Genomic DNA, 72,089 nt, shown 5'->3' with positions numbered 1-72,089 from the left:
AGAATTCCCTGGATTACCAAGCAAAGTCTCTCACTCTCTTCCCTCACTCTCTGTGCTGGATTGCTGGAGCTGGGGGAGGAGTGACATGGGCGCTCCCTCCTGGCCACCAGCGCCAGGTCACACCTGAAGCCAGCCCAGTCTCACCCCCAGCCAGTGGTGACTGCTGCCTGGCTACTTCTGATGTTTATTGAAAGCCCAAGAGCTCTTTAGTTGGGAGGTGGTGAATCCTGCCAGGACTAGGTCCTTCTCTTCAGGGCAGCATGTTTCCTTCTGGCCCAGGGTGGGTCCAGAAATGCCATCCAGGAACTAAGGCTGGACTCAGGGGCATCAGGAGTCTGCTTGGTACTTTATTTTACTGTGGCTGAGCTGGTACCCAAGTTGCAAAACATTGTCCTCTGAATTCTTTCCCCTCCTTTCCCCAAGTGGAAGAAGCTTCTTCCTGAGCTGTGCTGCCTGGAATTGAGGAGGGTGTGACACAAGCATCGGCTTGGCCACCACCGCTGGTATGTCACTGGCTCATATGCACAAGTCTGCTAGCTCTGAGCCAGCACAGCCACAGGAATTCCCCAACGACTGCAGCCTTTGTACCCTAACTTCCAGAGTGCAGCACTTTAGTCTGCTTGGCCATCGTGATACACATGTCCCCTAACTTCCTTATGACTTTAGTCCAGGCCCCAGGCTGCTTTTTGTCAGCCAGTGGTGGGGCTAGCCAGAACTCAGGTTTTATGATAGAGGATTTCCCTCTATTGGGGCTGGTCAAAACGCTTCCTCTGTGGGCACTGGCAGAGTTCTGCCCCGTACTGTGTCCCCCTGTGCCAGGGCAGCCCTGAGTTTCAATGGAAAGCCCTACAATCACTTCACTTTCCCTCCCCCAGGCACACAGATTCTCTCTCCACTTGGCTCAGCATGCATGGGGGCTGGGGAAGGGGTGGCAATGTAAGACTGTCTTTTTTGCCCTCTTCAGTGCTTCTTCCCTTGATATGCCATTAAAACCAGCTAGTATGATTGGTCACCTGATTGTTTTGTTCTTCTGAAGGTGTTTGCTTGGGTGGGTAGTTTGTTGAATTTGGTGTTCATGCAAAGGAATAATTGCTGGAGGTTTCTATTCAGCCATCTTGCTCCACACAACCCTAATTATATTGTATAAGTAATATAATATTTTTTAAGGAAAGTGCATTGTGTTTTGGTATCTTTAGTCTAGCTATACTTTTTCTTCTGCTTTTTGAACAAAGTGTTCCACATGTTCATTTTGCATGGCCCCTGGAACTATGTAGCTGGCTCTGTCTTTTGAACAGGGCCACGGTTTCTTCTATGTTATATGGCTGAAATGGCAATGATATCCAGATCCTGGACTCTCTGCAGAGCCCTCTCTTGTTCTTGGAGCCATTCAAAATCAAGATCCTTCTGAGCTACAAGATTAATGGATCAGAATCATATTTGCAAATATGATTTGTGTTGTCTCCAAAATCCAGAAAAACTTTCCAAGGGCTGATCTTCTTTCATAGTGATAGGAGTTGCAAGATGAAATAACACGTTCTTTATTTTGGAGGGGATGTTCTGGCATGCCCCTAGACCACTGGCTCACTATAATCTCAGTCCTGAATCTTTGTAGGGTTTGTCTCCCACCCTCCAGCCTGCATGTGTTTTACCAGCGCATCTAGAAGACTTGCCACTTCGTGAACACTAGTTTTAATTAACATGGTATCATCAATATAAGGGGACAGACTGATGTCATGCAGAGTCTTTGGACAAAGATCAAGGTCCTTTTGGATCACGCAGGGACAGAGAAGAGTGGAACTAACAGAGATTTTGGGCAAGGTGGTGAGTCACTTGTGTAGCCCAGGTGAACGTGAAATGCTTCTTATTTTTCTTCCCAAAGAAGATTGAAAATAAGATTGAATATTTGCAGCATACCAAGTGCCAAAGGCCATGATGATTTGCTGTCATAAAGATACCACCATTTGGCACTGCAACTACAAACTGAGCCTACCACTTGGTTAAATTTATAATAGCCTACTGTCATCCAACATAGTCCATTTAGTGTTTGGTTTTTGCAGGGACTAGATTGATGAATTAAAGGAGGATAAGATAGAATCACCACTCTAATTTTTTTTTTTTTTTTGGTGTTTGTTTTTTTTGAGACAGAGTCTCACTATGTTGCCCAGGCTAGAGTGCCGTGGCGTCAGCCTAGCTCACAGCAACCTCAAACTCCTGGGCTTAAGCAATCCTCTTGCCTCAGCCTCTTGAGTAGCTGGGATTACAGGCATGCGCCACCATGCCTGGCTAATTTTTTCTATATATATTTTTAGTTGTCCATATAATTTCTTTCTATTTCTTTAGTAGAGATGGGGTCTCACTCTTGTTCAGGCTGGTCTTGAACTCCTGAGCTCAAATGATCCACCTGCCTCGGCCTCCCAGAGTGCTAGGATTACAGATGTGAGCCACCGTGCCTGGCCTATTTTTGTCTTTAACGATGGTTCTAAGCCCTTCCATTGTACCTGTGTCTTAGTTTGTTTCCTGTTATTATGACAGAATACCACAGACTGGGTAATTTATAAAGAAAAGAAACTTATTTCTCACAGTTCTAGAGGCTGGCAAGTTCAAGAGCATGGTTCTGGCATCTGGTGAAGGTCTTTCCATGGCAGAAGGAATCACATGGTGAGGAAATGCCAATATGACACAGACAAAGAAATGTGGGTCAAACTCATCCTTTTTATCAGGAACCCACTCTCACAATAACTAATCCACTCCTGTGATAACAGCATTAATTCCTTCACGAGGGCAGACCCCTCATGACCTAATCACTTTTTAAAGGCCCCACCTTTTAATACTGTTACGATGGAAATTAAATCTCAACATTAGTTTTGGAGGGAACATTAAAACCATAGCAGCCTGGGATGTGGTATGGCTTCTGGAAAGCGGTCAGTTTCAGGGGCAATCACCTGATCATTCCTACTGTAATGGCTCTTACTCCACAAGTCAAGGAACCAATGTGAGAGGGGGCTAGAAAAATGATCACAGGATGGGTCCTTGGAAACTGGGACCCACTGAGATAAACTTAGGCCAGGAGATCACTTGTTATCTGGCCTCAATAAGTTCTTATTTAACTGAGGGGGCCATGATTGTGTTTTGGGCAGTGTAGCAGTGACAGCTCAGACTCTAAGCAACTTATCAGAAGGTCTACATGTTCCCATTCCTCTGATGTGTAGTACTCCATTAATATGGGTCCTGTTGGGGAAGGGTGGGGAGCATCACTATTGTATATGCTTGCTGTGGTTTACAGGGCTCTTCCTCTTCCTTAAATGACTGGATCTCAGTCTGAGCTTCTAGACACCAGTCTGGGAACTGGGTGATGGGTTGTGATCTTCTATTATGATAGCTGACATTATCAACCTTTGGCTCACTTGCTCTTGGTCACTTTTTTTTTTTTTTTTTTTTTTGAGACAGAGTGTCACTTTGTTGCCCTGGCTAGAGTGAGTGCCGTGGCGTCAGCCTCGCTCACAGCAACCTCAAACTCCTGGGCTTAAGCGATCCTACTGCCTCAGCCTCCCGAGTAGCTGGGACTACAGGCATGCACCACCATGCCCGGCTAATTTTTTTTTTTTTTTATATTTTTAGTTGGCCAGATAATTTCTTTCTATTTTTAGTAGAGGTGGGGTCTCGCTCTTGCTCAGGCTGGTCTCGAACTCCCGACCTCGAGCGATCCACCCGCCTCGGCCTCCCAGAGTGCTAGGATTACAGGCGTGAGCCACCGCGCCCGGCCTCTTGGTCACTTTTGACTGTAAAGGTCAAGCAATAGCCTATCAACTTCCCACCAATCTTGCTTTTAGGAATTATGGGATCTGTTAGCCTCAGTCTCAGATTTTTGCCTGTCAGGCCTCTGTTTGCCATGCTGACTTTGGGAAGGTTTAGTAAAGACCTGTTTTCAAAGGTATTGACAGTGTGCAGGGATGCACCAAGTCCTAAAGGGGTGAGGGAACAGAGTGATTGTGGGGATCTAGAAGGGGAGAGTCCCAGGAAAAGTCTGAGAAGAGTAGTGACCTTGTCAAGGAAGCCAGTGGCCTGTGGCAACCCTGCAGGGAGGGAGGAAGCCAGCCCGGGCAATGACTAACCAGGTCTCATCCTCCTTTCTCCCTCTGGGAGAGGCTGCTGGGGCCAGATCTGGGGCAGGGAGCCAAAGGGAGAAGGCTGGAGGAACCAGAGAGCCAAGACTGTGTAGCCACAGCTTCTTCAGCATACCTCCCCAGTGGGGATGAAGGAGGAAAGGAAAACCCTGGTGGAAGCCACAGGGCTGTGTGCAGCCTTTGTGAGCACAGATGAAACGCTCCCCTTGACAACCCCCGGAAATTTTAAGGGAGAGGCTCTTTGAAAGGGACTGATGTTCCCCAAAACAAGTGGAGCTTCAAGAGCTACTAAAATAGAGGTTGTTGGGGTTAGTGTGACTCCATTGTGAATTCTGGCTTAAAGGGACCAAGGGAAACAGGGGTATGTTTAGTTTAGAAACATTTCAGAATTTCCAGATGTTCCTCTCTGAGGCATGCATGTATCTATTACTGTCCCTAAGGGCTGTATACGAAGTATCTATACCTTCTGACCGCTGGTTCTGACCTTGGGGCCCCTTGGGGGTAGCAAAAGCATGAATACTGAGAGGAAGGATGTTGTCATCAGCTCTGTGTGGTTTTCAATGAAAGGAAGAAACAATATCTGATGCAGCTGCACACACACTTTATTTTGTTGATTCCTCAGTTAGTCAATGATTTGATAAACATGCCTGATAAGACGGAAAAAACAGGCTATTTCCCACGGCCCATTTTTATAATTTTAGTACACAGATTTGTTTTAGATTATATTTGGCGATTTTTATGTCGTTTCTGAAAAGGTGATATATGTACGTTTCAAAAATAAAACAATATAAAACCCCTCATTTCCACCCCGTCCCCTGTTCTGTCCCCCACTCATCACTCAGATGATTACTTGTTTAAAGACTCATGTAGGCCGGGCGAGGTGGCTCACGCCTGTAATCCTAGCACTCTGGGAGGCCGAGGCGGGTGGATCGCTCAAGGTCAAGAGTTCGAGACCAGCCTGAGCAAGAGCGAGACCCCGTCTCTACTAAAAATAGAAAGAAATTATATGGACAACTAAAAATATATACAGAAAAATTAGCCGGGCATAGTGGCGCATGCCTGTAGTTCCAGCTACTTGGGAGGCTGAGGCAGGAGGATCGCTTAAGCCGAGGAGTCTGAGGTTGCTGTGAGCTAAGCTAACGCCACGGCACTCACTCTAGCCCGGGCAACAAAGTGAGACTCTGTCTCAAAAAAAAAAAAAAAAAAAGAAGACTCATGTAGATCTGCCTAAGGTTTCTTTGTGAAAATACAAACACATATGAATATATTAATATATTATTAGTCTTTTCTTACACCAAAGGAAGCATTCACTGCACAATACTTTGTACCGTGTTTTTTTCACTTATTAATATATCCTAGAAATTATTCTGTATCAATACATATAGAGATTCCTTACCTTTTTTATAGCTGCATAGTAGTCCATGGGAGAGATGTTCTGTAATTTATTTAACCTCTCCCCTGTTAGGAAGATAATTTGGGTTGTTAGCAATCAGTTTCTCTTATAAAGAGTGCTACAATGAGTAATCTGTATAGATATCATTTTTTTTGTGGGCTGAGGTACTGGTAGGATGAATTCCTAGAAATAGGGTCAGTGAGTCAAAGAGTAAATGCATTTGTAATATTGATGTATTGATTTTTTACTGCATCTTTGTAGTCTAGCAATGAATTGAATAAATGCATATAATTTACAGGTGAAAATTTCCAAAGAGGAAAATAAATGCTGAGTCCAGATGTAACCTTCAGTCAATGTAGAGTGCTGGGTACCACTCGTGATGAACGTCTCTGAGTGTTTATGTGTGCATGAGTATGTGCTCACATGTGTGCTCTGAAAACACAATTTGGAAAAAAAATCTAACCATCTGGTTATTATCATAGATAAACACCTCACTCCACTTTCAAAGAAACTAGTTTCTTACTCCAGCTTATAATAATGTAACAGAGGGAATGGCCTGAGGGGAAAAAATGGCAAAAAATATTTTCTGGCTCTTTAAAACTTCCCCTACTCTTTTTGGGAACTGCCGCCTGGCTTGCATTCCCGTCTGGGGCAGGTGGTCTGAGCGACAGGGGAATGTCTTTTGTTCTTTGTGCTTTAGGAGATAGCTCAGCCATCCCAGGCCAGGTGCTAGCCTCCAGGTGGGCCCAGGTAGGTGGAGGTCACAGGCTTTGTCTTCTGGCAGAGATGGGATGATCAGAATTGTTAGTGACAAAGCAGGCGGTGGCTCACACATGTAATCCTAGCACTCTGGGAGGCCGAGGCGGGCGGATTGTTTGAGCTCAGGAGTTGGAGACCAGCTTGAGCAAGAGAGAGACCCTGTCTCATACTAAAAATAGAAAGAAATTATATAAACAGCTAAAAATATATATAGAAAAATTAGCCGGGCATGGTGGCGTGTGCCTATAGTCCCAGCTACTCGGGAGGCTGAGGCAGGAAGATTGATTGAGCCCAGGAGTTTGAGGTTGCTGTGAGCTAGGCTGACGCCACAGCACTCTAGCCCAGGCAACAGAGTGACACTCTGTCTCAAAAAAAAAAAAAAAAAAAAAAGAAGAAGAATTGTTAGTGACAATAGCCTGGAACCGAAGGCCCTTCCTTTAAAAGCTCTATATTTCTGCTTATGGTCAGGAATTTCCTCCTTTGCCAACAAAGTAATAAACTTCTCTTTACTTCTGTCAAACACTTGTTCTTGTTTTTCTGATGTGGACTTGAGGACAAGCGCCCAGCTTTTGGTAATAATGATAATTCCAGCGGTGCAAAGGTCTCAGTCGCAAAGGTAAGGCAATCCGAGAGTTCGGAATCCCTCCATGAGGACAACTACCATGTACACTGATAGACTCTAAGGTTCCAAAGGCAGCGCCTAAAACATCCTCCCATTCCTTGCAACATAACCATGAATTTCAAAATTACATGGTAATATAAATCTTTATTTTGAAAGTAACCAAAAAATTTGAAAAAAATAAGAATAAAAACCAAACAAAACATACCACTGACGGCAACAACAAAACAAGTGAAGAAAACCAGTTTCTGATATTTTTGCTAAAGGACAGCTGAGTGGGTTGGGGGAAGCTTTTCTCATAGCAGAAAAACGCTGGAAGAGCTGGCCTTTTAATGGGTCATGAAAACAGATTGCGCAGTGACACTGAGCTATCAAAGACCCTCACAGGAGAATGGATCTAGTCCTCTGAAACATCCAGCTAGTAGAGAATTTTTCTTTCTCATGTTCAATAATTTGGTCTGTGGCTAAGACTTGCATGGAAATGGCAGGTCTGGAGGTGGGATGTGTTTTAAAAAGCATATTGAATTTGTATTTTGTAGTACAAGCCACACTCAGGAAGTGATACTCAACTATATTTTCTGAAGCTGTGAGTTGAGAATGCATTGGATGGGATAACAAAGGCTGAGAAACATTTTGATATAGAATGTGTTACATATACTTAGCCTTGGGAAGATGGTGCCTTTGAGATAGGGAACCAGCAGGCCTTCTTCAATAGAGTCCTAAGGCCCCAGCCAAGGTCTCTGATAAAATAGGAGATGGTGGAGAAACTGGCCCACGCCAGTTGGAGCCCAGGCAGTGCCTCAGGTTACCCTCCCTGCCCTTTATGCCCTAGCTGGAATGCATTAGCATGCTTAAAGAAACTCCCACCAGCACCTTGACAGTTTAAAAAGGCCATGGAAATTCCCAGAAATTGCCTTATATGATTTAAATGGTAGGAGGACCCCTGGTCTGGAGACTCTCTATACCTCTCCCAAGAAACCCACCGACAATCCTCTTTATTTAACATGCAGCCAAGAGATAACCACAAAAACAGGCAGCCAGCAGCACACATGTGCTGCTCTGTCTATGGGGCAGCCCCTTTTTTCTTTCCTTTCCTTTTCTTTTCTTTCCTTTCCTTTTCTTTCCTTTCCTTTCCTTTTCTTTTCTTTGTATCTCAATAAACTTGCTTTTGCCTTATTCTGTTGGCTGGCTCTTGAAATTTTTCTCATGCGAGGCCAAGAACCCACTTGGCCTAAGGCCAGACCCCAGTTTTGGGGTCCATTTTTCTATATTACCTTGAACTGAATGTGCATCTTCTCTGGATGAATCAGGCCATCACCATGGACTTATGTTATTGTAACATCCTACAGGTGTGTTGGGCTATGAAGAGCTGTGCTTACTGCTCGTGGCTTTGGAGGGTGAGGTTTGGAGTGCTCTCCTCAGTTTTTCTGTGTGCTGCATGGCTGTGCCGTGGCCAGCCAGGTTTCTTTCCATGATGCTCATTTGTTGGGGCTCAGGATGCACCACCCCAAAATATGACTGTGGGAGACCATATATGCTTCTTGGCATATTTCAAGCTGGATATTCTGAGAAGCTGCAGACACAGGAGTAGCTATGAAGAGCTCCCTTTTTGTAAAAGTTTGCATCTATAAACGAAATCTACATTAGTAAAAGTATGTGTATCAGGAAGAGGTCTGTTCCTAGACAATTTTTATTGCCTGGAGGACTGTCTGCATAACGATACATCATGCATCTCCCCATACGTTTATTCACCATAGTTTCCTCCCCTCACCCTCCCATAACTTGTCTTCGTCACCCCCCTGAAACCCCTATTCCTTTCTGTAGCTCAGGATGCTATGTAAGCTTTAATAAACTGACACTTCTTCAGCCTCATAGTTTTCCTGGGACTTCTGTGCATTTGTGTTAAATATGGTCTTTCTTGGCTAATCTGTTTTATGTCAATTTAATTCATAGCCCAGCCAAACAACCTAGGAGAGCGGAGGGAAGCTATTTTTCCCTTCCCAAAACGGTTTTCAGTGTATCTTTTTGAGTCCAAGGTCAAACACAGTTCCACTGTCTTAGTCTTGTGACCTTGGCTGCGCAGAATGACGAAGCTTCCATCTGTAAAAGAGGCAAACACACACACCTCCAGGATTGCTGTAAACAGTGGTCCTCCTGCTAAAGAAAACAGCTCCTCCTCAGCCTAACCTCCTCTCATTTATAGGGAGTTTTGTAAAGATTAAATGTTCAATTTTTTAAAAACCCTAGAACATCTGTATTTTGCTTAATACTATTTTTATTATAAATTGACAATTTATAATTGTATAAATTTATGGGGTACAAAGTGATATTATAATTTATTAATACTATGTGGAATAATTAAATAAATTTAGTTAACACAATCGTCGTCTCAAATACTTAACACTTTTTGTGGTGAGAAATTTGAAATTTATTCTCTTAGCAATTTTGAAATGTACAAACACTCTATTATTAACTGAATTCATCATCCTGTGCAATAGAACTCAAAAAAGAAAAAAGAAAAAAAAACCCCATATTCTTCCTGTCTGAGATGTTATACCCTTGACCATCATCTTCCCATTTCCCCTATCCCCCAGCCGCTGTAACTACCATTCTACCCTCTGATTCTGTGGGCTTGTTTTAGGTTCCACATATAAGTGAGAACACACAGTGTTATCTGAGATCAATTAGTGAAGTTTTAATATATGTGCAGTATTCAGTGTCAATGTGTATGTATTCCTATGAAATGAAACAGCAAAATGTTTCCCACCTGAGCCACAACTTGCTTGCTGGTTGGTGCCCTCTTCACTGTCAGTGGTGTCGTGGAGCTATGGCCTGCACAGCTCCATGCCTTTTGTAGGGTATCACGGCTAAGAGTCGATGCCTGGAGTTAGGTGGACAGGGATCAAATCCTGTATCCACCACATGTTACCTGTGTGTCTTGGTTAAGTTACTTGACCTCTCTCTGCACAAAGTTCAAAGGTTCTGTTGTACCTAACTGAGGTACAACAGAACCATCTCCCAGGAGCACATTGCAGGATTCTAGGAAGCTCCAGAATCTCTGGGAGACGAAGGCATTAGCAAAGAGCCAGGAATAATATCTGAATTATGCCATTGGTCCAGTGAGCCCACAGCCCAGATTTCTGGGCAAAGGAACTGAAACCTGTGCCATGGACATGCTGCTGGTAGAACTCCCACCTGTGCTACCTCTGAGAGTGCTATGTGCACCACACTCAGTTTCCGTATCTGTAAAATAGGGATAGTAATGTTGACCCAAAGAAAGAAACTGAGGCAAAATTAATATAGAGAATTTATTTGGGTTGAGGACTGTATCCCAGAACATGCTGCCCAGTTGTCTTGGGGAGCACTTTGTTTGGTCTTTGTTAGGTTTTTAAAGTCAAAAGGGGCAAGGAGTGGGCTAACACAAAGTTGTCTGACAGGAATTCTCACTGGTTTATGGAAATGACATTGGTTGTACACCATTGAATTATAGGGTGTGAGTTATGGTGTCCAGCATGTCGCATTTGATGGCTACTTGGTGTCGTTACTCTACAGTGCACACAGCAAGTGGCTTCAAGAGATAATTATTTGGCTCAAGGGGGGAATTATATATTAAATACTTCTCTGGGCCTGATAATTTGTATTCCTTAGACAAAAAAGTTTTGGTTTTTTTTTTCTCCTCTCAGTAATTAATAGTACCTACCTCATAGGGTTATTTTGAGGATTTAATAACACAACGTATATAAAGAGCTCAGTATAGTGTTTGGCACATAGCAAATGCTCAGTTAATGTTCCCACCTCATTTCCTCCTCCTTCATTTTCTTCCACCTTCACTCACTTCTTCATTTCCTTTTTTTCCTCTTCCTCTTTTTCTTTCTCCTTCCTCTTCCTCCTCTTCCTTCTTTTCTCCCTTCTTTGCTCCTTCTCTTTCTTTTTTCTTCTTCTTTGTCCTCCTCTTCCTTTCCATTCTGTCCTCCTCCTCCTAAGAGTTGATAAGGGGCAGCATATGAACAATTCTGCCAATGGAAATAATTTCCCCTGTTTCTGGGGCAGGTATGGTGCCAAAGAGCTGCTGTTTAGTTGGATAGCACCATAAACTGATAAATGCTAAATACACCTGTCTCCCTTTCTTTCTTTTTCCCCCTGGCATTTACCCAGAGATATCAAATGTGAAATGGGCTGTTTTCATATCAGATCCAGAAAAAATGGAAGGGAGTTGCACTAGAGAATATAAACTTCATGAGGGAAGGGATTTTGTTTAACATCTTTCTTTAGATATAATTCAAACATAAAATTCACCCTGAAAATGTGTGATTCAATGTTTTTTTAATACATCCACAGTTTTGTAACTATTACATGATCTAAGTTTAGAACATTTCTATCAACCTAAAAGGAAACCCCATACCTACTGGCAGACACCCCCCGATTCCCCCCACCCTCCAGCCCTAGGCAACCACTAATCTTTCTTTTTCTACAGATCTGTCTATTCTGGATATTTTATGTAAATGGATTTATACAATATTTTTTGTAGCTGGCTTCTTACACTTAGCATAATGTTTTCAAGGTTCATCCATGTTGTAGCATGTGTTGTACTTCATTCCTTTTTCTGACTGCATAATATTTCATTGCATGGGTATATTACATCTTATTTATCCATTCATCAATTGATGAACATTTGGGTTGTTGCTGCTCTTCGGTTATTACGATAATGCTGCTATGAACATTCATGTACATTTTTGTGTGGACATATATTTTCATATCTCTTGGGTAGATACCCAGGAGTGAAATTTCTGAGTCATGTTCACTCTGTTTAGCATTTGAGGAACTGCAAGACTGTTTTCCAAAATTGCTGAAGGCAGGGATTTTCAACTGGTTTGTTTACTGCTGAGACAGTGCTGACTTACGGGAAACTTACAAATATTATTTTTTTCTTTTTAGAGACAGGGTCTTGCTCTGTCATCCAGGCTGGGGTGCAGAAACCTCCAATTCCTGGGGTCAAGCAATCCTCCTGCCTCAGCCTCCCCAATATCTAGGACTACAGGCATGTGCCACCCTGCTTGGATAATTAATTTTTTTTTTTTTTTTGTAGAGACAGGATCTTGCTATGTTGCCCAGGCTAGTCATGAACCCCTAGCCTCAAGCCATCCTCAGCTTCCCAAAGTGCTGGGATTACAGGAGTGAGCCATCTCACCTGGCCAAATATTTATAAAGTAAATGAATTAATAGTTGTCTATTGAAGATATATTTTCCTTAAATATGTAAACATGCATAAAAATATTTTTGTTTGAACATTACATATGGCATACAGTTTTTTTAAATTGGCCATTGATGCTTATTAGAAATAAATTTTTTTTTTCAATCAGTACATATTTTTATTTTTTTTTATTTCAGCATATTATGGGGATACGAAAGTTTAGGTTATGTATATTGCCCTTGTCCCCACCCCAAATCAGAGCTTCAAGTGTGTCCATCCCCTAGACAGTGAGCATCGCACTCATAATGTATGTATACACCCATCTCCTCCCCCTCCCCACATCTGCCCGACATCCGATTAATGTTATTCCTAAATGTGCTCTTAGGTGATGATCAGTGAAACCAATTTGATGGTGAATACATGTGGTGCTTATTTTTCCATTCTTGGGATACTTCATTTAGTAGAATAGGTTCCAGCTCTATCCAGGAAAATACAAGAGGTGCTATATCACCATTATTTCTTATAGCTGAGTAGCACTCCATGGTTTACATATACCACATTTTATTAATCCACTCATGTATTGATGGGCACTTGGGTTGTTTCCACATCTTTGCAATTGTGAATTGTGTTGTTATAAAAAAAAATTCGAGTGCAGATGTCTTTTTTATAGAATGTCTTTTGTTCTTTTGGGTAGATGCCCAATAATGGGATTGCTGGATCAAATGGTAGGTCCACTTGTATCTGTTTAAGGTATCTCCATATTGCTTTCCACAGAGGTTACACTAGTTTGCAGTAGAAATAGGATTTTGAAATTCTACTCTGGCTTATGCAATTATTGACAAAGAGGTCTTTTTGTGTCCTGGTATGCCACCCTCTTACTCTAAAAGGAAAAGAAATTAACTGAGCATAACATTAAAATAGATAAAACTATATGATAATACATGAAAAGAATGATACAGGCACACATTAAAGTGCTAAAACAAAGGAATGTAGTTTCTTTATTCTTATCTTCTAGTCTGTTGCTAGCTTGGTAGCTGAAAAACAAAGCTTTAAGACTACACACAGAACATGAGAAAATAATTGATGAATGAAGACCTAGATGAAGTTATAATTTTAGTTTATTCACAATTTTCTCACTCTTGCCACTACGTATCTGTAGACGAGCTTGCATTACGATGTGCATAGCAATCAATTATCTTTATGTAATAGAAATTCCTTCATCTAAATGGAATATAGACATGTACAAGGCAGACACCTTGTCTTGAAGGTCTTTGTATTCTTGGAATTTAGCTTACAGCCGGACACACAGTAGAGGCTCAACACAGTTTTTGAGTGCGTAAGTGAAGGAATAGTGAGGTTTTATAACATGATTTTGGTGCATATGTGCTATTTTCTATTTTTTTTTTTTGTGGATTGTTTTAAGAACTTAATTCTAAACTATGCATTTATATGTGTGTGTAGATAGTATACACACAATATAATATATATTACTATATACACAGAATTAGAAGCATAAGTACAAACATGGTTTTCTTTTTCTTTTTTTTTTGGAGACAGAGTCTTGCCCTTTTGCCCTGGCTAGAGTGCCGTGGTGTCAGCCTAGCTCACAGCAACCTCAAACTCCTGGGTTCAAGCGATCCTCCTGTCTCAGCCTCCTGGGTAGCTGGGACTACAAGCATGTACCACCATGCCCGGCTAATTTTTTCTATTTTTAGTTGTTTGGCTAATTTCTTTCTATTTTTAGTAGAGACGGGGTATCACTCTTGCTCAGGCTGGTCTCGAACTCCTGAGCTCAAGCAATCCTCCTGCCTTGGCCTCCCAGAGTGCGAGGATTACAGGCGTGAGCCACCGCGGCCGGCCTATGCATTATTAATAATGCTATTTAGGGAGAATATTTAAAGATAAAATGTCTATTATATAATGTTAATAAAATTGTAGGATATAAATTCTGGGAAAATCATAAATATATATTAATATAACCCACCAAAATGTTAACATTAATGCTATTTATTTTTGAATGATGAAGTTATGAAGAATTTTCTTTTCTTTCTGCTTTTATTTTTCAGAATTATATATGAGTACAAATCATATTACAACTTAAAATTTTTTTTGTAGTGCTTACTATTTTTCAAGAAGAAATATCTTTCTGAAATATAAATTTGAACTTTCCTTTGATTACTAATTATTTAGTAAAATAAGCAGATTTTACAGTTTATGAGGTTGAGAAAAATTTAATATCAGAAAACAAAATGAAACAAAACAAACAAGATGTTCTTCAGTTGGTAAATAAGTAAATAAATGGTGGAACATCCAGATAACGAAATATTATTCAGTGCTAAAAAGAAATGAGCTATCAAGCCATGAAAAGACATGCAGGAACCTTAAATGCATATTACTAAGGCAAAGAAGCCAATCTGAAAAGGTTAAATATTGTATGATTCCAACTGTATGACATTCAGGAAAAGGCAAAACTATGGAGACAGTAAGAAGAACAATGGTTTTTGAGGTTAGAGGGGAGGGAGGGACCCATAGGCAGAGCACAGAGGCTGTTTAGGGCAGTGAAACTACTCCATGTGATACTGTAAGGGTGAATGGTCAAAACCCAGAGAGTGTACAGCAACAAGAGTGAGCCCTAATGTAAACCATGGGCTTTGAGTAATAATGACATGTCAATGTAGGTTCATTGACATTAACAAATGTACCTCTCTGGTGGGGGATGATGATAGTGGGGGAGATTGTGTGTTGGAGGAGGGAGCTCCAGAAAACAGGAACTCTATTTTCTGCTGGATTTGCTGTAACCCTAAAACTGCTCTAAAAAATAAAATTTATTTTAAAAAAAGCAAAATTTAAAAGAATCAGGGAATGATGATATTCTACATTCCTACTTTCAATAAATTCTATTTGAAGCTCTCTTTTGAGTTTTTTGTTTGTTTGCTTTTGTTTTGTTTTGTTTTTAACTTGCTCAGGAAAATGCTGAGTTGAGAAAAAAGCATTGCACAGTTTTCTCTTAGATATTCAAAAATGTGTTCCTCCTCCCAGCTGAGATATTTGACCTTCCGCCTCTTTGTCTTAGAGTATAAGAATGGAAAGTGTAACTGCCCCAGGGAATCAAGTAAACATTTTATAAGAAAATCTGTTGAGAAAATTTTGGCACAAATTGATGTTCTGGGTTGGTTTGAAATGCATATGCAGGATGACTAATGTGTAAACTTTGCCCATGTGCTATGAGTGGGCTATTTGAAATCAGAGTGCGCTTTTTTGGTTGTTTTTCATATTCAGTATCTGCTCATCCTTTTTCTGGTGAGGATACCCTAACTTTCCTTCTAGTAACCTCCCCTTGCTTCACTCTCAGCCCATGCGGGGGGCTCCACCCCTAAGACCAGGCTGCAGTGCGTGACTCAGACCTGCTCTAATCAGAGCACTCCAGGCCCTGGCCACAGCGACTGCAGAAATGTGCTCAATCTGAGCTAATGGTAAGGATTTTCTTCAGTGACTGGAATGAGTTGGGGTGTGTGTGTGTGTGTGTGTGTGTGTGTGTTTTGCTCAGCCAAGATGCAGCATAATGTAGAAGAGCATGCATTCCAGAGCCTGTTGCTTGGATTTGAGTCTCAGCTCCCCAGTTCCACCACTAACCGGCTAGGTGACCTAGGCAGGTCACTCTTCCTTTCTGGGCCTCAGTCTCCTCCCTCTAAGATGGGACCACGAACACTATCTACCTCATGGGGTTGTTATGAGGGTTGAATGAGTTACTGTATAAAGCCTGGCATGGTGTTTGTCTTTTCAATATTTTCACTTGGATATGTAATGGGAATCTCACCTTTAACATGCCCCAAATGAATTCTTTCATAGTTTTTCTCAACTCAGTAAATGACGACTCCATCTTGCCAGTTCTCAAGCCAAAATCTTTGGAGTTGTCTTTGACCACTGTCTTTGTTTCTTTACTCTATCTGCAAATCCCATCTGTTCTACCTTTAAAATACATCCAGAATTCAGTCTCATTTGCTGATGCCACCTGAGTTCAAGCCACCATCAACTCTAGTCTGGATTATGGCACCATAGCTTCCTACATGGTCTTGCTGCTTCTGTCCCACTTTCATTTATTCTCAGCAAGCAGCCAGAGTGAGCCTGATAAAGATGTCACTGTTCTGCACAGGTGCCACCTACCGGCCCACCCCCAGCATACATGTAATTACATCTCTATCCTCATCTCTACTGCTTTCCTTCGTGCGCATGCTCTTCCTGCACCAGGCACCTATTATTTGACCTTCCTGCACCAGGCACCTATTATCTGACCTTTGCAGTTCTTTGAACACACCAGGATCGCTTCTGCCTTAGGGTCTTTGCACTTGCTCTTTTCTTCCTTCTACCTGGAACGCTGTTTCGCTAGATGTCTTGTGGTTACCTCACCTTCTTCATATCTTTACCCAAATGCCACCTTCTAAGTGAGACCTTCCTTGGTCTTTTATCCAAAGGTGCAACCCTCCCCCTCAGTCTTTACCCCATACTCTGCTTAATTTTTTTCTTAGCTCTCATCACTTCATCACATGTGTGCTGTGGTTGACTTATCTTATCTATTATATGTCTGTCCCCTGTTAGAATAAAAGCTTCATAGGATGGAATTTTTTTTAAACTGCTGTATGCACAGTACCTAGAACAGTTCGTGGAACGTGTAGGTACTCAGTAAATATTTATGTATGAATGGATGAGTAAGTGAATGAAAGTAAAAAGATTTGCACTGAAGTGTGATATTCATCAACAAACAGTTGTGGAATGTGTTCTAGGTACCAGGACTTGCTGGGGACATACTTGTGACAAAGACTGTTTCGGTATCCATCTACGGTTTAGTGCGAGATGGAGGTGGGGGTAGGGAAACTGTCGGAAACAATCAGGAAATATAGGCTGCATATGAAAACCTATGATTAGAAGCTTGTAACCCAGATGTGGAAGCTTGTAAAAGATGTCCCAGAGGTGGGGTATTTAAGCCGTCACCTGAAGGTTCAGGAAGGGTAGGTAACTGGACAATGGGAGAGCTGAGGAGTCACCGAATCTGTTAGGCTGAGATTAGCCCTAACTGAGGAAGTAGCTGAGAAGTTGACCTCTCCTGAACTCATCTTAAACAGCTAAGGCTTAAACAAGTAAGCCTACCTGGAACAGCAGGCAGCCCAAGTGAATTAAAAGTATCTGGAGGCATTCTGCCAGCTCCTATTTATTCTTATTTTATCAACAATACAGAAAAAATAGTAAATAAAATATTTGGCCTTGCTTTGTTTTAGGATGTGGGAGGAGAAATCATGTAGCTCTCCTCTGCATGAATCCACTAGAATAAAACAGGTCACAGGCTGTGAGCTGTTTGACACCAATGAGCGTGCTTTTCTGTTGTTTTCGATATTCGGCTTGTGTTTGCTCTCCTTCTGGTGGTGGTATCCTGATTTGAGAGGCACAAAACGTGCTGAGGAGACAAAGACATCCCTAGGAAAACAGGTCACCCCTAAGATTCCCAATGACATTCAAAGCTTCTGACAGCTGCCACAGGCCTATACTCAAGAACATGTTTCCAGATGTTCCCGCTTGGGACCATAAATCCTCCCTGAGAACAGACTTAGTCAGTCAACTCTAAGCCTTTGATCCCTCATCTATAGTATGGGAATCATAAAATGTTTACGTGATGGCAGAGTTGTGAGGGTATTGTTCACAAAGTACTTGTCACTCAAAGATGTTAGCAATTATTGTTGAACAAGGAAAAGAAGAATAATGTAATTAATTGAAGAATCTCCCTCTTCTTCCTTGAACACCGCATTTTATTCCTCAGTGAATGAGCAACAGATGCTTGTGGATGGAAGGGTTTTAGCTGGGGACTCTGATGAGGCCCTTGGATCTATTGGTGCCTGCTCACACAGTTGCCAATGAGCTTGAACTGTGGGAGAGAAAGTTGTTTACACTGCAGGCATTGCTTGAGTGCCAACCACATACTTACTGGACATTGTTCTGATGCTAGGGACACACTGAGCTTGGGATTTCTGGGGAACAAGGGCAGGCAATGGCCCTGCTGCCATGGAGCTGACCTTCCAGTGGAAGAACTAAAGGTAGGAGGTACCCTCATTTCTAGAGGCTTTACCAGGGAAATTGGCTGCTCTTTGTTTTATATATGCACTCACACATTCTTACAGCAAGCCTGAGACACAACAAGATTGCATAAGATGCTCAAGCTCAGAGAGCTCCCAAGGTATGGAGAGTTGGTGTCTGAGCCTGGGCTCTGGGGGTTTGAGAGAGGAGCATGGCCTGGCAGGGACCACGTAGGCACAGTGACCTGGAAAGAGCAGAATTTTGAAAATATTTATGATATTAAATAATATAATCACTTTTAAAGCTATCAAAGATCAGGGAAAAAAAACAGATGGAAAGATATCAAAATGTTAATGATAGTTGGTTTTAGAATAAGGGGAGCATTTTTCTTCTTTTCTATATTTCCACTTTTTAAAATGTGATTGTATTGCCCGAATGATTTAAAAATGACTAAGGAAGCTGACCAAAGAAAAACAAGAGCTTGAAAGTCTCATTTTAAGACCAATGTTTCCACTAACTAGCTGTATGGCCTGGAAATAGTCACTCCTCTGGTCCCCCAAAACCTCCCAAATCCATCCTGTTGTCCTCCTACAGTTCTATTTGAATGTCTATCCCCTCTTTTTGCAAACCTTCATGGCCCTTCAACAGCCTGTTGTAGTGTCACTGTCTTTTCAAAACTTTCCTAAAAACTACTCTGACTCATTGTGATCTCCCCTGTCTGCCACTGCAATATTAGTTAGTAATTATTGGTTGAATACTTGCCAGGGGCCAGACACTCAGCCAAGTTCTCCATGTGCATTATGCGATTCAGTTCTCCAAAGAGGTCCATGATGCCTGTAAATATTTTTAAGCCCATTCTACAGATGAGGAACTTGTCTTTCAGAGAAGTTTTGTTATTTGCCCAAGTAGGCTAGCCCGCCCAGTGCTACCTGACCACAAAGTGCTCTTAACTGCTGTGCTACACAGGGGTCCTCAAGGCCAGCTTATTTCTCAGCCCTCAGTGCCTAACATAGTGCCTGGTGTGTAGTGGGTCCTTAATAATCGTTGAATGAACAAATACCAAAATATGTAATTTTTTGAGACCCATTGCATTGTAACTATGTGCCAATAAGTCCACAATAACAGTATTACTACATGTTGGGTGTCTAGCCAGTTCTAGGTGTGTGTATTATTATCTCAATTAATCTCCACTTCATCGGAGGAACAGTCTACACATATACTCGCCGTCAAATTGGTACTAACTGGTCAACAATATGGTGCTCACATGGTAGTAATATTCTCCAGGGATTAGGGCGTTAGGGGAGGCAAACTCACAACTAATGGTCACAGACACGATGACCATTGTAGAGTGGAAGGGCATGCCTCTAAATCTCACTTGGGTGAGGCAAAGACATAAAATGTAACCAGAAGATAGTTGCACTTCAGTGTTTATTGCAGCATTATTCACAATGGCTAAAACGTGGAATCAGCTTAAGTGTTTATCAAGGGACAAATGGATAAAAAAGTTGTGGTGTATGTGCACAATGAAATATTATTTAGCCACGAAAAAGAAGAAAATTTTGTCATTTACAGAAACATGGATGGATCTGGAGGACATTATTTTAAGTGAAATAAACCAGGCACAGAAAGACAAATACTGCATTTTCAAATAATGCTCATATATGGGACCTAAAAATTTGATCTCAGGGAGGTAGTGAATAGAATGGTGGCTACTAGAGATTGGTAAGGGTGGTGGGAAGGGGTAATGAAGAGGTGTTGGTGAAGGGGTAATTCTGATAAATAGGAGGAAAAAGTTCTAGTGTTCAATAGTGCAATAAGGCAATTATAGTTAACAATAATTTACTATATTTCAGAATAGCTAGAAGATTTCAAGTGTTCCCAACATAAAGCAATGATAAATGTTTCAGGTGAATCATGTCCCAATTAACCTGATTTGATCGTTATATGTTATATGCTTGTATCAAAACATAACAAGTACTCCATGAATATGTGTAATTATTATGTATCAATAAAAAAATGAGAAAAAAATTAATCTCCACTTCAACCTGATCAGGAGATATTACACTATACCCATTTTACAGATGAGAAACATGAAAATTCAAAAAATGTAGGTAACTTGCCTCAAATCATACTATGACAATATAGTGTGGTAAGAGGATGTGGGTTCTTTTTTGTGCAATTGTAGTCTTCTTCCCCCAAAACATATCAGAATGTGAAGACATTTGCAAAGTGAGAATGTTCACAAACCACGTGACTTAGCAGAAGGGTTTCAGGGTTCCTTTACATTTTATTTTCTCAAGTGTTCATTGCATCTAACAGAAAGATAAACTAAAATATGAAGTTCCTCCACGTCACTGCTGATTAATAATCAAAAATGAAGACATAGAAAATATGAAATTTTAACCGTGTAAATATTGAAAAACCCATTCTCAAGCACCGTGAGTGTGAGAACCAATTGGTAAAACCTCTTTGGTTGGCAATATCTTTCTAAATTTTAAGTGCTTATGCCTTTTGATCTAAGAAGTGTACTTTTAGGGTGTATTGCCTTTTGGATGTGGAAAAAAATATGCCCACATAAGAATACTTATTGCAGCGTTTAATGTAGTAACAAAGGAGTAGTAGAAAACTTAAGTGCCCATTGATTTGGATTTAGTTAGGTAAAATATGGTACACCACACAATGGAATACTAGGGGCCACTTAAAAGAGTTGGGTACAGCAATACGTGCTGATATAGAATGTCTTCAATATATATAACTATGCAAAGAAAGCTGGGAGCACAATAGGATATGCTCTAGGCTATGATTTTTATGAAACAATGATGAGCTGTCTCTCTTTGTATGTGTACATACGCTGCTTGCTTATTAATATGGAAAGGGGAATTCAAGGAAGGAGAAAGAATCATTTTCTACATCTATCATTTTGGTCTATTTGATTTTACTGCAAGTGTATGTCTCATATTTATTGCTAAAAATAAATATCCTTTATAAAAGGATATTTTTGTGTGTGTGTGGGGGGGGGCAAGTCTTAGATGTTTCATTTTACAAGCCAGAAAACTACAAATACCCAATGGTTCAGTTCAATAAGGAACAAGTGACAACTCCTGTTACACAGTAACTGATTTTGAACTTTGCAATATAAGCAACGTGAAAGAAATCACAGGCCAAGAACAAGGGGGCAGACGAGGGTAGAAGGGAACACAGCAAGGTCAGGAGATTAAGGAAGGGTATCTAGAGGCAAAACCAATATTTGTTGGTTGTTCGTTACTTTGTTCAACAAGTATTTATGGACCTCAAGTTGAGTTCCAGGGTACTAAGAGAACAAACTTCAGTTGCTGCCAACCTAGTCCTGAGCAAACTCCTGGTCTTAGGAGAGGGGACACCTAGAAGAAATTCTCAGAGCTTCCTGGGCTGGGTGGTCCAGACCAGAGTCTCTGAGATCTGTATTGTCCAAGTAGATCTACTGGCAACTAGGTTTTTCAACTAGGAGAGTGTCCAACTTGGATATCTAACCCAGTTTGGGAGCTAAATAGGGTCAGGAAAGGCTTCAGGAAAGGATGCAGCCCTGAAGCCGAGAGATAAGGGAGTCAGCAGGGTGGGGCCATGGCATCTGTGCAGGCCCAGAGACAGCAGAGAGCCAGCAGGCCAGGAGCCTCACGGGGATTGGGGACAGAGGTGTCCGTGGAGGCTGGAGAAGCCAACAGGGGCCAACATGCTGCTCCCTGTGTCCAGAGCAAAGCGAAGGTGAGGGAATCAGACTTATGTTTTAAAAGTTATGACTTTAAAAACAATGCCTTGGCTGGGCCCTAGCACTCTGGGAGGCCAAGGGAGGAGGATTCTTGAGGTTGAGAGTTTGAGACCAGCCTGAGCAAAAGCGAGACCCTGTCTCTACCAAAATTAGAAAAAATTAGCCAGGTGTGATGGCGTGCACCTGTAGTCCCAGCTACTCAGGAGGCCAGGACAGGAGGATCGCTTGAGCCCAGGGGTTTGAGGTTGCAATGAGGTATGATGACGACACTGCACTCTACCCAGGGCAACAGAGCGAGATCATGTCACAAACAAACAAACAAACAACAAAATGACAACAACAACAGCAACAAATAACGATGCCTTGAAAAAACCCTGCAGCCTGTATGTAGTGCAGAGAACGGATGGAAGAAGTTGGGGAGAGGGGATTTGGGGGGGATGATTGGGAAGCTCTTTCTAGGTGGGAAAAAGGGTAGTGGACTATCTCCTGGATTAAGCTGGTGGTTGTGGAGATGAAGAAAATGGATATTTAATGAATAATTTGCAGGCAATAGGAATCAACTTCCATGTGGCTATGTGGGATGCGGGAGAGGGAAGAGTCAAAGAAGACTTGGAGGTTTCTAGCTTGAGAAACTGAAGCAGGGGGCTGGTGGGGGTGGTGCAGATGTTGGCTCTTTTTACTGAAATGCAAAACATTAAAAAAGGAGATGATCCGTTTGAAGGAGAAAGAGGAACAGTTCAGTTTGAGACAGAGTGAGTCCTTTCACCCTTTTGTTTAAGCAAGGAGTGTCTGGGCGAAAGAACACAACCTGCTAATTTTAAATTCCTGTTCCCTTGATGACACGCTGAGAATTCTCCTTCGTTTCCCCAGTGCATTTGCTGTCTGGTCTCCTTTCAGGTCTACCAGTGTCCACCTACTCTCAGAAGATGATCCTTCTTCTCATTTCACTGAGAAGCTATCAGAAGAGACTGTCTGTATGTCACCATCACCACTAACCTCCCAACCCTGAAAGCTGTATTTTCTGCCTTTCATCGGTGAGGTGGCAGAGCTTCTACCCATGCCCTCACCTGTGCCGGCGGGGGGGGGGGGCTGCTCACCTGCACATGAACTTTTTGCTCCAGCAATTTCCGCATCTCCTGCATTGTCAACTGCTGTCTGTCTACCAAGTCATCCCGGCATCCTACACACATAGCGTGACAGACTTCGTCTCAGATCAAGATTCTCTTCTGACCCTCCAGCGTCTTCTAGCTATGGCCTTACTCCTCTAGTCCTTTTGTCATAAAAACTCTTCACACACACACATACACATACATACACACACAAAAGCCATCTGTCTGATACCACATTCTCTTCTCACGTACTCTGTTGAACCTACTCTGGGTAGGCTCTGCCCTCATTGTCCCTCTAAAATGAGTCACCAATAGCTTCTAACTTGCCCTTCCTCTTGTCTTAGGGTCACCCTTCCCAGTTTTCTTTGCTGGAGCTCCCTGGTCTTTCTGTCTTCTACTACAGAAACAGCCCATAGTTGAATCTCTGGAATACTTTTCATCTGCTTCCGCACATATTCTCTACATGATCTTACTTATCATTCTGGTTTTAAAAACTATCTGCATGCTAAAGCCTCTCTTATTTTTTTTTTTTTTTTTGAGACAGAGTCTCACTTTGTTGCCCAGGCTAGAGTGAGTGCCGTGGCGTCAGCCTAGCTCACAGCAACCTCAAACTCCTGGGCTCAAGCAATCCTCCTGCCTCAGCCTCCCAAGTAGCTGGGACTACAGGCATGCGCCACTATGCCCGGCTAATTTTTTTTCTATATATATTTTTAGTTGTCCATATAATTTCTTTCTATTTTTAGTAGAGACGTGGTCTCGCTCTTGCTCAGGCTGGTCTCGAACTCCTGACCTTGAGCGATCCACCCGCCTCGGCCTCCCAGAGTGCTAGGATTACAGGCGTGAGCCACCGTGCCCAGCCTAAAGCCTCTCTTATTAACATCTTCAGCACTGATCCCTTGCCTAAACTCCAAGATGATTATATCCAGTTGGCTACTTGGTGTCTGCTCTTGAGAGCCTAATAGGCATCTCAAACTTAATACATCCAAAGCCAAATTCTTGATTCATGTCTTTTACGCAAGACCAAATCTACTTCACCTCCAGTTTTCCCATCACTATAGATTGCAAGGCTGTACTTTCTTTGGTCAGTTACACAGACCAAAAATCCTGGAGTCATCTTTGACTCATCTCTTTCTTGCATATCCCCATCCGATTCACCAGCAAGCCCTGTTGCCACTACATTCACGCTATAATCAGAATCCCATTTTTTCTTTCTTTTGCTACCTTTGTTACCTACCACTTTCCTGGTCAAAGTCATCATAATTATCTGGTCTGCATCTTTCCATTATTATCTTCCTACAATTTATTCTCAATTCTAAAGATAGATTGAGCCTTTCAAATGTCATGCCAGATCAAGTCACTTAGTGATCTTCAATGGGTTACAAATAAAATGCACAGTCCAAAAGAGTCTTGATCCTGTTCTACAGAGCCTTAGATGACCTGGCTTCCTGCTGCCTTCTGAACTTCTCTAAGTATCTTTCTCCCTCAACCTTCTAGTCTAGCTACAATGGCCTCCCTGCTGTTCTTGGAGCAGGCCAAGGGCTTTTCTGCCCCAAAGCCTTTGCACTTGCTATTTCCTTTGCCTGGAAAACATTTGCCCCAAGGGAGACCTGTGGCTTGATCTCTCACATTACTTAGGTCTCTGCTCAAATGGTACAGATGTTCTCTTGAGAAAGGAGGGGCAGGAAAAGCTACTCTACTATTTATTGAAATCCCAGTTAGAGTGCAATATCATTGTATTTCAGACACTGTTTCAAATACATTCCATGAATTATAATATTGCATCTCCTCAATAGCCCCACAGAGCTGGTATTAATAATTTACATTTACTGAGTGCTTACCATGTGCCAGTCATTGTGCTAAACACATTGTAAATATTAACTCAATCCTCATAACAGCTCCATGAAGTAGGTACTGTTACTATCCCCGCTGTACATCCGAAGCACAGAGAGAGTAAGTAACTTGCCCCATTTCACACAGCCAGAGCTGGGTTTGAACCTAGAGCTCAACAGTGGCCACTAGCTTACGATGCTACTTGAGAGGAGTCAGACTTAAGTTGAGCCTTTAAAGGTGGTGGGCATTTGTTAAAACTAAGAAGTAGATGCAGGGCATTCCTTTCCAGGTAGAAGGCGTTGTGTGTACACAGGCATAGAAGTGGGCATTCAGCCTTCACACTTTCCAGCAAGCAAGTGTGCCTGAGGTGTGAAGTGCACGGTTGATAAAGGAAGTGGTGTCTGTCATTTGGGAATGTGCAGAGGGTTAAGGTGGCTGTTTCTCCCTGGAGATGCAGAGTCTGGGCCCTTCGCCACAGGAGTCTGGAAGTGAGGGGGCGTAGCAGTTCTTGAAGTCTTTTAAGTCCTTTAAGCCCTTATTGGTCCAGCTGACCACGACCACGGCACTTTGAGGCAGGGAGTTGGGGGTGGGAAGGGAAACAGTGAAAAGGCAAGTGAAAGAAAAGGGGGAGGTGCAGTTTCAGAACCAGGCGAGCGAGCGCTGTCTTCCCGCCTAGCCTCCGACGACCTCGCCTTCAACTTCGCCGGGTGGACCCCGCATTGGGCCCTATGGCTGACGAACCCTGCTGCCGGATCTCTAAGAAAGTCCAGATCTGTCTTGCAGTCGGTCTCCTGGTGGCCGTCGCCGTGTTGGCCGTGGTCGGAGTCCTGAAGTGGCTCCAGCCGCACCAGTGGAACGGTCAAGGGACCACAGAGCACTTTGCTGACATCGTCCTGGAGCGATGCTCCAACTACACTCAAATAGTGCAGCCCGCGCTGAGGTGAGTTGGCACAGGAGGGCGCGCAGCTGGGCACGCAGGGCGCGGTGGGGCACTCCTCGCGGTGGCGGCGCACAGCCGGGCACTGCGCGGGGGAGCCGTCTGCATTTCCCAGGACAAAGCATCTTCTATCGCGGATCAGCTGAGAGCCAGCCGGGCAGTGCTGAGCTGGGAGTCCGGCACCACTTGCAGGAGCTGCTGGCGTTGGCCCGAGCGTGCCCGCGGAGGGCGTGCTGCTCGCTGGCTCTCCCGGCTCAGGGGAAACACCGGGCAGAGACGCCCGCCTTCTGGGCAGGGTGCCCCGAGGCAGCCCCTTGCGGGGTCGCCGCCCAGCCTCGGTGCTCACAGCCCCTCTGCAGGGACAGAAAATAACTCCAAGACGCGGGGTAGCGTGGGCTGGGGTGCTGACATTTTCAACTTTGCAAGGAGTTCCAGTCCCTGGTTATGTGGCTTGCGAAGTCTGCTGTGGGGGCGGAGGGGGCAGAAGGGCCAAACCACAGAAATTAGTTTCATTCATTTATATAAAGCAGCACGCCGATTCTTCTTGCGTTTCCCGAAATGCAAGTGACCAGAGAAATCATTAACAAAACAAAACAACATCAACTTTTAAAATTGAGGTATTATTTAAATGGTAAGATGCATTCAGCTCGGCGAATCCGTACAGACCGCGGAAAACACCAACCCCGTAAGTCTATGCAACCTTTCTATGCTCCTTCCCAGCTACTGATCTCCCCCAAGGGGAACTTCTTTTTTGAATTATATTCCCGGGGCTTGGTTTTACCCTGAGAATTCATTTTTATCGTATATAAAGCAGAACAAGCTGGGAAGTCATTGAAGGGTGTGGGACATGGGGAGGGGGAAGCTGCGAATTTAGGCTCCGCGCTTGAGATTCCAAAATTCTGCATTACAAACACCCCCAATCCCAGATGGGTGAAGACCTCCCTCACCTCCCCATGCAAGCTCAGCGGTTCTGCTTGCAAATTGTTGACGTCCAGTGATTCCCAGGGACTCTGTGTTTTGTTTACAGATAAATACTGAATGGAAAGAAAAACTAGAAATTGAGGCTGCACTTTAAAGTAGCAATTTAATCAAGTGAAATGCAATCTGAAATGGTAATGACTAAAAAAAAAATCTCATTTTTATTTTCGTTTTAATTTAAAAGTTAAAAAAATTTTTTTTGGTTGATGTTCCATCATCTTTGGTAAATTCACATTATTGGTTAGATTAGCACATCGATAAAGCAGGGAAGATGCACCACAGAAACTACGTGGCTTTTTGTGTTTGTCAGGATGCATGCTCAGTATTAAACACATGTGCGGTATACATATGCATGTATGCACTTGTTCAACATATACGTGTATGTATACATATATACACGTATATATACATATATACGTGTATATACACATACACGTATATATACATATATACGTGTATATATACGTGTATATATACATATATACATATATACATACGTGTATATATACATATTAATAAATTGATATTTATTTAAATCACAATTCAGTTAATATTTAACATGATGTAGCCTGTTAATATTTGAGCATCCTTCCACACATCTCACACTGTATACACACATACACACACACACACACACACATATGAAGGCATGTTTTATGTAAATGAGTTAGCAATAATATGGTGCTTACTATGTGCCAGGCACTGAACAAATATCAAATCATTTAGTCCTTTAACAACCATACGGAATATTTACTATTGGTATCCCCATTTTACAGATAAGCTGAGGTAGAGAGTTGAGTGAATGGTCCAAAATTTGGCTCCAGAGACTGAAGTCTTAGCCACTAGACTACACTGCCTAGGTGTGCTCTATGTCTGTAGGTAGAATGACTATAAAATTTATTGATCAAGTCTATAGACTTTTGACATAGAAAGGATGATAATGGAAAATGCTATTAATAAGTATGCTGAGTCAATAGGCTTATGCCAGAACATATGGTCACCATATCCTTGGGTACTTTAGGAGCATGAACTCTGGAGTCACACTGCTTGGGTTTAAGTCTTGGCTCTGTCACAGTGTGACCTGGGGCCAGTTACTTAATTTCTCTGTGTCGCAGTGTTCTCAACTGTAAAATGGAAGTATTAAAGGTAGTATTTAGCCCATAGGGAAATTATCAGGATTAAGGAGGAATAATCTTGTCATGTAAGAACTTCTTTTTTTTGGAAATCAGCATCACAGATGCCTTCACACAATAATAAATATAGATCCAGGGCAACCATTTAAAATGGATGCCTAGTGTTATTTATTTAAATTATAATGCAATAAATCAATCCTCCAGTGGAAAAATTTATGTTATTTCTAATTTTTTACTATTATTCGTTTTCTAATTTAACACTTGATCTTGGGGATTTTTAAATGTCAGTACATATAAATCTACTATGATGTAGCTCATAGTATTCCATAGAGTAGCCGTAACCATTTTCTATTAATAGGAAATGAGTTTGTTTCCAATCCCATTCATTCATTCAACAATTATTTGTGGGGCATCTAATATGTTTCAGGCAGAAATGTAGCCACAGGAGTAAACGACAGCATTCCCACTCCCACAAAGCTTTCATCCTAGTTGGGAGAAACATGATGTAATGCACATCTTCATACATATACTTTTGTGTATATATGGGAGTGTTTTTTTTTCTTTTCTTTTTTTTTTTGAGACAGAGTCTCACTTTGTTGCCCTGGCTAGAGTGAGTGCCGTGGCGTCAGCCTAGCTCACAGCAACCTCAAACTCCTGGGCTCAAGCAATCCTCCTGCCTCAGCCTCCCGAGTAGCTGGGACTACAGGCATGTGCCACCATGCCCGGCTAATTTTTTTTCTATATATATTTTTAGTTGGCCAGATAATTTCTTTCTATTTTTAGTAGAGACGGGGTCTCGCTCTTGCTCAGGTTGATCTCAAACTCCTGACCTCGAGCAATCCACCCTCCTCGGCCTCCCAAAGTGCTAGGATTACAGGCGTGAGCCACCGCGCCCAGCCAATGGGATTGTTTTTATAGGATAGACTTCCATTGGTGGAATTTCTGGGTCCAAGGGAGAATTTTGCATATTTTAAGTTTTGATTTTTCCAAATTCCAAATATTTCCAAATTCCCTCCAAAATAGTAGAGCTGTGTCATTTTTCTCTCCCATCATCCCTCATTCTCTCCCATCATGCCCTCTGAGGGCATGCTTTCCCACAGTCTCTTCATTGCTGAATATTTTCAACATTTTTAATTATAAAAAAAAGCATCTAATTGTTCTCTGATTATCAGTGAGTCTGAGCATCTTGCATGTGTTTATTGCCCATTTATATTTTTTCTATGATTTTCCTAATCATAGGTATCCTTGAAGATTTCTATTGAATTGCTTATTTATTTCTTTTTATGGGAATTCTTTATATATTGTAGGTAATGTTCACACACATACACAGTAAAAGTCACTAGTACAAAATGTACTAAATAGCAAATTTATACACACACTTTGTAAAGACTTAACTAAATGCCTGGTGATGGGGCTAATCATGGGGTTTCACGGAGGAAGAAAATACAAGTCTTGAGCTCCGGGGTCCTGCAGTGGGAGGTGGGGAGAGGATGAGAGCAATGCAGGACCTTGTTATCTGTAGCGACAGAGAGATTTGTACACAGCCATGAGGTGCACTGAGGAGGGAGCTTCTGCACTGCTAGCCTTGCAGTAGATTCTGCAGGGGTGTGTAAGATGTACCCAGGTACCTGTCAAACAAGAAGGAAATGTGAATTGCTGAATATGTGAGCCAAGTGCCAGCACAATGCCACAGAGATGCAGACGTGGACATCACTTCCCTGGTGGGGCAGAGGCAGGAAGGAAGGACTTTATGAAAGAAGTAATATTTGAGGTCTTTCTTTTAAGATAGAATTTCAACAAGGGGGTGCTCTGAAGAGTGTGTGCTGCCCTGTCGAGAGAAGCCCCAAGGACAGATAAGATGCTACTGTGAGGGAAAATGGGCCAATTGATTGACTAAAACTCTTTAAAGGTGTTAAGGCCCCGGGGAGGATCCCACTGGTGAGAAGGTCTAGACCTCATGTTGGCCTGTCCACAACCTGGACCTTCTATTTATTATTATTACTATTACTATCTACTGGATGATGTAAGTTTTCTTTATGTTTTTTTTGTCCTTAGGGTACAGCATACATCCCATTAGTGACGTATAGTCAATATACTGTGTACCCATGTCTGAGACCTTGATTAAAGGATCATTTGGGCATTGAGAATCAATGGCAGCAGGACAAGGACATAATAAACCTGGGAGCCATTTGAAGGTTCTTGTAGTAATTCAGATGAGACATGGCTGTGGCTTGGCTAACGATTGATGGATGGTGGTAAGAAGTGGATGGATTCTGGATAGATCTTGAAAGGAGATTCCATATGATTTATTATGGGCTTGTAGATGAGATTGAGAGAAAAAGAAGAAACAACACTGACTCCAAGAGTTTTGGGTTGATCTACTAGAAAAATGAATTGCCATTTTATCAAAAAGGGAAAGGTTGCAGTGAAGCAAGTTAGGAAAGGTGTCAGTAGTTTGGTTTTGTACATTCAGTAGTCCCCCTTTATCCATGGTTTTATTTTCTGAAGTTTCAATTATCCACAGTCAACCATGGTCTGAAAATATCAAATGGAAAATTCCATAAATAATCAGTTCATAAGCTTTAAATTGTGTCATTACGGGTAGCTGATGAAATCTCGTGCCACCCTGCTCTATTCTGCTCAGGACGTGACTCATCCCTTTGTCCAGCATATCCACATTGTATATGTTACCCACCTGTTGTTGGTTAGTAGCCACCTCAGTTATCAGATTGAAAAACATAGTCCATATATATATGGGGTATGGTACTATCCACAGTTTCAGGCATTCACTGGGGGTCTGGGAACATATGGGTACGGGAGGATTACTGTATGAGTGGAGATGTTAAACACGAAGTTGCTTCATATGAGTCTGGGGGTACTGGAGAGAGATCTGGGCTGGAGATATAAATCTGGAAGTCAAGAGCATGTGGAAACTCAAGGGAAGAAAATATTTCAGAGGAGGGGGTATAATCAGCTTGTTCAAGCCATTCTGATTGATCAAGTAAGATGAAGACTAGGAATTGACCAATGGATTGATGACTTTGATAATATCAGTTTTGGAGGAGTGATAGTGATGAAAACCTGTCTGGAATAGATTCAAGAAAACAAAACAGAACGAGAAAGGAACAGGGGCCTGTACACGTAGACAATTCTTGCAAGAGGTTTTGCTGTCCAGGAGAACAGAAATGGGGTAGTGGCTGGATGGATAAGGAAGTATTCAAGATGGAAGAAATTGTGGCTTGTTTGAAAGACAGATTCTTTAAAGCGGGCTGAAAAATCACCTAGGTGAAGAATACTTCTAGATTTCTATAATTTCCTGTGGTTGTTTACAGTGGGCCTACCGATGTCAAATTCAGTAACATTTTTAAAGGGACTCACTCACCTATGATCTTTTTTACCAGAACATGGAACTTACTGCAAAAAAGTTTTGTTCTTTTTCTACTTATCCAATTTTATGCACAATTTAATTAAATCATATACTTAAGAAAGAAACAATAAACATGAACATGTTTATAAATAGGTAAATAAGTAACCAAGTGGATAGAAACAGAAGTTCTTGGGTGTCCCAGAGAATAGTTTATTATCTGCATAGAAGACGGGCGACTTGTTTTATAGAGAGAATGAATAGTGTTGGTTAGTACAGTGAGTCAGTTAAGTAAGGATCAGTTCAGAGATTTTTTTTTTTTTTTTTGCAATAAATGAATTTAGAATTGGCCAGGGATTATTCTTGCCAGTAAAGAACCCCTTAGAAATAGGCCAGGCCGGGCGCGGTGGCTCACGCCTGTAATCCTAGCACTCTGGGAGGCCGAGGCGGGTGGATCGCTCAAGGTCAGGAGTTCGAGACCAGCCTGAGCAAGAGCGAGACCCCATCTCTACTTAAAATAGAAAGAAATTATATGGACAACTAAAATATATATAGAAAAAATTAGCCAGGCATGGTGGCGCGTGCCTGTAGTCCCAGCTACTCGGGAGGCTGAGGCAGGAGGATCGCTTGAGCTCAGGAGTTTGAGGTTGCTGTGAGCTAGGCTGACGCCACGGCACTCACTCTAGCCCAGGCAACAAAGTGAGACTCTGTCTCAAAAAAAAAAAAAAAAAAAAAAAAGAAATAGGCCAGGTCAGAAAACCACAAAGACAAAGTTTTCTTAAGTGAGAGGTTGTGGATGTAAAAATAGATGTAAGATGCTGAGAAAAAAACAAGAAACTGAATGATAGATAAAATCAAGAATTAGTTTCCTATATGTGTGTTTCAAGTACTAAGTAGTTAAAAGGGGAAAAATGATTATATTCACAGATTTTTGTACTTGATCTGGATGGGGAGTAGGAGATTATCTTTTTCAGCAAAATATTACTGGTAAATATCTACACTGGAAGGAGGCGATGATAAGAATCTTGTTTTCTAAGACAAAAAAGAAAGTGAAAACTGACGTCAGAAATTTGAAAAATAAATGAAACCAGAGACTAACATCCTTTTTCCCTTAAATGACTCTTGTTTTCTGATTATAAAAGTAAAACATGCCCATCATAGAACATTTAGAAAAAATTCAAAAATATAGAGAAGACCATAAAATCACTTAACTCATAAAGTAGAATTGTAAATAGTGGAGAATACCACAATTAAAAAAGAAAAACTTAAGGAGATCCACAAAAGAAAACTACGTACCTACTTAAATGACAATGTTGCTAAGAACCTACACTGGGGAAAGGACAGTCTCTTCAATAAATGGTGCTGGAGAAACTGGATCTCCATATGCAAAAGAATGAAACTAGACCCCCATCTCTCACCATACACAAAACTCAAAAATGGATTAAAGACTTAAATGTAAGACCCCCATCTATGAAGCCACTAGAAAAAAACATAGGGGAAATGTTTCAGGACATTGGTCTGAGCAAAGATTTTATGACTAAGATCTCAAAAATATAGGCAACAAAAGCAAAAATAGACAAATGGGATTATATCAAACTAAAAAGCAATCAACAGAGTGAAGAGACAACCTGCAAAATGAGAGAAAATATTTGCAAGCTATTCCATTGACAAGGGATTAATATTCAGAATATGCAAGAAACTCAAACAACAACACAGAGCCAAATAATTTGATTAAAAATGGGCAATTGATGAGAATATACATTTTTCAAAAGAAGCTATAAAAAAGGCCAACAAGAATTCGAAAAAATGCTCAACATCACTAATCATCAGGAAAATGCAAATCAAAACTACAGTGAGTGATCATCACTTAAGAGCACATTTAGGGATAACATTAATCGGGTATTGGGCAGATGTGGGGGAGGAGGGGATGGGTATATACATACATAATGAGTGCGATGTGCACCGTCTAGGGGATGGACACGTTTGAAGCTCTGATTCGGGGCTGGGGGAGGGGGACAAGGGCAATATACGTAACCTAAACTTTTGTACCCCCATAATATGCTGAAATAAAAAAAAAGAAAAAAAACCCCAAAAAACAAAACTACAGTGAGATATCATTTCACCCCAGTTAGAATGGCTACTAGGAAAAAGACAAAAAACAACAAAGCTAGTGAGGATGCGGGGTAAAGCAAGTGTTGTACATACACTGTTTGTGAAAATGTAAATTAGTACAACTATTACGGAAAACAATATGGAAGTTCCTCAAAAAACTAAAATAGAAGTACCATGTAATCTAACAATCTCACTACTGGGTATATATTCAAAGAAAATGAAATCAGTATGCCCAAGAGATATCTGCACTGCCCTGTTTTTTGTAGCACTACTTATAATGGCCAAGATAGGGGTTCAACCTAACTGTCCCTCCACAGATAAAGAAAATGTGGTATATATACACAATGGAATACTATTAAGCAATGAAAAGGAATAAAATCCTGTCATTTGCAGCACCATGGATGGAACTGGAGGTCATTATGTTAAATGAAATAAGCCAGGCTTAGAAAGATAAATACCTCATGTTCTTATTCATATGTGGAAACTAAAAAAGTTGATTTCATAAAAGCAGAGAGTAGAATAGTGGTTACTAGAGCTAGGAAGGGTAAGAGCTAGGGAAGATAGGAAGAGGGTGGTTAATTAATACAAAAGTACAGCCAGAAAGGAGGAATAAGTTTTAGTGTTCTATAGCACTATAGGGTATAATTATAGTTAACAATAATTTATTGTATATTTTCAAAGAGCTAGAAGAGAAAATTTTGAGTGTTTCCAACATAAACAATGACAAACATTTGAGGTGATGGATACATCAATTACTCTGATTTGATCCTTATGCATTGTATACATGTATTGAGATATCACTCTCTACTCCATAGATGTATAATTATTATATGTTAATTAAAAATAATATTAATAAAAATTAGATTTTGTTCTTATTGACTTGTAGGAGGTTTATGTATTCAGAAAACAAGTCTTTTGTTAAATGTGTACTAAAACTGTTTTCTTTAATTTTGTGATTTATCTTTTTATTTTCTTTAATGGAGACTTTAAAGAGCAAAGTTTTTTTAAAATCTTAATAAGGCCCAATTTGTTAATTTTTTTCTTAGATGGCTTGTGCTTTAGGTCTCTATACATTTCTAGTTATTTTTTTGTATATGGTTTAAAGTAAAGATTGATTTCATTTTTAAACATTTTTATTTTTTAATTTTATTTCAGAATATTATGAGCGTACATGTTTTGGTTACATAAATTGCTTTTGTACTGTTTAAGTCAAAGTTATAAGTGTGCCCATCCCCCAGATAGTGTGCACTGTACCCATTAGGTGTGAATTTACCCATCCCCTCCTCTCCCTACCTCCTGCTTGATTTCCATTGAATATTTTTTCCATATGTGCACATAACTGTTGGTTGATTAGTTCCAATTTAATAGTGAGTACATGTGGTGCTTGTTTTTCCATTCTTGTGATACCTCACTTAGAAGAATGGTCGCTAATTCCATCCAGGTTAATACAAGAGGTATTAGTTCACCATTTATTTATAGTTAAGTAGTACTTCATGGCGTACGTGTACCACATTTTATTAACCCACTCATGTGTTGATGGACACTTGGGTTGTTTCCACATCTTTGCAATTGTGAATTGTGCTGCTATAAACATTTGAGTGCAGCTGTCTTTTTTGTACAATGTCTTTTTTTCCTTTGGATAAATACCCAGTAGTGGGATTGCTGGATCAAATGGTACTTCTACTTTTAGTTCTTTGAGGTATCTCCATACTCCTTGTACTAGTTTGTAGTCCCACCAACAGCATATGAGTGTTTCTATCTCTCTGTATCCATGTCAGCATTTGTTGTTTTGGACTTTTTGATAAAAGCCATTCTCAGTGGAGTTAAGTAATATCTCACTGTGGTTTTGATTTGCATTGCCCTGATGATTAGAGATGCTGAGCATTTTTTATATGTTTGTTGGCCACTAATATATCTTCTTTTGGAAAGTTTCTGTTCATGTCTTTTGCCCACTTTTTAATGGGATGTGTAGATTTTTTTCTTGCTGATTTGCTTGAGTTATTTATAGATTCTAGTTATCAGCCCTTTATCAGATATATAACATGCAAATATTTTCTTCCATTCTGTAGGTTTCTGCTCTAGTGATAGTTTCTTTGGCTGTGCAGAAACTTTTTACTTTGATCAGGTCCCATTTATTTATTGTTGTTGTGATTGCTTTTGGGATCTTCTTCATAAATTATTTGCCTAGGCCGATGTCTGTAAGAGTTTTTCCAACATTTTCTTCTAGAATTTTTATAGTTTCATGTCTGATTTCATTTTTTGTCACATATAAAATTCTATTTGTTCTAGTATCATTTATTGAAAGGACTTTCCTTTCCCCACTGAATTTCTTTGACACTTTTGCTGAATATCACATATAAGTGTGGGTTGCTTTCTAAACTTTCTATTATCTTTTCTTGATTTGCATCTATTCTTTCATCACTAACTCATTGTCTAGATCACTGAAGCCCTTTAATAAGTTTTAAAGACAAGTAGTGTAAGTACTCTAGGTTTTTTTTTCTTTTAATTGCTTTAGCTAGGTTATTTGTATTTTCATCTAAATTTTAGAATGAGCTTGTAAATATTTTTTAACAGAGCATACTGAAATTTTGATTTGGAGTCTGTTAAATCTATAGATACCTTGGGGTTATATTTATAATCTTAATATTGTGCCTTCCAAACCACAAATATGGTATACATCTCTGTATCTTTAGGTGTTTTTAAATTTCTCTTCGCAATGTTTTATTTTCAGAGTATAAGTTTTGCATATATTAATAGTTTATTAAATTTATGGCTCAGTATTACCTATTTATGTATTTCTATAGTTTCGTTGCTATCATATCTAAGTAGGATATTTATTAGTACATATCTATCTATATGACAATATACATGTAGGATTTCTCTTACTACATATATATAATTTTAATTATGCTTTCTAACTGTTTGTTCCTGGTGAAGAGGAATGTTATAAATTTTGAGTATTGATCTTGATCTAAAAGTTTTAGACAGAAGCAAGCTTGATGTGTTTGAGACATCAAAAAGACAGTTTTGGAACATAACAGGTGAAGGGCAGAGGAGTATAATTTGAGGTTTTAGGCAGCCAGGGACCATGTGGTCATCAAGGTACAGACATTTACATTTTTTTCTTACACGTAATTCCAAAATGATCCAACCTTACACCAGAGCAGATCTCAGTGTGATATGTTCCCTTAGCAACCACTCAGTTCATTTTATTGTAATCTCCTATTTAATATCTGTAATTCCCTATGGACTAAAAACTTTGGAGGGTGGGGGTTGTGTGTGTCCTGTTAACCTGGTATCCTTAGAGTACCTAATACTCTGCCTGGCACATAATAAGTACTCTGTGTTTATTGAACAAAAGAATGAAAATATAAATAGATATATTTGTATTTTATTAATAGATATACATTTTATAAATTCATATTTATAACTTCTGAATATTATAATAATGAGAAAAATGCTAGGTAGGTTTTAATAAGAATTTGGAGTAAGGGGTTGCAAATGACTGTCACAGAATTATTTAAGCCTCAACATCAAATTTCTTTTGCGAATTTATTTTGCTTTATAGTTTCAGAAAAGTTTGCATTCAAACAGATGACTGGTAAAGAACTGGCTTGCTTAATACTGTGTCCTAGGAGAAGACATACTCATCTTGAAATAGTGATGAAAGGTGAGGGATAAATTCAGGACCATTGCTTTCTGAATGATAAATTTACAATGTGTTCAAATACAGGCAGTGTTTCCCAAGATCTTCTCCAAAATAAATTTATAAAACATATTATTTGAAATAAATGGAAGAAAACTAGGAATCAATAACAAAAAGACAGGCACATCCCCCCAATTGCATTTGGAAATTAAAACAGCTTTTACGTGACTTCCTTATTAATTATTGTTGTTATTATTATTTTTAACGATGGGTTCTTGCTCTGTTGCCTGGGCTGAAGTGCAGTGGCTTGATCATAGCTTACTGCAGCCTTGAAGTTCTGAGTTCCAGAGATCCTCCCACCTCAGCATCCCCAGTAGCTAGGACTACAGGTATGCTCCACTACACCTGGGTAACTGATTTTTTATAGAAAGTGGGTCTTTCTGGGTTGCCCAGGCTGGTCTCGAACTCCTGGGCTCAAGTGATCCTCCCACTTCAGCCTCTCAAAGCACAGGTATTACAGGCGTGAGTCACCACACCCTGCCCTTACTAATAATTAAAATGATATAGTCTCGGTCCTCATCTTTTTTTTTTTTTTTTTTTTTTTTACCAATCAGGAGCATCTAATACAGTTGATCACTTCTTCCTGATTAATATACTTTCTTCATTCAGCTTCCAGCACAACCTATTCTTCTGCTTTTTGTCTAAATCCCTGGTTGCTCTCTTACAGTCTTTCTAGGTTTCTTCTTTCAACCTCTTAGTGTCAGATTGCCTGAAGCCTCAATCCTTGATCATCTGCCTTTCCTGTGTTTTGGACGCTGATCTCATATAGTCTCATGGCTTTCTCCTGAACTTCAGACTCATATACCCATCTGTTTATTCTACAGCTTTATATACCCATCTGTTTATTCCTCACTGGATGTCCAGTGGACATTTCAAGCTCAGTGTGTCCAAATATGAACTCCTGATTGATACCACCTCCACCCAAAGCCTTATCCATGCTGGTTGATGGCAACAACTCCATCCTTTCAGTGTCTTGGGTCTCAAGTTTTGGAATCATCTTTGACTCTTTAGTTTCTCTAACACCCACATCCAGTCCATGAGGAGATTCACAATGGATTCAGAATCTGTTGCTTCTTTGGTCTCTACTACCACCATCCTGGTCCAAATCACCGTTTGCACTTGCCCAGATGCACTGGTCTACCTATCTCTGCCTTTTCCCTCTTTCATACTACACTCAACAAAGCAGCTGGGGAAATCCTTTGAAATTTAAGTAATATCATGTACTTCTTGTGCTCAAAATCCTCCATAGGTCCTCTCGTCACCAAGAATAGAAGCTGAATCCTCATAATGGCTTATGACCTACCTGGTCTGACCTCTTTTCCTTTCTGACCTTATTTCCATCGACTCCTTTTTCCCTCTGCTCCACTGACTGCCTTGCTGTTTCTAGAACATATCAGGCATCAGGGCCTTTGTGATGCTTGTTCCTTCTGCCCAGAATGCTGGTGTTTTGGATCTTTGTAGGGCCAAGGTGCTCACTTCCTTCAATTCTTTGCTCAAATGTCATCTACTGTCCACCCTATTTGAGTATGAACCCTTCCACCTCCTCCTCCGTCACTCCTGACACTAATTCTACTCTATTTCCCTCTTTTCCATAGAACTTCCACGTTTCTAGCATGCTCTATGACTTACATGTTCATTGTTGTCGGTCTTACTCTGGTAGAGTGTAAACTCTCACAGAGTTAGGGACCTTTGTTGACTGGTTGGTCCTATGTGCTCATAAATGTTCTTAGCACATACTACATGCTCAACAACTGTGTGATGGATTAATGAATTGATGATTTCTAAGCTTTCCTTTAGCCTGAAGAGTTTTCAGATTTTAAGACTCTACTTTGAAAATCCTAATTGCCTCAGTAGATCGCGCCAATCACTCACTTCTTCCACTAGGTGGCAGTCTTTACCTTAAATACGAGCTGCGGTAGCCTCAAATTTGAGAATCAACAGCTGAGTTAACCTGCTTGTTTTCTTTGAACCCAGACGCCTGCTGTGCAGGACTTGACAGCTGTAAAATTCATAGGATGAGTGTAATTGCCCCTCAAGATCTAAGTGCTTTTAGGGAAGAGGATTTGGGGTGTGAGAGCTTTCCCAGAGGAGTGACACATTATAAAGGTGGTGCTGCTTAATTGACAGGGACTTTGAAATACAGTTGTTATTTGTGGAAAGGCTGTAGGTTTGGAGAGAGGTGACAGCACAGAGCTATGACGCCTAAAGTGCGCTGACAACCGAAAAACTGGATTTAACCACCAAATATTTCTGCTTTTTCACCTCTTCCTGCCCCCTCTCCTCTCACCCCACGCACTTTATCCCACCATCTGGGAATAATTCTGCCTTGTTCTGGGTTGAACCTCTCATCATGAGATGTAGGGAAACTCCTCTTGGGGTCTCAGAGCCTCATTTCTGTTAGAACCAACTCTGCTCTGCAGGCAGGCGCATGATTTTAAATTTCCTGTGGGAGGCAGCATTGCTCAGCAGAAAGAACAAAGTTTGTCATGTCAGGCAGCTCTGCCACTGGCTATTTGACCTCAGGCAAGATACTAAGCTTCTCTGAGCTTCAGTCTCATCACCTCTAAAACAGGGATAAGGGTGACTCCGTGCCCAGGGACTAGGGTGAGATTAAATGTAAGTTAGGAACTCGTGTGGTGTCTGGCGTGGGGAGGGGGGTGGGCTCTGTGGTCACCGTAAGTTTCCCTTCCTCCCTCCAGTGCACCCCCTGCGTCCGGGCACCTGGGGTCAACCTGCCTCGGGCAGCTCAGAGGGAGGGAGGGAAGAGGAGAGGTGAACTCACGGGAATGACTCAGGGGGCGAATGAGGGGTCTGGGGTCTGTTGGTAGGAGCGGAACGGGAAGAAAAGGGAGGGCATGCTGTTGACCTCAGATCCTGACCTTTGTGCCCAGCCTGCACTGCACTGAGCCTCCAGGTCACCATTCCAGAAGAGAAGCAAAAAACTGTTATTTGACTAGGGCTTCTCCAGCCTTCTATGAAAAATTTCTTATTAACAGGTCAAAAGGCTTGTCTAGAAGCTGGTCAGGGAGCTTCTGCCAAGCATGAACACTGATCATGGCATCTTGATTGTCACAGGCATTTCTGGTCCTTAATATCCTGTTCAAGGTTGTTCATTAGCGTCAACGTTCCAAATCAGGACCAGGGGAGCACACTGCCGTTGAACCAGGTGGGCTATCGCTCTCTGCAAAGGGGACAACAGTCAGGACAGGCGCACACGGGGGCGGGAGAGGTTTCACCTGAGGCTGTTAGAAAGGACTTACTGAGGATTTGGGCCTGTTTTAGGAGAGTTGGGGGAAGGTTCAGGGGTTGGCTTTGCCTGGATGCTGCCAGGAAGCAGTGGGAATGGGGGAAAGTCTACGACAGGATGTCTCAAGACATTTTATCTACCGGGCTGGAAGAATGAGAAGGCTGAAGCTGTAACTGGTGAAGAAGTAGCAGGCAGGCACTCCTATCAGCTCTGATAAAAGGATGTTTGGTCATTTTTTTGTGATTTGGACATTGTTTTTGTCGGTGTTCACATTACGGTCTATCGAGGTGACAAGACCACATACACAGTGGCCTTGCCTCATGTTGGTGTTCCGTGGTGCTGTTTACGTTCAGCTGAAGAACGCTGAGACCCAGCTGTGGGTGATGGTCAGGGGCTGTGCTTCTTTTTCATTACCAAGATCTCCACCCACACACACCTGTGCACTGGAGGTCCCAGGGAGGAAGGAGCTGGCCTGCGATGACTTTACTCCATTTGGAAGAAAGGAAGGCAGGTGAGCTCGTCTCATCTCCTCATCCACTGGATAGACTGACGAGATTTGCTAGAAGGGAGAGACCCATCCTTAGAATGTCCTTAGTAGGGTGCCCTTGATTAAAAGATTATTTCTAGAGAATAAGTTCAGAATCTGTGAGGCATGACTCCCTGGAGAATCATGTGAGCTGTAGAGCTTCTTGTGGAATAAAATGGAGATGCTTCCGTCACTTAAATCCTTCTGGCTGTGTGAGGAACTCCACAAAACCTCGTTTAGTGAGCGAATGCGTTATTCTGGGCCAGAGAGCTTGTGTCCCATGCGGAAAGAAAGGCAGGACCCAGCTGGGGGAGGGGGGTTGCAGGATGTGTCATCCTTTCTTCACTGTGTCTGAGCCCCTCCATGGCCTGTCTCCCCGACACTATTTGTCAAATTTGATTTGGGGTACAATCTGTCATTTATGTGTGACTTGACAATCCAATCTTTCTTAAGGATGCAAGGAAGTCTTTGGAGAGAAAGCTCCACTGGCAGAGTTCGTAGCCTTCCACCCCCTATTTCACACCATTAGACCTCGGGACGTGGATCTGAGGCACCGACACTAATTCCTACCTGGTTACACGGTGTGGTCTTTAACGGGACAAAGAGTGAGATAAAACCCATGTAGCCAAGCACCATGGGAGAGGGCACAAAAATAACAGGTGGGCTTGGACCTGGGTTGTTCTTATTTTCTAAGGCCCAAAATTCTCACACATTTGGTCTAATTCCTCAGGCAACTTAACAAGAAAATAAAGGTTTTGATATGCCCTGCATTGTCATATATGCTTATCACAGAAAAATCGACAATATAAGAAAGAGAATAAAAGGTCAAAAACAACCCTTATACTCCTACTTCCCAGAGATAACGATTCTTAAATCATGGTTTGATTGGTGTGGGTTTTTTTTTTTTCCCCCAGTTTTTTAAATTGGTTGTAATCAGACTATATTTTTAATTTTGAAAAAATGTAAAAACCGCTTTCTTAGATTACTTTGATAATATATGAATCCTTTCTTTTTTTTCCCTGTAAACATACAATATAGAAAAACATAGGGTAAAACTGAAGTTCCCCTTCATTGCTGTTAGGGACAGGTGTGGTGAGCAGCGTTAACCACAGGAAAAGAGGAGGGGGGCAAAAGGGAGGAGACCAATGAGCATTTAGAACCTAACCCGCAATGGCAGGAAATTGTGGTTAGGGACATTCCCGGCTAGGAGCATGCGCAGAAACTAGGAGCTCTTGCCTAAAGGTGACCTTTTTCCTATTAACACACATCAACATAGTAAAAATCACACCCACCAGCGCCATGATAGTTTACAATTGTCATGGCAACCCCTGGAGGTTCCCCTACAAGGATAAAACTGGAGAGTGCCCTTAGTTCTAAGAACTCTCCACCCTTTACCCTGGACAGTAATGAATATTCCACTCACATTTAGCATATCATAAGGAGTAGACATAAAAGTAGAAGTGTGGTAAGACTCCAGCGTCTTCTCCACTCTGGGAGATAGACCCATTTCCCCTCAAGAACTGCACTTTCGATTTCTATTCTATGCTGAAAGGCCTGCAATAAAAGCTGCTTGTGTGGAAATGCTAGTGCCTGTCATCTCTCCGTAGCACCCGCCCTGTTTGTGATTCCTTCAAGCCGGGAGCCAAAGAGCTGGGGCAACACCTCTAAAAAATCAACCCTGACATTCCTTTTTCCAAATGCAATCCCAATCAACATTTGGGGGCACATCCTTTTTCTATTGCTTGTAAGTTTAGGCCTAGTTTTTTAACTCAATGTAAAACAATCATTTCCTGAGCTATTCCAAAGTCTGTATAAATACATTGTCCAAAGGCTGCTGCTTTAAACTCCACCGAGCAGAGGCACCTGATCAAACTGCCCCCTTTCTATGGGCTGCACACCCTTAACCACTCTGGAATTCACCAAAAGATGCAAAGCCAGAAAGTGGCTGAATAAAACCGCACAGTGGTTATCAATGTAGGTCAGTTGCACATGTCATGACAATGTGTTAGAATACACTCGGGGAGCAAACGAAGAAAGATCATTTCCAAAATGAGGAGGCAATCAACATTTAATCAAGTTTTTAAAAATCCTATTTCTGTCCTCTGTAGGAGAAAATGTTCAGTTACTGTTTATTGTGTTTTTAAGTTTTAGTGCTGTGTGCAAGTCACCTGTGCTCTAGTTATAATGAGTTTTCTTTCCTATGCTCTCTACTGCAGTAGGAGTGACTGGAGAGGGTAGAAATGATATGAGTTTATCTTTACAGCCCCGTGCCTGTTGTGAGGTTCACAATAGACCCTTGGTAAGTATCTATGGAATGAAAGAATGGGTGGAAAGAACAACCCAAGTATCCATTGATTGACGAATGTATAAACAAAGTATGGTATGTGCTTATAATGCAATATTATTCAGCCTTAAAAACGAAGGAAATTCTGACATATGCCCTACCATGGGTGAAGCTTGAAAACATTGCACTAAGCCAGCCACAAAAAGGCAAATACTGTATGACTCCACTTCTATGAGGTACTTAGTCAAATGCATAGAGACAGAAGGTAGAACGCTGGTTGGCAGGGGCTGTGAGGAGGAGGATGGGGAGCTATTTACCATAAGATGAAAGGAGTTCTGCAGACTGCTTGCATGACAATGTAAATGTACTTAACACCACTGAAATGTGTACTTAGAAATGGTCAAGATGATAGAGATTTTTTTTTAATTTCAGAATATTATGGGGGTACAAACATTTTGGTTACATGTAATGCTTTGCCTTGCCCACACCAGGGCTAGACGCGTGCCCTCCCCCCATACCGTGCGCTCCGTCTCCATTAGCTGTGAGTTCACCCCCCAACAACTGACCGGCACCCAGTGAATATTACTATCATGTAAGCACCTTAGTGTTCAACAGTTAGTAATGATGGTAGATTTTGTTATTTGTATTTTACCACAATTAAAATTATAAAAAATAATGGGTGGAGGGATTAAAAAGAAAAACAAAATTTCTGTTGTGCTCAGGCTGGTGTCGTTTTCATTCCATGTCTTCAAATTACCGACTCTTGAAAAATGGAAACAGCGAACACCATGGTCTCACTTTTTCATTTGCAAAAACACTTAAGAACAAGAAACCTTACTTACATTAGGAAAGCCCGAATTTTCTTAAAGGCATCACATGATCGGAGTAACAAGAGTGAGGGGAACCAGCAGGAAACAACTTTTCTTTTGGACAGAAAATCCTTGAGGATGCTCATGTTTTAAGGTCTTACGATGAGGGATTATACTTGAACAGTTCAAAACCATAGTATGAATTACCTTCAGGTTGCTTTGCTTGGGTGATTTAACCCTGCCTGGATCTCCTTGTAACTGTTCATTTCCACCCTGGTGGCTGAGTCAGGTAGCTCTGGAAAAGAACTATTTGAGAAAAACCTTTTTCCTCTGAAAATATGGGGGCGGGGGGGAGGCTCGCCTCTGTTATTGGAAACAATGTTTGGGACAGCCTTACGGGAGGCCATCTGATGAAATGGTTAAGGGCACGGGGTCTGGACTTGGACAGTACAAGGTGCAGATTCTGGCTGGGATACTCCAGTTATGGAGTCTTGGGCAAGTTATTTGGCCTTCCGAGTTTTGGAGTAAAATGAAGGTAATGATAATATAATAGGTTTGTGTGAATGAGGATTCAATGAGATGCCTGTAAGACACTCAGCAAGATGCCTGTTCGAAAAAAGCCCGCAGTTAGTGTTAATTGTTGTGGTTATAATTCTTTTTTTTTTCCAAAAAACCACAACCAAAGCTTATAAGGTTGTTTAATTCTTATAATGATTAGTCATTGTTGATTGGCTAACTAGCTGTAAGCAAATGAAAGTACGTCAAAGAAGCGCTAGCAGTGAGAGCAGGGCGGTGGGAGTCAGAAGACACTTGCAAGTTCTGGTTCTGACTGAGTTTAAGTGCTCAGACCTTAGGCTGGTCACTCTCCCTCTAAACTTCCTACTCCTCATTTGTGAGTGGAAGGGTTTAATTAGAGCACTTGGCCCCACCCCTAATTGATTATTAGAATCATCTGGGAGAGTTTCTTTAAAATTCCAGGGTCTGCTCTCTTTCATTGGCTCCTTCCTTTCTGCCTTTTTGCTTTTTAAAAACATCACATTCTGTTCATTTCTTCAGAGCCTGGCCTACCACGCAGTTCATAGCCAAGAGGTCGGGCTGCTTCTGCAATGGCATGTTCTGAGCCGAAGTCCGTTCTCTTCTTCACTTTCCCCATTCTGACTTGTCTGTTGTTCTCCAAAGCTTTCCAGGTGGCCAGAGCTGAGAACCACTGGACCAGATGACTTCCAACAGCATGTCTGGTGCAGGCGAAAACAGCTGCTAGGCTGACAACGGCTACTGCAGTGTCTTCTTGTCCCAAGCAGCAGGCACCCTTAGAACTCTCACGACTAAGGCTTCCAATTTTGGGACAGAAGAATCTTTGAAGGAAAAAAATATTGAACTTCCAGAAATGGCTCTTAAATCCTCCATTGCTGCTTCTTCAGTCAGAAATATCTGTTTCCATCTCTGTCGACTGCAGTCCTAATTCATTTTAGGTCTGTTTTAACTCTAATGTTCTATGTTCTATGGTTCCACCCTTTCTAAAGAAGGAACTCTGTTAAATTTTTAACCTGTGTTTCTTGAACCCTGAAGGTAAGGTTTCTTGAAGTGGGGTCTGTATACCTAAGAAGCATAAAAATAATTCTGAAGGTTTGTGAGTTCTGTATGAGACTCAGTACAGTTTTTGGCGGTTAAATAAGAGCACATGCATGAAAGCATCACATGTAGGATCTCAGTGCATGTTCATTTCTCTTTTCTATTAGATTTTGGTAGTGGAAAATTCTCTTATTCTTTCATCTTTGTCTGTCTCAAGTCCTGCAGATGCTGCTAAGGAAAGAGGTAGAAGAGTTTTATGAGGGAGTTGGATTCTGGAACAGGAAGTTCCTGAGAAGGCCACTGCATTAATTAATGGGATTAAAACAGTCTCCTAAAGTGAAATAGCTGCCAAACACCATTTCTCTAGACTGCTCACGATGGTACCCCATAAAGTTTGATTGACATTGAAATACATAAAGTAATAACTTTTTTCCTTAAATATATAGTGTATGGAGAAAGCCAGTTCAATAATGGTTTCCTGGCACAGCTTTCAAAGGCAAGTGTGGATGAAATGTGCTACAAAGACATTGGAAAGAAACTGATGTTGAAATCTTCACATTTTCAGGCATAATCCAGTGATTCTCAAACTGAACCTTGCACCAAAATTGCCTGTAGGGCTTCTTAGAACATGGATTGTTGGGCCCTACCCTATACTAACTAATTACATCTGCAGTGGCCCTATTTCTGAATAAACTCACATTCTAAGATTCTGAGGGATGGAACTTTATCATATCAATATCAAGGGGGATCCAATTCAACCCATAACACCATCCTAGTGAGTGTGAAGTGGTATGTCATGATTTTGATTTCCATTTCCTTTTCCACAGAGACTAATAATGTTGAGTATTTTTACATGTGCTTATTGGCCATTTTTTATATCTTTTATCACAAAATGTGTATTAAAATCCTTGCCCATTTGTTAATTGGGTAATCTTTTTATTATTAAGTTGTAAGAGCTCTTTATCATTCAGGATGTAAGTCCTGAAACAGAAATAATACTTGCAAATATTTTAACCCATTCTGTGAATTTTCTTTTCACTTTCCAGATGGTGTCCTTTAAAGCACATAAGTTTTAAATTTTGATAAAATATAATTTATCTATTTTTTCTTTTGTTGCTGTGCTTTTGGTGTCATATTTAAGAAATCATTGCCTAATCTAAGGTTCTGATAATTTTTTCTTCTATGTTTGAATCTAAGAGTTTTATAATTTTACCTCTTACCATTGAAATCTTTTATTCATTTTGAGTCAATTTTTGTACATGGTGTGAAGTATGGGTCCAAAAACATTCTTTTGCTTATGGATATCCAGTTTCTCTTGCACCCTTTGTTGAAAGGACTAATTTTTTCTTCATTGAATGGTCTTGGCACTCTTGTCTAAAATCAATTGATGACCAATGTAATTGATTTTTGAACTTTATTTTTGAACTCTTAATTCTATTCCATTGGTCTATATTTTTATCATTATGCCAATACAAAATTGTCTTAATTATTATAACATTGTAGCAAGTTTTGAAATCAGAAAGTGTACATCTTTCAACTTTGTTCTTTTTCAACATTTGTTTTGGCTCTTCTGTGTCACTTTGCATTTCCACATGAATTTCAGGATAAACTGTCAATTTCTAAAAAAGAAAGAGTTGGGTTTTCTTTTTTTTTTTTTTTTTTTTTTTTGAGACAGAGTGTTGCTTTGTTGCGCTGGCTAGAGTGAGTGCCATGGTGTTCTCCTAGCTCACAGCAACCTCAAACTCCTGGGCTTAAGCAATCCTACTGCCTCAGCCTCCCGAGTAGCTGGGACTATAGGCATGCACCACTATGCCCAGCTAATTTTTTCTATATAGATTTTTAGCTGGCCATATAATTTCTTTCTATTTTTAGTAGAGACAGGATCTCGCTCCTGCTCAGGCTGGTCTTGAGCTCCTGACCTCGAGCGATCCACCCGCCTCGGCCTCCCAGAGTGCCAGGATTACAGGCGAGAGCCACCGCGCCCGGCCTGGAGTTGGAGTTTTTGTAGAGATTGCATTGAAGCTATAAGTCAGTTTGGGAAATACTGATATCTTAACAATATTAGGTCTTCTGATCCATTAATATAGAATGCTTTTCATTTATTCAGATCTTCTTTAATTTTTAACAATGTTTTATAGTTTTCAGTATACCAACCTTGAAATTCTTTGGTTATGTTTATTCCCAAGTATACTAATTGTTTTGATGCCATTGTCAATAGAATTAAAAAAAATTTCAATTTCATATTTTTCATTGCCAGTACATAAAAATACAATTGTTTTTTGCTAACCATGTTTATTAGTTCTAATTGTTTCCTTTTTGTGGATTTCTTAGAATTTTCTCTGTATAGTATCATGTCATCTGTGAAAGGGCCAAGTTAGCTTCTTTATTTCTAATCTGGATGCCATTTATTTCTCTTTTTTGCCTAATTTCCCTGGCTGGATCTGTAGTACAATGCAGACTAGAAGTGGTGAAAGCAGACATCCTTGTATTGTACTTGACCCTAGTCTTTCACCATTAAGCATGATGTTAGCTGCAGGTGTTTAATAAATGACCTTTATCAGGTTTAGGAAATTCCCTTCTATTCATAATTTGTTCAGTGTTTTTTTTTTATTATGAAAGAGTGTTGGATTTTGTCATATGATGTTTCTGTGTCTGTTGAGATGATTGTATGGTTTGTTTTATTCCTTATCTTATTAATATAGTGCATCACATTGATTGATTAGCATATGTTAAACCAACCTTGCATTCCTGGAATAAATCCCACTTGATCATGGTATATAATTGCTTTTATTTGTAATTAATTTTTTTCTAAAATTTTTATTTTTTAATTATAAATTGACAAATTATGGTTGTATATATTTATGGGGTACAGAGTGATGTTATGATTTATGAATACAATGTGGAATAATTAAATCAAGCTAATTATTTGTTGCTGAATTCTGCTTGCTAGTATTTTTATGAGGATTTTTGTGTCTATATTCATAAGGGATATTGGTCTTTAGTTTTCTTTCTTGTAATGTCTTTATCTGTCTTTGGTATCAGGGTAATACTGAACTCATGGAGTACATTGGAATGTGTTCCCTCCTATTCTATATTTTGGAAAAGTTTATGAAGGATTGATGTTAATGATTCTCTAAATGTTTAATAGAATTCACCAGTGAAGCCATCTAGGCCTGGACTTATTTTTATGGCAAGATTTGGATTACTATTTTACTCTCTTTTCTTGTTATAGGTCTATTTAGATTTTATATTTGCTCTTGAATCAGTTTTAGTAGTTTATGTCCTTCTAGCAATCTGTCCATTTTTATCTAGGTTATAGAATTTGTTTACGTATAATCATTCATAGTATCCCCTAATAATTTTTTTTCGCTGTAAGGAAGGCAGTGATATTCCCTATTTAATTCTTGATTTTATTACTTTAAGTCTTTTTTTCTTGTCAGTATAGCTAAAGATGTGTCAATTTTGTTGATCTTTTCAAAAAACAAACTTTTGGTGGTGTTGATTTTCTCTATTATTTTTCTATTTTGTATTTTATTTATTTCTACTATAGTCTTTATTATTTCCTCTCTTCTGCCTGCCCTGGGTTTACTTTGCTTTTATTTTTCTAATTCCTCAAGGTGTAGAGTTAGGTTATTGATTTGAGATATTTTTCTTTCAATATATCTACAAATTTCTCACTTAGCACTGTTTTTGCTGTATCCCAGAAGTTTTGATATGTGTGTTTCTGATTGCATTTGTTTCAATTTCCCATGTGATTTTTTCTTGAATCCATTGTTTATTTAAAAGTGTACTGTTCAACTATTGGAGAATTTTCAGTTTTCCCTGTTACTGATTTGTAGTTCCATTCCATTGTGATCAGAAAAGATACTACACATTATTTTAATCTTTTTTTATTATAAATAATAATTTGCCTATTTTATTTCTTTTTTTCAATTTCAAACTCTTTAAATTTACTAAGACTTGTTTTATGGCCTATGTATGGTCTATTGTAGGGAAAGTTCCATGTGCATTTGAGAACAACGTGTTATTCTGCTGTTGTTGGGTGAGGTGCTCTGTATGTCTGTTAGGTCTAATTGGATTATACTATGGTTTAAGTCTTCGATTTCCTTATTGACTTTTTTCATCCAGTTAATGAGTCACTTCTCTTTTGCTGCTTTCAAGATTCTCTTTGTCTTTTCATAATTTGATTACAGTATATTTAGGTGTGGGTCTTTGATTTTATCCTACTTGGAGTTTGTTGAGTTTCTTAAAGTGGTAGGTTAATATTCATCAAATTTGAGAAGTTTTGGGGCATTATTTCTCTAAAAAATTTTTTTCTGCCTCTTTCTCTCCTCTCTTGTATCTCCCATTATGCATATGTTGATATACTCGATCCCAGTTTCACTAATTCTTTCCTCTTCACTTCAAATCTGCTATTGAGCCCCTCCAATGAAATTTTCATTTCAGCTATTTTACTTAACTACAGAATTTCTATTTAATTTTCTAAAAAACAACTTCTATCTATTAACTGATGTTCTTATTTGGTAAGACATCATTCTTGTACTTTCCTTTCATTTTCTATAGATATTTGATTTTCCAGATTTCCCTTTTAAGTTTTTTGTCTCTTGTTAGCTCCAACAGGTTAAAAAAAAAACCCTCATGCACCTGCAGTGTTATATAATTGTCATATAATTGTCACGGATTGTTTTCACAAATGCTTTGTGGGTAGGGTTGTTCACATAGAGTGAACTATGAGTCATGTCAAATAAAGACAAGTCTTGAGAGGTGAGCTTTTCAGCAAGCTTCCAGACAGGTCAAATACACAATTCTCTGGGGGATAGGGGCAAATTTGGAGAGATCCAAACCCACTCTACACTCTCTCGTGGCTGAAAGGCTGATGGTTTTTTACAGCTATCATCATTGTGGAGCTATTAAATTTTTAGGCCTGCATGGAGCTGGGAGAGGGAGATGGAATTAAGGCAAGTTAAAATGCCACAAGGCTGACTGTTCTAACCAAGATTTAACCATTTTTTTTTTTGAATAACACTTTTTGGATTGTTTTAAGCTTTAGTTAATTTCCAGGGTTCTGTAAAGTTGGTATTGATAATTCTTGCCAGTGTTCCCATTGCTTTTATGGAGGAGCAGAATTTTGGAGCTCCTTACTTCTTCATTCTAGAAGTGATATCTTTCTCCTTTAACCATACTTACATTTTGAATCTGATATAACTCACTTTCAATCTTCCACTCAATCTATAAACATTATTTTGAATCTAGTATTAGAGGGACAGGTGGATGAACCAGATACAGTTTCTGGCCTCAGGACACTGACATTCTAGGCAAACAGGCCTGTTTCCAGCTAACTTTCCTTTGAGGCAGGATGAATTCAGGCAGATGTAAGGGAGCAGCTTTGCTCTTCCTTAGAGGAAGAGAGGTTTCCCTGTGGAAGATTTTTAGCTGGGTTATGATGTAAGAAGTCCTAAATCCATTCTTAAATTGTAGCCTCACTCTCATTCATCACTCATTGCTGGAGAAGCTCATACACACATGGGTCAGGAGACCTCCCAATCATGGGGAAGAGCAGACTTAACTCCCCCAGCTCTACTCACTCCCGGGCATGGGCCTAAAGTGTGGATAAGATTTCAATAGGCAGATATGGGGAGGAAAGCATCCCAGGCCGTGGCCACTGTGTCACCTAAAAGATGGGAAAATTCAAGAAGCATCCAATGAGGAATTTGGACTTTCTGAAGGCAGTTGGAATCCTTAATTTCTTTTTACAGTGTGCAATATGAGAAAGAAAAAACTAGATGCCTTTATATGTTCTTCTCTATTTTTTTTTTAACACTTAAGCAAGTGAGCATTAATGACCAGACTGTTTTGCCCTGGCATCAGAAGGACACAGATCTGAATCTTAGATCTACTACTTTGCCATCTGTGTGAACTAGAAAAGATCATTTCAAACCTACCAAGCTTGTATTTCATCTGTGAAACAGGGAGGGTAATGGCCATCTCATAAAAATGTTGTACAGGTTAGATGAGATGATATGTATGGACTACCTGGCACTCATTAGATGCTTCCTAAATGAAATTTATGCTCCAAAAATATTTTAAAGATCAAATTATTCATGTTTTATTTTATTTTTCATGTTTTATCTCACAGAAATGTAGACTGCCAAAAGATACAGGAAGCATTCAAAAGCGCATTTATTTCAAAGAATCCTTGTAGCATTACAGAAGAAGACTATCAACCACTAATGAAGTTGACAACTCAGGCTATACCTTGCAGCAAGGTAATTTGGCAAGTTATTAGTTTTAAAACTGAGTATAAAAGCTAGAGGGAAGGGGTCACAGGACCAAATTTGAATAGAAGGAGAGAAGAGGAAAAATCCAGACATTGTAATGTGGCTGTGGTTGGTGTGGGGCCATGATACCATCAGGATTTAGGACATTTGGGGAAGAGAGATAAGAGAGAAATGAGGACAAGGAAAGAGGAAAGGAGAATTGGCCAAAAATCAGGCAAAACCAACCTAACATCAAACCCAACTCTAACAAACAAAAATAACCAAACCTTATACAAGTCCAAAACTTCCTCCTGACCTCTGATAATAGTAATAAGTAATGTCAATTGACATGTACATAGTGCTTTTTTTGCTTACAAAGGACTCCTAATCCTTTTCTTCATAGTCTTTCACAGCTGTTTTGTGGAACGAGCAGGTGAGGTGCCAGTATCCCCATTTTATCAGTGAGATAACTGCAGCTTGGTGAGTTTAGGTGACCGGGGATTGCCCAAGTTTGACAGGCTTGAAAGTGACAGCTGAAATGTAAATGGCACAAGACTTGGAGCCAGAGAGGTCCGGGTTTTAATACACTGATTACATTGGAAAAGGTCTATCATGGAGTGTATCTTTTCTAAAGTCAGTGTTTAAGGCAAAAATGTGTTTCAAGTGACAAAATTATCTTTGTGAAGCCCTTAAATCTACCCACAAATTGTAGCCTCTCATCCCATTGGTAGTGAGCTGGCATTATTGTACCTCTTCTCTTTGGTGTACCAGGGATGATGCCCTACGTGGAGGAGATGCTTAGCAAATAATAACCCAGGCTGCCATTTATGGAATAAGTGACGATGCGACAGACACTATGCTAAGAAATTTACTTGTGTTACCTCGTTTAATCTCCCCAGCATCCCTTGAGTTTGTTATAGTCATTATCATTATCATTTTACATGTGTGGAAAGCGAGGCTTGGTGATGCTTTGGTTGCCCAAGGTCAGGAGGGTCAATCAGCTGGCAGGGATGATACTGGGCTCCAGCAAGAAGAGAGACTCCAGGGCCCCTGCTTTGACACACGACCCCCCACTGCCTCCCGTTAAGAATGAATAGATTCATGGAACAGAATATTATTCTGAAATTTGACCTTAAGAGGGACCCTGAAAACACACCCACTGTCTATGTGGGTTTTTTTTTGGTGGAGGAAGGGAAGATTTGGGGAAAGTGGAAAAGGTTATGTAGCTCTTTAAGAATCAAAAACATTTCTTCCAGAAAATAGCGCATAGACAAAATTTTTTTTACAGATAACTTTAGGGAATATTGGAACTTCCTGATGCCTCCTCCAGATGTGGGCTGATCCTATCTTAGTTATAAGGTTTTGATCAGTGGCTTTCAGACTTTTTGACCGCAACCCAGAATAATAAATTCCTTTTACATTGTGACCCAGAACACATATCTCTCTTTCTCTCTCTCCCTGTCCTCTCTCTCCTCTCCTGTCCCCTACCCTTCCCCCTTCTCTTCAATCTGTCTCTCTCTCCCCTCCCCTCACCCACCCCAGAAAACAATTCTGTGTCTTTCATTTACAAAAATGTGGATTTATTTTTTTGACCCATTAAATTGATCTCAATAATAGGTTGGGTTTATTCTTTCCTAGACTCTCCTCTGGAGCAGAGCAAAAGGGGTGGCCCATCAGTACACGCAGCTCCACCGGGATACGTTCACGCTGGAGGACACACTGCTGGGCTACCTTGCTGATGGCCTCACGTGGTGTGGAGATGCTGGCACTTCTGGTGAGGGCCTGGGCCCTGAGGGATTGCCCAGGAATGTGCAGGGTGAACAGGTGGGCTCTGCTGGGGGCTCTGAAAGATTAGTGTGGAGGAAGGAGCCACAGACACCCACCCTGATGTCATCTATGCACTTACTGACAAGTCAGGTGGATGTAAAATATTATAGCATTCCCTACGCCAATCCTTGTTTTCTTGAAAAATTGACTTCAGAGTTTGGGATTGTCCGTGATCCCTGAGTCCTCCTTTCTGAGTGCTCGTGTAGCCTGCTTCTGAATTCTCCGTGTTTTGCTTTCTGTAAAGGGCATCGTTCAGGAACAGAGGGTTCTAGGGCAGGATGAGGTCTCCGAAGGACCTAGACCGAAGTCTTTGTCACACAGAACCACAGAAGCATGGCTTGGGCTTCTCCATCTCAGGCCAGTCAGTGGCTTTGCCATCATTTCTCAGATGTAGCCTTTTCCCGCCCAGAAAGACTCAAATCACCTCACTGTGGGAAGGTATTTCCTACTTCCAAAACCCTATTGAGACAGTTTTTACTTCTTTTTTTTTCTTTCTCCTTTTATTTATGTGGTGGATATTTTTACTTTATATTGTTTTATCCTTATTTTTATTGCTTTTGACTATTTGTTTTAAAAACTTGTCTTATCATAGCTTCTTCATCCCAAGTTTGCATTATTTCAGTTACAAAAATGAAGCATGCTTATTTGAAAAAATACTTGCATATTATACAAATGCATGAAAGTAAAAAGTGAAGGTCACCCTGAATCCTCTTCCAACCACGACCTCCGAATCACTTCTCAAAGGGTAACTCTTGTCAACAATTTTGGGACATGTCCTTCCAGACCTTTTATCTATGTCTATATAAACATATATATTAAAACGTATGCATACAGTTCTGCAACTTGCTTTATTCACTTAAAGTTAATAGATGTAAAGATATCCATATTCTTTTAAAAGGATTTATCATTAACCAATGCTATTAATGGACATTTAGGTTGTTTTCAGTTTTTGTTGCTATCGTAACCACTACTGCAAGAAACACTTTATACACACACACACACACACACACACACGCACGCACACTCACATCTGCATGCTTGAAGTATTACCGAAAGGTAAATTTCTATAAATGGAATTTCAATGTTAAAGGATAAATTGTGATATAAACTGAAAATGTCATTTAAAAGGTGGTAACAATTTATACCCTCATCAAGAGATTGTCTATCTATATCCTCACCAACACTAGATATTAATACTTTAGAAATTTTTGGACTCATTTGATAAAGAAAAAAATGGTTCAATTTATTTTTAATTTCTTTGATGGTGAGTTTGAGCATATGTATATATATTAATGGTAGATATTTCTATTTCTTCTGTAAACTGTTCGTTCATATATTTTAACCATCTTTATTGGGGTATCTATTATTTTCTTATTAATAGAAGTTCTTTATAAATTAATAATGTTGGGCACTTAGAATGCCTGTGATCTACATGCTTCATGAGTATTCACTCATGTCATTTTACACAGCCCCATGAGGCCCTATGGTGGTCCCATTTTACAGATGAGAAGTCTGAGGCACAGAGTTAAGTAACTTGCCACCCAGTAGGTGGCAGAGCTGAGAGCAAACACAGAAAGACTGACTCGAGAAATTGTGCTCTTAACTGCTATGTTGTTTTGTCTGTTTTCTGGCTGAAGGTGGCACATCTATTTTTTTTAGTTTGGACTTTTCTTTTTATACTGTTTATAGTCTACCTGTGGCCACACAGAAATGCAGAAGACCTCTCGGTCCTTTTCCTATGGCTCCTGGGTTTGGTATCTTGCTTAAAAAGATTTTCCTTACCCTAAGATTAGGGAAGCGTTCTTCTATATTTTTATACACTAATTTTACTTTTATAATATTTAAGTTTATATGTAATTCTGAGTCTTCCCTCCCAGAATAAGATATATAAACGTTTCTCCATATTTTTTTGGTTAAGTTTTATAGTTTTTGCTATGTTCCCTGTTTTCCTTTTTAAATTTCCCTTTTAACAATTTAACTTTTTTCTTGGTCATTCATTTAACATTTTTAGCTTTTAAATTTATTTACAATAAACTCTTCTCCTTTGGTTTTATTTTTAAACTCACCACTTCAATTTTTTCTTGGAATGAAGCAAATATAGAGAAAATGAAATAATCTATTTTTAAAAATCTATTTACATTTCAGAGTTCTTTGTTTTTGCTTTCTTTTAAATTGAATCCTATCTATGTAATTTTATTTATCTGCTTTCTTCTTCTTTGGCCTCAATTTTTATTAATTTTCACCTCTTTCTCCCTATTTTATAGTCTATCTTTCAAGTTCCTGATTTATATTTATTTATATTTTTTATTGTAAATTGACAATATTTAATTGTATATATTTATGGGGTACAAAGTGATATTATGATTTACGAATACAATGTGGAATAATTAAATCAAGCTAATTAACATATCCATCACCTCAAATGCCTATTTTTTGTAGTGAGAACATTTGAAATTTACTCTTAGCAATTTTGGAATGGACAGCACACTATTATTAACTACATTCACCACACTGTGCAATAAATCTAAAACAATCGTCCTTATTTCTCCTATCTAACTGAGATTGGGTACTCTTTGACCATATTCTCTGGTTGCCCCCCAACCCTCAGGCTCTTCAATCCATTTTGCTCTCTGCTTCTATGAGTTCAATTGTTTTAGATTCCACATATAAGTGAGAACATGCAGTATTTGTCTTTCTGTGCCTATCTTATTTCTCTTAATATAATGTCCTCCAGGTTCATCCAGGTTGTTGCAAAAGACAGAATTTCTTTCTTTTTAAAGGCTGGATAGTATTTAATTCTACAAAATACTAAGTAATACTATATAATATTATAATAATAAAATACTAAATATCATAAAATATATTTTTAAGCATGTTTTTTAATTCCACAGTTTTTAAATTCATTCATCTGTTGATGGTACACTTAGGTTGATTTCATATCTTGGCCATTGTGAATAGTGCTGTAATGAACATGAGAGTGCAGACCCCTCTTTGGCAAGCTGATTTCAAATCATTTGGGTAAATACCCAGAAGTGGGAAAGCTGGATCATATGTTAATTTCCTTTTTAGTGTTTTGAGGAACCTCCATAGAGTTTTCCATAATGGCCATACTAACTTAGATGCTCAACAACAGTCCCTTTTCTCCACATTCTCACAAACACTTATCTTTCATCTTTTTGATAATAGCCATTCTGATAGGTATGAGATAATATTTCATTGAGGATTTAATTTGCATTTCCTTATGATTAACAAGGTTGAACATTTTTTTCAAATACCTATTGGCCATTTGTATGTCTTCTTTTGAGAAATATCTATTCATATCCATTGCCCACTTTTTAATTGGTTTTGTTGTTTTATTGATACTGAGTTGTTTGAGTTCCTTATATATTTTGGATATTAACGCCTTATCAGATGTATGGTTTACATATATTTTCTTCCAATCCATAGTTTGTCCTTTTACACTGTTAATAGTTTCCTTTGTTGTACAGAAGCTCTTTAGTTTGATGAATCCCATTTGTCTATTTTTGCTTTGGTTTCCTGTGCTTTTGGGGTCAAATCCAAAAAATCATTGCTCAGGCCAACGTCTTGTAGTTTTCCCCCTATGTTTTCTTCTAATAGTTTTACAGTTTCTGGTCTTACATTTAAGTCTTTAATCCATGTTAACTGATTTTTGTGTATGGTGTTAGATAATTGTCCAATTTCATTCTTCTGCATGTATCCAGTTTTCCCAGTACCATTTTCTCATTGTGTATTCTTGGTACCTTTGTCAAAAATCAATTGACTGTATGTGTATGGATTTATTTCTGGGATCTCTATTCTGTTCTATTGGTCAATGTCTCTATCTTTTTTTTTTTTTTTTTTTTTTGCCAGTGCCATGGTATTTTAATTATTATAGTTTAGTAGTATAATTTGAAATTATGTAGTGTGATACTTCCAGCTTTGTTCTTTTTGCTCATAATTGACTTGGTTAGTCAGGTTTTTCGTGGTTCCATATGAAGTTTAGATTTTTTTTCTATTTCTATGAAAAATGACACTGAAATTTTTACAGGGATTGCATTGAATCTATAGATCACTTTGGGTAGTATGGGCATTTTAACAATATTTATTCTTCCAACCTATGAACATAGGATATTTTTCCATTTATTTGTGTTGCCTTCAATTTCTTTTATTAATGTTTTGATTCTTCTCCAAAATACACAGAGATAGAAGTCTCCCTGCCTCGCTGCCTAGGAAGGATCTTTGGGCAGGCTTTTTGGCTGAAGGGAGCCACTGCTTGACTTTCTGGGTCAATTAGGTCTAGTCCTAATGTTTCTCTGAAATGAGTGGAGGCAGGCATCTTCCTACCTGGGTGGGGTCATTGGGCTGGGCTCCGAGGCTGGGCATGGAGACTAGCCATTTAGGAACTCAAGCAAGGTTGAATTCCCAAAGTGGCTTTGAAGGTGACCAGCTCAGCCTTGCAGTTGGGCTGTGAAGTTGGCTGGTATCTCCTATTGGGCACCACAGCTCTGGGTGGTGGTGGGAACCCAGAGGTGCCACCAAGATCTGTGCACTGGTAACTATAATCTCTACCTCCTTTCTTTATTTCCACCTAATCTGTTGTGATCTAGTCATGGGGCTATCCCCAGTATCCCAATGAGGTGAGCATCTTTCAATGCTGGGGAAGATGGATGACTGCCTCTGGTTCTCTTTCCCCCTGTAGAATCTATGGACCCAGGAAAATCCTCTCCATCTGGTATTGTGCCAACTTGGGGAGGAGAAGGGGTAGCATGGTCAAAGTGAGACCATTCTTCTTACCCTTGCAATTCAGTTTTCATTCAGTTCTTTGGGCCATATGGTGTCTCAAGCTTGTTTCCAAGTACTGGAGCCTTCAAAAAGACATTCTGCTCTGTGGATAGCTGCTAGTTGAAATTTCTGTGGGGGAGGGGGGAAGTAGAGCCTGAGAATTCCTATTCTGCAATCTTGCTGATGTCACTTCTCTAGGCCATAAGCATTTAGTTATGGAGGCTGAGAAGGCCAAGATCAAGGCACCTGCAGTTTCAGCATCTGGTGAAGCTTCACTCTCTGCTTTCAAGATGGCACCTCGTTGATGCACTCTCACATGGCAGGAGGTGGAAGGACAAAAGGGCATGATTTTTATATTTTAAGTTTTTCATATTCTGGCTTAAATTTTTTCCTTATATTGTTTTACCTGACTTAGTTTTAACTTGTTTATTTGTATTAGTATGAAGTTCTTAATATACATTATAACCTTCTAATCTTTTTCCTTTTGCCTTTTGTATATTCTTTATTTAATTTCTCTTGTCAAATTTTTTTCTTTTTCTTTTTACCCTTAGCCTTACATTTTTATTTGATAGTATGTTTGCATATTGGCAGACAACAAGGGGGAAGTATCCTAGTGGGGAGAGAAAAACCTAACAAAATGAGATACTTGTCTCCAGATAAGGTTGTGAAGATAAAATAGGTTTTTGTTCATCAAAACCTATAAACTGTAATTTACCTTACAAAATGTATATTTACTTAATATTTCATCATTAGCAACATTTTTCCCTCTATTGGGGAGATGATTCCTTTTGATTCCATGATAATTATTTATATCTGTACATGGAAATGTTCTTTTTGAAAATTTTTGTGGTTTTGGTTTTAAAGCATTTAATTATTGTAAAACTCCCAGAATTACTTCAACATCCTAGGAAAGGTTTCTGGTCTAGAACTTCCCTGGCCATTATTAGCAGTATTTGATACTCAAGCCCTGTCTGTGGGCCAGAGGTATGTATTCATTTCCCATGGCTGCCATAACAGAATACCACAGATTGGGTGGCTTAGAGCAATAGAAATTTATTCTCTCAGTTATGGAGGCTAGAAGTCCAAAATCAAGGTATCTGCTGGGCCATGCTTTCTCTGAACTCTCTAGGGGAAAATCTTTCCTTGCCTCTTCCAGCTTTTTTGATTTTTGCCAATTATCCTGGGCTTGTAGATGCACTACTCCAACCTTTGCCACTGTTATCACATGGTCGTCTTCTCCTTGTGTGTCTTCATATCATCTTACCTCTGTGCATGTCTGTCTCTGTGTCCAAATTTCCCCTTCTTGTAAGAACAGTAGTTATATTGGATAAGGGCCCACCCACCCTATTGACCTCATCTTACTTTGATTACATCTACAAAGACCCTATTTCCAAATAAGGTCACATTCACAGGTACCAGGGATTAGGATGCAACACGTCTTTTGGGAGGATAGAATTCAACCCATAAGAAGGTGGAAGTAAAATAGTAGTGTTTCCTTAGGGTAAGCTCTACACATACGCAGAGAGGAAACAGGCAGCTGCCACACTTTCTGACTTCTGGGGCACAAGAAAGGGTTCTAGGGCCTCTCTCCATACAGCTTCCCTACCTGCTTGATAATGCAAAGTTGACGTAGGACATTTCCACATTCTACCTGCTCCCACCCCTCCCTCCCCCACTTTCTTTTTTTTCTTCATGCTGGGACTGGGCCTCTAACCCTTTATTAACTATTTCATTCTACATCGTATAGTTCTTAGACACAACCTTGGGTCATTTTTTTGAAAGTTTCTTAATTGAAATTGTATGTCTTTAAGATATATGTTATGATGTTTTGATATATATATATATATATACACACACACACACACACATAGTGAACTGACTAATTAGCATATCTATCTCTTTACATAGTTACCATTTCTTGTGGTGATCTCCCCTCTTTTTACTCTCCTTATAGCCAATAAGCTGCCAACCTAATCTATTTGCCTAGTAATTCATCCTTTCTTTCTATCCTGTTACCACTGCCTGAGTCCAGCACACTAACATACTCTCCTTTCTTGCTGGGACTATTGAAGAATTCTTATTGCTCACTTCTTACCCCTTTGATCATTTTGCAATCACAGTTTCTTCCTAAATGTGCAATCACATTTCTTCCAAAATGTGCAATCACATTTCTTCCTAAAATGAAAATATGATTGTATCCATCTCTTCCTTAAAACTTAAGTAGCTCTCTTTTGCCTCCAGGGTAAAGACTAAATTCCTTGCTATAACCTGGCCTCTGTCTTTCGTATACCTCATCTTTCATCATTCCTCTCCTCAGCCCTTAAGCTCTGGAAGTACTAATCTGAACCTATTAGGCTGTCCCACAGCTCTGTGCCTTTGCACATATTCTCTCTGCATGGAGCACCCTTCTCTATATCATTTGTCTGAAGACTCCTATTGATCCTTCCAAACCAAGTTCACTGTCAACTTTCCCTGATGGCGCTGCGTAATCCCCCAACCCAAGTTGATTTTTCTTTGGTTTATTTGATGGCATTATATCTCTAAAGGCAGGACTCTCATCTAATTTATCTCTATCCCCAAGATCTAATAAATATTTATGCATTAAGGCAGATATCCTTGGGAGAAATGACACAGAAACCATGCATTCATGCTCTACGTCCATTGTACCTCACTGAGGGTCAAGACTGTTTTGATAGTCATTGAGTGTAGGAAGACTCTGAGCCCATCTGAGCCTAAAAGGATGGGGACTTATGGAGGTGAGGGGAGGAAACATTCAAGAAGAGAGAGTTGTCAGGAAGCAGAGAAGTGGTTGGCAAGAGTGACGCCTGAAGGCCTGGTTTTACCTCTAATTCTTCCTGGATTTGAGGATAATGTTGAGGGTTTATCTCCATTTGTTGAACTCTTGCTGCTGCTTCCCAGAATGATGACGTAAAACTTGTCACTGTGTTCTTGTCTGGGGTTTGGAAGGTAAGGTAAGGACTTGGAAGGGATTCAGGGGACACTTAGTTAAATTGGGTCTAAATGTATCCGTTCTCCACCCTCCATCTTGGCAGTGATGCTACTAGAAAATGGCTCCACTGTGTTCGACCAGCCAGGGAAGAATGGAGGTTATTTATGCTCTCTCTTCTCCACTGTAATAATTTTCTATAAACTATGTATTTTAGAAGTAGACTACCGATCTTGTCCAGACCGGAAGAAAGACTGCCCCAACAATCCGGTTTCAGTATTCTGGAAAATAGCTTCCCAGAGGGTAAGTACCAAGTAGTGAAATTCTAGAACTTTGGAGACCAAAGAACTTAAGATGTCATCCAGTCAGTGGTTGGTTTTAACACTTTTTGGATCACAGACTCTTTTAGGAATGAAAGTGTAGGATACGATTCTTTCCTGAAAAAAAGGTTCAGAAGACATACCAGAAGATTTTCTCATACAATTCTCTACTTGGCACCCTGGAAGCAGTCTTGAATTAGCACTGTGATTAATAACAACTGGGCTCTGCCCCTTTGCCCCTCTGCTCGTCACCCGCAGAGGAAAGACAGAAGCAGCACTGGATTCAGTTCCAAATCTTTAGTGGTGTTCATGTCACCTGCAGAGTCCAGTCCAGATTCGCAGCCCTCCATGAACTACCTTATCTACCCAACTTCACCATCCACTGGAGTTTGCCCCCAGCACACCGCTGTTCTCGCAAACCCTAGGCCTTTCCTTTCGCAGCTGCCCCAGCCTTACCTGGTGAAATCCTGTCTGTCCTTTAGGGCTTGGCTTCAGTGCCTTCCCTGACACTTTTCCTGTTCTTTCCCAATTTCTGCCACAGAGTATTGGACTACTTGCTTCCGCGTTCCCTCCTCCCTCTCTCCTTTTCCTTCCTCAGATTTTTACTGGGCACCTGTTCTGTGCCATGTACCAGCACAAGGCATCCAGGGCTGCAGAACCACATAGGATGGCCAGACTCATGGCTCTCCTGGAGATCTTAGTGCTGAAGACTCAACAGACGTTGAACTCATTGTTACAACACAATACAACTTGATGATGTGAATGGGATACTGTCTCGGTTCAGAGAGGGGGACCTGAGCTAGTCCCAGGGCTTGGGTAGGCCTCCTGGAGGGAGCATATAGATTGCTTTATTTGGCTCATTTTGTCTTCTCCAGTGCTGGCAAAGATTCCTGCTAAAAGTTTGTTGCATGAAGAAATAAAACTTGCTCCAGCATATTCTTTCCTTTGTTCATTCCTTCAATCTCCCTTTTCTCTTTGTGCCTTCCCATGCCTCAAGGTCACCTTTTTTCTCCTCAAAAAGAGTTTCCTCTTTTGTGATGTTCCCATTTCCTTTATCCCTGAATCATCCACCCTGTCCCCATTAAATGAAGGGGACTTCTGATTTCTAAACCACCGAATTTAGCGGCCCTGTGAACAACGACACTGAACCTCATGGTTCGAACACTTACAGAGTGGAGCAACTACTCCAAGAACTATGATATGAAGCATAATCCCTCCAATGGCTTGGAATGAAAATTATATAATCTGACATTCCTGTGCTAGAACCATATAGGATATTCCATCCTTAACTAACTATTATTGCTAAACACTGTTTTGAATGGAACTGCTGGGGCATGGGGATTATATTTTCATGCTAAAGAACGATGGCCATTTGTTTTTTAAGTTTGCAGATACTGCTTGTGGTGTGGTCTATGTCATACTCAATGGCTCCATCAGTAAAACCTTCGACGAAAACAGGTACTCATTTCTTTGCCTCCTATTTTCAAGGGTTATCATAGCCTCCTGTGGGATATTTCATCCCTAAAAAGAATATGCTTATCATGTTTCAGGTCAGTTCTGAAGATTTAGATTAAGAAAAGTAAAAATTTTGTATTTTCTGGAGAGGTTTGTCTAAGTCAATGCTTTTGTCTGATTTCTCCTCTGCCTAAACTCCTCTAGCAGTCCCGGTGGTCACTGCACTGCATCCGGCCCCTGCTCTGGAGTTTTCGAGGCCTGGTGTAATTTTCTCAGTGTTCTCTCCCATTACACTCCACCCTGCCCATTGGCCACCTTTGTTCACACGGTTCCCCCGTGTGACCTGCTTCACCTGCCCCCATCTTCCTGTCCTAGTCCACACCACCCATGAAGATCTGGCCCCACTCCTCTCTCCTCCATGAAGCAAGTGAATCCCAGTTCAGCAGTGAAACTACTGTTGGAACATCAGGAACTGCGCTGGGCTCCTATTCTTCATTATCCTGTGCAGGCATTTTCAGCAATGGAGTGGTTAAAAGTGAGGATTCCAGAGGTCATTATGTATTACCTGGGTGACCTTAGGCAGGACTTCTAACCTTCGTGATCTCCTATATATGTACCTGAAGTGGTCATGGTGATATGAAGATTAACTGAGATAATGTATGAAAAATGCTGAGCTCCGTGCCTAAAAACGGAGAAAGTACTCAATGAGTATCCGCTATTATTCTCTCATTTCAACCTCACCACTGAATCTGGCCATGCCCGTGTCTTCCCTGTCTGACTTCCTTCCAAACTTACAGTTTTTACCACATTCATTGCCATTTTGGCCTTTGTTCTCTAATCTTTCTCTGCCTAAGGCTGCCCCGAGAGGAGGGAGCATATATTAATTTGCCCTGGGAACACTAGGTACCCCAAATTAATTTTTCTTCTCTCCAGTTTTAATATTGAATTCCACCAAGAAGCATTTGTCCTTTTGTCTTCTTCTGATCCCAGCATTTTGGGTGAATGCATTAACATCCCAGAATTTTATAATCTGATATCAGGGATCCAACTGTTTGCAACAGGAGTGGCAGCTGTCAGAGACTGACAGGGAAGAGTTTAGGAAAGTGATTGGGGCAGGCCACCAGGGTCTTTCAAAGCAGTGCTTCTCAACCTTCACTGGGCATGTGAATCACCCGGGGATTGTTCAACTGCAGATTAATTCAGCAGGTGCTGGTGGGTGAGAATCTGCAGATCCAACTAGATCCCAGGTGTTGCTATTATGTTGGTCTAAGGACTACTCTTTGAATAGTGAGTATTTAATGAGTCAACATCAATGTACAAATTAAGAATCTTATTTTGAGAATCTTGGTAATTGAGGGTCACATTGAATGAGAAAAAGTGATTGTTTCTAATGCAAGTCATGGGTCAGTTTCAAAGAGTAGATTCTAACCAGTGGCGTCCTGCCTACTGGTTTTGAACAGGGAGTATAGATGCTTTAGTTTGGGGTTGACGATGTTCTTTGTCTCTTCTATTTTAGCACTTTTGGAAGTGTGGAAGTCATTCATTTGCGTCCAGAAAGGGTTCAGGCACTACATGCCTGGGTGATATATGATGTCCAAGTTTCCAGGTAAATCTCACTACTTTGTACCACAGGGTTGTTTTATGAATCAGTCCACAAAAGAATACACAATCACAAGAATGCATTGGGAACAAACTGGGTCAAGGAATGAATGGGGCCTTATGCTACATTTAGCCCATCCCAACAGCCTCTTAATTTTATCTCCATAATTGGTATCTAACTGCTTCCCACTGCAGCTCCTCTGCTCACCTGGGAGCTCTTAGAGGTTGGACATCTGCTTTATCTTTTTATGATAGGGCCTTGCCCAGGGCCTGCTACAAAAAAGAAACTAAGAGACTCAAGAAATGTTTGTGAGAGCTTGTAATTTTAATACTTTCCTCTTTTTTCCCCAGTGACCCATGCATGTCTTCCTCCATAAATAAGCTGGAATCGATTATAACCCAAAGGAATATTGCATTTAAGTGCCAGCATAATAAAGGTAATTGGTTTCTTTCTTGAGGAAAAAATGGCTGCCTTGCCATCTGTAGGTATTTTCTTCTTCCTTGGCCTCCTCTGAGCTGGGAGGGCTGCGTGAATCTCTCCTGGGCCTTGATGGTGATCTCAGATGGTGACCTGTGGTGATCTCTGTCTGTCCTCACCAGCCTAGCCCAGAAGGTTTTCCTGGTCAGTGGCCTTCACTTGGCCACCTTCCCCTCATCCTCCTGTTCCTTCCCTACTGGCCCCAAGCAAGACTTGCCTCTGAATCTGACCCACACTTTGAGGACATATTTCCTGGTTCCCAGTGTGAGTGGCCCAGTCCAGGACTTATGGGACTGCAAGGTTCCAGGGGAGCAGAATTGTGTTTTGCTAATATCTTTCTCCCAGTTGTAAAATCCCTGTCAGTTGGCACAGTTTTGCATGTGAAGTTTCCTTCCTTAAATCTGGGTGTAGATGCCCAACTATGGCAGTCTACCAAGATTTATCTTTTTTAGATTAAAAAAATATAAAATCTTTTAAAAATATGCTAGTAATCCATGTTTATTGGAGAAAAGTTTAAAATTAAAGATAAGTATATATATTTTTACATCACCTGTAATTATATTTTCTAAACTGAGACTGCCAACCCCTACTCATTTTTAAGTAGTTGTGGCCAATGATGTAGGTAGGTACTTGTTGCTAGCATCATCTGTGGAGAGTCTCCCATGTGTGATAATTTAGAACAGGACTGTTACAGAAAGAAAAAGCTTTTCAGAGAATGCAGAAGCTAAAATGCTAGAATATTTCTTCTGCCTCCTTCCTGTTGCCACTCTCTCCCACCAACTGAAGGCAGGAGGATAGATACAACGGACTCTCACCAATGGCTCCTATTGCCCAAATGACCTGAATTCCCTACCAGTCAGCTGGCTTTTATCTGGAAACTGCCAGAAAATCACATGAGCATTCTGCAGCAGTTAGATGGGAAAACAGAATGAAGGCTCAACCATGAAAGAAACCTTGCAGACATCTGACCAGTCTAAGTTATTCAAAGATATTTTGCGTGGAGAAAATAGAATACTAGAAACCTAGGAGAAGATTGGGGAATGAAGATGGTCTTACCTGCAACACTCTTTTATCTTTTTCCCTCATATTAAACACTAACCTTTTTCTCATTAATAGTCAGAAGTTCTTTATATTAAATCCCGACAACTACCCTCAATTGTGTCTGCTCCAGGCTCCAGGTGAGCTCATTCATTCTCCATGTGGAAAGAATATATAGACATAGCTTCCATTTGGACTTGTACAGACAGCAGCCCAGGGGGAAAGCAGGTCATTTATGAGCCAATTCTTGTCATTCACAGTGTCAGATCATGTGACCTTAAACTTGGGGAACAAATTTGAAATCACTGTTTGTTTTCTCCAACCATATTCATCATGACTCTCTGAATCACCACACTCAAGGGGCCCCACCTGTGATGTATCTAAGAGCTGCATGAGTTTGAAGGATAGCCATTTTTCTCTAGGGGAGCCCAAAGTGAATGTCATGAATATAGACATAGACTCTAGTTTAAGTCTCTCCATTCCAAACATACCTTCTGATCTTAGCAAATTTCTGTCTAGCTGTTTTGGCGTGATTATTTAATAAGCAAACAGAAGTGTAATTACATTTATATGGCTTAGACTTCCTAATGATTCTAATGTTACCCTCTCAATAAATCCCACTACGCAGAGACAAATACTATTACCATGTATATCCTTCAAGACTTTTTCTTTTTTTTCATATACCCACTCACAGTCCTGACAAAATGTATTCAGAATTTCCTAACATATGTTTTAACTGGTGGAAGGAACAGAAAGTAGCAATACTTGTTTGGATTACCATAAAAATAGCAAATGGTCAGCATGCTCTAGCAGGTTAGTGCCCCCTATTGGCATGTAAAAAAACCACTACAGGGTGCTTTAATCCCCCTGTTGCTTCAAAATACTGTCTCTACACTTCAAAATGTTATCCAACGTATGCAACGTGTATCCATTTTATTGGAACATTGGATACGAATGCTTACATATATATGGAGAGATATCATCTTAACAGCATAATTGCTGCTTCTTTTCCACAACTGAGTCTCCAATTAGAAACTCTCATTAAGAAACATATTCATATTCTCCTCATTTAACAATAAGCAAAGGTTGCTTCAAAAATCTTAAATAGTCTTACAAAGATTTCTTTTTTATAGCAGTATTCCCTTAAAGGAGAGGATTGTTTTTCTCCTAGAACCTATTCATGTGGGGGACCCCAGGTTACCATATTGGTGAGGATGGCGTGACCCTGTACTTGAGCCGCTGCACCCACTGGTCATGACAGTTGGCTAGAGATGAGCCTGAGATGACCCCTCACAAGGGTCGTCTGACATCTCTCCCTTCCAGAGCCCAGGCGTGCTGGCAGCTGGTTCTGAGGATCTCTCTCTTGCTTGACTCACATTTAGCAAGATCAGATTTAGCTGCAGTTTAATGAACCACTCTCCCTGCCACCTGTGCCGCCCACCATGTGCCAGCCACTCCACCGGATCCTGTTGCTTTGTTATCTCATTTTTATCAGAATAATAGTCATTCACCTGTTAGGTACTTATCTAAGGTTTGTTCTGTGCAAAGGAAGTGTGGTCTTCTTGCTGAGGCCTCTAGCCTTCTCCCAGAGCATCTATGACCCCTGTGCTGCCTCTGACCCTTTGGTCCAACCTTCTCTCAGGAAGCTTCTGAAGAGAGAAAAGCAAATTATCTGCAGAAGCTCTGGGGGTGTCTGGTCTTGGTTGTTGCTTCTGCTGTTTTTTGACCATCAGCTGACACTTATAGCACATATCTGTGACATGTTAGAGCCCGACATTTGTTCTCACCTCCACATAGCACCATCAAAAACCCCTCTCAGTATTTATTGCTATGGCTTTACAAGAAAAATGAAACTAAATTGGGCCGCACTTCAAGTCATTCCCTCCTGGACTAGGTCTTTCTCTGTGTCGTCCCTGCAGGAGAAGCGTTTACGTGGATGCTAAGTGGTCTGTGCATAATTTCATTGCTGACAAAGGGGCTTCTTTCATTAGTGAATTGAACCACAAGTGTATCCTATGGCCTTTTCATCTTGGGTTTGTTTTCTTGTTACAGGCCTGCCACGTTCATTAAGCATGTGACAAATCCTGAGCGTTCACCTCGCAGCTCTATGATCTGAGCCAACTGTCACGGTTGTTTCAGCTCGTTGACCCCTTGCAGTCTCCATCAACACGCGCGACTCAGCAGACGCACGGTGGGGAGCCGAAGATTTGGCAGGGTCCTCGGTCATACTGTCAGCACTAGAGATGGAATCCTTTCCCCCCAACACCTTAAAATAACTTATGTTATCAGCATAGCTTTTATTGTGATCTACTAATATTTAAGAAAAAAATTTTTGTATTAAATTAGAATGAAAATTTCATATTATTTCATTTTAATTTTCATGTGATGTTTTATGTTGTTTTTATGCTGGTAATATCCTTTCTATTGAAAAATGACCACACCAACCCTCTCCTGTTAGAACAGGCAAGTCAAAAAAAAAAAAAAAGTAAATGCCCAGGCTTTTCAGAAAACATTACATTTCCAAGTGAATGACTTTGTCTCATGATATATTTTTGTGCCCTTCCTATACAAATAGTCACATTGCAAGCTCCATGGCCATAGGACATGTTGGGGAAAAGTATTCCATAGGATATAAGTTACTTGTGTATTTGGTGCTATACCTCTAACCTTTCCAACAGCACTGTGAGGTTGGTGTTATTATCTTCCATTTTTTATATAATAAAATGGGAGCTCAGAGGGGTTATATAATTTGCCCAGAAGTCATACATTTAGTATCAAGGTAGAGGCTGGATTTGAACTCGGCTCTGTCCAGCTCCAAAGTATATGTGCTCTCTCTAGGCCTATAATACCAACCTGACAGTAGCTTACGTTCTCTTCCAACAGATGCATGTTGGATTAACTTGAATACAATGGAACCTGGAATGTGACTTTTCTGGATGGCTTCAAAACAGATGCACTGTTTTTCTCCTCCTTCTCTTCTTTCTCCTCCTCATTATATAGTGCCTTATATATGTAATATGCAGTTAAAATGTATTTGTTCCTGATATTGACAATTTATGTTTTCTCCTTTTTTTTTTTTTTTTCTTAGATTACTCCTGTTTGGGATTGATTTTATTACTTTTTCCTTCTTTTTTTTCCTTTGAGACAGAGTCTCGCTGTCACCTGGGCTAGAGTGCCGTGGCATCAGCCTAGCTCACAGCAACCTCAAACTCCTGGGTTCAAGAAAGCCTCCTGCCTCAGCCTCCTGAATAGCTGGGACTATGGGCACGTGCCACTGCACCCAGCTAATTTTTTTTTTCTATCTTTAGTCGCCCAGCTAATTTTTTCTATTTTTAGTAGAGACAGGGTCTTGCTCTTGCTCCGGCTGGTCTCGAACTCCTAACCTCAAGCGATCCTCCCTCCTTGGCCTCCCAGAATGCTAAGATTATGAGCATGAGCCACTGCACCTGGCCAATTTTATTGTTTTTTCAAAGAACTAATCTTTAGTGTTGATGATTTTTTTCTATTTAATTGACTTTTGCTCTTCTCTTTGTTATTATTATAGAAATATAGAAATCCTTTCTAATTTCTTTGGGTATATTTACTTTTCAAGATGGAAGTTTAGATCATTGATTTTTTACACTATTTTCTTTTTTTATGCATACATTTCAGTACTATAAATTTTCCTTTGAGCCCTGCTTTAGCTGCAGCTCCTAAGTTTTGATATGTGTCTTTTCATTATCATTCAGTTAAAAATATTTTAAAATTTCATTGTTATTTTGAAATGTGTTGCTTAATTTTCAACATCTAGAGATTGTCTGGGTTTTAAAAAACATGTGTTGAATAAAGAATTAATAAACTAACTTGAGACTTCTTCAGGGAATTTGCTTAATTTGTTGAAAATTGCATAAATGTTGGAGTCAGGCATTTCTGGATTCATATTTTGGCATCACTATGTGATCTCGAACAAAATACCTAACCTTTCTGAACTTCGGCTTTCTTTCCATTCAAATAAAGATGATAAACTTACCCCCATTAAAATGTGGTGAGTACTGAAGAAGACAAGAAAAATTGAATCTAGCACAGAGCTTTGTACATAAGCAAGCACTCGGCCAGCGTTGGTTCCTTTCTGCCTTCCCTGGTTGACGATCCAATTTCCTTCAGGAGCTCTGCAGCCATAGCCACTGTGGTCAGTCCCAGGATTCTTCACTAGCCCCTTCTTCACTTAGGCATGTCTGCATGGGAATTTAGTCCTGGCTGGACATGAAGATGGGTGTTTGGGATCAGTCCTAATTGAGATTCAGACTTGCCCCAATTAGCTCCATCTGCAGAATGTCTTCAGAAAAAGGTCCCTGCAATCTACTGGGTGATCTGGCTGTTTTCTTCTCAAGACTCTTTCACCTTACAGGCAAGCTCAGTTGCTGATTTCTGGATTCACTAATGTCCTTGCTCACCAGGATACCCCTTGAAGTGGCTGCCTGTGCCGGAAAAGTTTGTTCTTCACGTCCCCTTCCAAACTTGAAATGGTTATATTAGAAATCAGTTTGTGAGACTACCCCCAGGAAGACTCATTTGAGTGTTCACGTTCAGAGTCAGTGGAGACCTTAGGGCAGGCTGGTCCCAAGGTTTTCACACCATGTCGTAGTGGCCCCGGGGAGCCGTAGAGGGGGTCGGGGGATGGGTCCTTGTGTGTTTTCATTATCGTGATGCCCCATCCCTGCCTCCTCTTTCTCTGTAGTTCCAACTTTGGGTATCTTTTCCATTGGCTGTGCAGCCATTTCTAGCCCTAAGGACTTTCTGACCTACATATATAAATAGAACCCCCTCCCCCATATTCCTTTTCTTATAAGTGACTTCTCTTCTGGATTATTCATTACTCATAAATCTCGTGTTTTACTAATAAATCTGCTATTCCCCTTTTTCCCCACTCTGTTCTTGTTTGCTCTACAAAATTTTCTTACCATCCCAACTTTCACCCACCCTCATACTACGCAAAGACTGTGAGAATGACCAAGGCCCTAATGCTCCTTTTTTAACTTCCTAAGGCTCACTATTCTCCTGGTTGTAATGATTCTTGACGTCATAATGTTTGAAGCACACTTTCAAATAAAGTTCTGAGATTTTAGGCTGAATACTTGAAAGGACACACACATACACATACGCATATGTAAGTGCATATATGTGTGTGTGGATATATGTATATAGTCTTACATCACTTAATGATGGGGATACATTCTGAGAAATGCATCATTAGGCGATTTCATCATTGTGTGAACATCATGGAGCGTACTTATGCAAACCTAGACGGTATAGCCTGCTACACACCTAGGCTATGTGGTACAGCCTATTGCTCCTAGGCTATGAACCTGTACAGCATGTTACTGTACTGAATACTGTAGGCAACTGTAACACAATGGTATGTGTATCTAAACATATCTTAAGGTAGAAAAGGTACAGTAAAAATACGATATTATAATCTTACAATCTTATAATCCGACCACTGTCGTATATGTGGTCTATCTTGACCAAAATGCTCTCATGTGGCACATGACTGTATATACGCTTTTCTGTTACAAAAACAGTGTTTCTCAATCCACAGTATATACAGCATTCAGTGGGTCTTTCTTTAACTCTGAGTCACAGTCTGTGTCCACCTGTTTAGTTTTGTATCCGTATCTCTTATATAGCTGGCAGACAATGTCATCAAATATTTTGGCAAAACACACTGTTTCTTTGTCTTTGTCTTGGCAGCTTTTGTGCCTTTCTTAGCTCTTGTTTGAAACAGGCTCAGCCCATGTCTGCACACTCTCTGATGCAAAGGACACAAAGCAGCAGCATTGACTAACTTCTGGGTGTCCCATTCCTCCTAAAAATAATTCCTAAATCTGTAAGTGAAGTTTCTCAGG

General features: G+C 40.3%; 1 protein-coding gene across 1 annotated transcript; it reads left to right on the top strand.

Moving 5' to 3' along the window:
* The first annotated feature begins 25,496 nt into the window (after positions 1 to 25,496).
* CD38 (CD38 molecule) lies at positions 25,497 to 68,475 on the top strand. Its single transcript, XM_069494787.1, has 8 exons — positions 25,497 to 25,773; positions 51,638 to 51,767; positions 53,397 to 53,532; positions 61,532 to 61,617; positions 63,019 to 63,092; positions 64,606 to 64,695; positions 65,040 to 65,115; positions 68,246 to 68,475. The coding sequence occupies exons 1-8, from the start codon at positions 25,562 to 25,564 to the stop codon at positions 68,318 to 68,320; spliced, it is 879 nt and encodes a 292-aa protein (XP_069350888.1). The 5' UTR covers positions 25,497 to 25,561; the 3' UTR covers positions 68,321 to 68,475.
* Positions 68,476 to 72,089: the final 3,614 nt, after the last annotated feature.

The sequence above is a fragment of the Eulemur rufifrons genome, chromosome 19 (genome assembly GCF_041146395.1).
Source record: "Eulemur rufifrons isolate Redbay chromosome 19, OSU_ERuf_1, whole genome shotgun sequence".
In the NCBI taxonomy this organism is placed as follows: domain Eukaryota; kingdom Metazoa; phylum Chordata; class Mammalia; order Primates; family Lemuridae; genus Eulemur; species Eulemur rufifrons.
This window is presented reverse-complemented; position numbering and strand designations above follow the sequence as displayed.

Bases quoted from the DNA above. Each gene is read 5' to 3' on its own strand.
- CD38 (XM_069494787.1), top strand. From the start codon at position 25,562: ATGGCTGACGAACCCTGCTGCCGGATCTCTAAGAAAGTCCAGATCTGT. The intron at 25,774-51,637 runs GTGAGTTGGCAC...TTTATCTCACAG, and splicing joins ATAGTGCAGCCCGCGCTGAG to AAATGTAGACTGCCAAAAGA. The intron at 63,093-64,605 runs GTACTCATTTCT...CTTCTATTTTAG, and splicing joins AAAACCTTCGACGAAAACAG to CACTTTTGGAAGTGTGGAAG.